The sequence below is a fragment of the Pelophylax lessonae genome (genome assembly GCF_965119305.1).
Source record: "Pelophylax lessonae genome assembly, chromosome: 4".
In the NCBI taxonomy this organism is placed as follows: Eukaryota; Metazoa; Chordata; class Amphibia; order Anura; family Ranidae; genus Pelophylax; species Pelophylax lessonae.
Genome location: NC_138771.1, coordinates 537,511,975 through 537,584,063, shown reverse-complemented (window position 1 = coordinate 537,584,063; position 72,089 = coordinate 537,511,975). Strand labels below are relative to the sequence as shown.

At 41.6% G+C, this 72,089-nt stretch overlaps 3 protein-coding genes across 3 annotated transcripts in view; all 3 read left to right on the top strand.

Moving 5' to 3' along the window:
• Positions 1 to 5,819, top strand: part of LOC309554355 (gastrokine-1-like) — a gene marked incomplete at both ends in the record, with an annotated part of 7,788 nt that extends 1,969 nt beyond the window's left edge. The window contains 4 exons of the mRNA XM_082256017.1: positions 1,074 to 1,211; positions 1,940 to 2,050; positions 2,884 to 3,016; positions 5,752 to 5,819. Coding sequence (XP_082112143.1) covers positions 1,074 to 1,211; positions 1,940 to 2,050; positions 2,884 to 3,016; positions 5,752 to 5,819 — 450 coding nt within the window. The remainder of the gene's footprint in view (positions 1 to 1,073; positions 1,212 to 1,939; positions 2,051 to 2,883; positions 3,017 to 5,751) is intronic.
• A 25,243-nt stretch (positions 5,820 to 31,062) lies between these two features.
• Positions 31,063 to 40,992, top strand: LOC309554356 (gastrokine-1-like; the record flags this gene model as incomplete). The annotated part of the gene is made up of 6 exons (XM_082256018.1): positions 31,063 to 31,074; positions 31,162 to 31,209; positions 31,937 to 32,074; positions 32,918 to 33,028; positions 37,229 to 37,358; positions 40,919 to 40,992. 6 exons carry the CDS (start codon positions 31,063 to 31,065, stop codon positions 40,990 to 40,992), a joined length of 513 nt encoding a protein of 170 aa, XP_082112144.1.
• Positions 40,993 to 67,304: 26,312 nt separating this feature from the next.
• LOC309554059 (gastrokine-2-like) overlaps positions 67,305 to 72,089 on the top strand; it is an 11,201-nt gene continuing 6,416 nt past the window's right edge. The window contains exons 1-2 of the mRNA XM_082255583.1: positions 67,305 to 67,326; positions 69,608 to 69,661. Coding sequence (XP_082111709.1) covers positions 67,315 to 67,326; positions 69,608 to 69,661 — 66 coding nt within the window. The 5' untranslated portion in view covers positions 67,305 to 67,314. The remainder of the gene's footprint in view (positions 67,327 to 69,607; positions 69,662 to 72,089) is intronic.

The following is a 72,089-nucleotide window of genomic DNA, read 5'->3' as shown; positions in this document are numbered from 1 at the left end:
AGCACTTCTAGCTACACTGACAGTTAGGTAGGATCGAGAGGAGGACAGAGAGGCAGAAAAGAAAGGAAAAGCAGAGAATGGAGGGTATAAAGGGAGGTTGAGGAAAGATGGATATGGTAGGAAGGGAAGAAAGGCGGGGAATGGAGCAGTGCCATCTTAAGAGTATTAAAGGTCCCTGTGCAATGCAGTGCACTGGGGCCCTGCCTACACAATCACCCACGAGAATAAAAATGTAAATTATCGATAAGGCGATATTTATTGGTACAGCAGTGCCAGGCTAATGAAAGCTTCCAAGTTTGGCGGCTGGGTTTGGTGAACACCCACACAGCCGGGAGTCAGACTCCACCGTCCTTTGTGTGAAAGATATTCCTGCAGTTGTGGGCTCCCCCTCCACGGCCCAAGTTGCCTGACAACAGCGCAGGGCAGACAGGTGCTTGCCACCTGCTAAGTTTGGCGGCAAGATGCACACGGGAATTGGGACTAATGCTTGGCTGGGGCTGGGTCTCTGGACAGGTGCCCCCCCCCCCCCCCGGGCAAGTGGGGCCCCTGGGCAACTTCCCGGCATGCTTATTAAGTACGATTTTTTTTAAACATTTTAACTGTCTACCATCAGTAGAACCCTTTGCAGCGAGTAAATACATACAATATATACAATTTGTAAATCAAGATCCTCTAAATTCCTGAACAACATGATTTTCGGCAGATCATACAGAATAGCGAGCAGGCAAATTATAAATTTGCAATTTATATTCAGCAATTCTTCTGGTTCAGTAAGCCTGGGAGTATACATTTCAAAGATTCAAGAAACCTTAAACTATTCTAAGAAAAATATCAACATGTTGACCTCTGAAATACCAGCATTTTTATTATGTTTTTCATAGGATTCGTAACCCCGCAGAGTAGTTGTAAAAGCATTAATTCTGGGTATTTATAATTAGTAATAATAGTTGTACAGCATCCAAATCAAGAAAATCCTGCTGGCTAACCCTAGGCAGTGCCTGATTAGAATATTTTACATGTTTTAATTTGATTGTCTAATTCGTTTTATGTTAACTTTTAACATTCTCCCACAGAATGTAGATATGAATAATTCTGGGAATGATGGTGGCAATGTGCATCAGACTGTGAACATTAACAACCAGGACAAGGTAGCCAACATCAACAATCTGAATGGCTGGAACTCCTGGGATTCTATCTGTGATTATGGACAGGTGAGATATCAGCCAATACCCTTTGTTTTATGAGATGACAGTAAAATTGGCTTGTTTTTTTTCTAAATTGCGCTGGTCATAAACCTGAGTGGGATCAAATACTGGGAAACAATCCAAGTTCATCTACAGTATCTATTCAACCGTGACATTCAAATACATAGAGGGAATTAATTGTGCTTAGCTTAACTAAACATACTGGGGCTAGAATCTGATTGGTTGCTGTGCACAGTTGCTCCAGATTCTGTCTGCTCCAGTTTTAGTAGATTCCCCCCCAAATGCCTTTTCTCTAAAGTAAAGTAAACTTAGAGACAGACCCATTGTCATGATAATGTCTTCAAGCGCTTTTGACCTTTGCAATCCCATCTTCATTCTTCATTACACAGATCCAATGACAACACCATTTAGTGATTCTAAAATAACATGCATACTAACAGTCATTATACAGTTATGTGCATGAAGTAGACAATCTCAACACAAGCGAAAATGTTTTAGTAATGGTACAGCAACGATAAAATATCAGAATGAGAATGAAATTTGTTTTTGTTAAGTTGATTTGATTGACTGGTTGGTTGGTTAGTTAGTTGGTTGACTGATTGATTGATTAATTGATCGATAGGCTAACTGATTTTATTCCATTTTGAAATTCAATATAATCTGGGATTGTTAAAGTCAAATTTTTTTTATAATATTTTGGCTCACTCTTTTTTATCTTTATTTTTAAATGAAAGGGTGTTGTTGCAACAAGGCTGTATGGGAAGAAAGTATGCGTAGTGGCTAAGATGGATAGCACCAAGTTCCCCGGTCTGGAAGTCATTAGAACAACATACCAACAAAGCCCGGTAAGAAACATAACGCTCCATATTTTAAATACCTCACTGAAACTGGCAATAAATGCTAAAGTGGACCTATACATACATTTTACCAAAAAGCAATGTTTATAAGTCTGACTGGTATGGATAAATAGATAGTAACATAGGGGATGAACTATTTACCTTTCAATGAAAAAATTATATCCTCCACTTCCAAATGTATGACCAAAATCCTAGCTATTCAGTAACATAATCTGGAGGATTAGATGATCTGAACTCTGATTTTACCTTTCATCAAAGATCGCATGACCAAATTTCTAGGCTCTAGGTTAAATGGACAGTTGTGGGTAAAACCTAAAACCTCTTCAGGAAGATAGTATTGCAACCATGTTATTACTCTTTATGTAGCTATCTCAGGAAGACAAGACATCATTTTAAGTCAACATTTGAGAATGGGTTCACTTTAATACATGAGAAACTTCCACATGTACAGGAAGAATGTGCAGCTGAAAGGATACAACAGGAAGGAAAGTTACCAGTTACTTCATCCTGAATTTGTTTTCTTGACTTACGGGAAAATTCCACTTCCAATGTGATGACAGTATAGTTTTATCGTGATGCAAGGATAACCAATGTCAGTTAATTTTTTGATCCTCATCAGTATTTTCATGCTGTCAATCTAGGTCATCCTGAGTCATGAATTGCACCAATCACTGCAGATAAAAAAATATTTACATCTATAGATAGTCAAAAAATGCTCAAACAGGCAAGAAAGTGAGAATATACAGTGTGTTTATTTAAATGTATGATTTTGTTTAAACTATTGCTAATAATGTGCTTATTTAAATTGTTTCTATATTCAGCTCAATGCACCTCCAAGCCTCTTCAAGTTTTCTCTTAAGAACCCAGTTCCCATTGCCAACATTGGTATATATGGTGTGCATGTAGAAGCCCTGTGCCGAGGAATCCCAACCTACACTACCGAACCAATCCAAGGTGGGAACAATTCCTATCTATCTATCTATCTATCTATCTATCTATCTATCTATCTATCTATCTATCTATCTATCTATCTATCTATCTATCTATCTATCTATCTATCTATCTATCTATCTATCTATCTATCTATCTATCTATCTATCTATCTATCTATCTATCTATCTATCTATCGTTAACTTTCTGAAGTCTTTTTTTTTTATATTTCACAATAAAACATGATATTACTGGATAGCCATACCTTAATGCTACCCCCCATCAAAAAAAAAAAGGTTTGCACAATGATGAATTTGCATTAATACAAATATAATAAGTACTGTACTGCACATTTAACAAAAAATATTAAAAAGTAAGGCACTAACTCACAACCTCAATCAACATATATGCAATATGTACACGTCAATACAATAATTGTGAAAAAAAAATTGTAATGACAACACAAACAAATACAAAAGTCCATAGAACAAGGTGGTCCTTGGTGTAGAACTCCAACAACCATGCTTCCCGGTGATAAAAAGCCTTAAATACTCCTTTAGTTAGTGCTCCAACACTGTGTGTTACCATACATATTGGATAAGCCTTTGATATCTTAGGGTATCATCTTTGTTCCAATTGTATTCATGATGTTCCACACTTGCAATGCCTAGTAAAAGTAAGCCAGCCGCTGTCCTTTCAAATGTTCATTGTCATACACAATGGCAGCCGAGACCCAGAAAAAAATATATAATGGTCCAGGATAGTATAAAAATGTTTATTAAAATACCAAAACCAAGATAAAATGTACATTTTGCACTTACAAAAAGGTGCTATAGTCAGCACCAACACAAACAGCCTGGTTGTAATTGTCCTGCAAGTCGCTCTATCCGAGCCGGTGTGAATTCCAAATGACCAGAGGTGCTAGCCAGACCCAACAGGAAGTGACGTCAGGAATGGCCGACATGCAGTCTCAATGCATTTCCCATACCAGCATCATCAGGAAGTAAAATCTGCATTCTATCTTGGTGTTAGTATTTTAATAAACGTTAATACACCATCCTGGACTATTATATTTTTTTCTGGGTCTCAACTGCCAGGGTATGAGAATGACAATTTGAAAGGACAACGGCTGGCTTACTTTTATTAAGCATTGCAAGTGTGGAACATCATGAATACAATTGGAATAAGGATGATACCTGATACCCCTAAGATATCAAATGCTTATCCAATATGTATGGTTGTAAGTGTAATATGTAAGTGTGCATTTTGTACACACAGTGGTGGAGTACTAACTAAAGGAGTATTTAAGGCACTTTATCACCAGGAAGCACGGTGGTTGGAGTTCTACAGCAAGGACTATCTTGTTCTATGGCTTTTTTTTATTTTTATCTTTTGTCATTACAATTCTTTTTTCACAATTATTGAAGTGTACATATTGCATATATGTTGATTGAGGTTGTGTGTTAGTGCCTTACTTTTTAATATTTTTTGTTGTTTGGAGGTGGTGGATCCAATTAATTAGGCAGTTTCACATATATATTAATTAGCTATTTTTTATTTAGGTTGGCGCCAATTTTACTAATATACTTTTTCACATGTACTGCACATTTGTATAAAAAATGTAAGGAAAAACAAACTAGACAAATTAGAAGTCTATTGTTTTAAATCATCCGGCTATAATGAATGTTTTTTCTATCATAGCACTTTTTATTTTCAGACCTTTGACTGTTATTTTCTGTTTTTGTTAGCTCTTATTGCTGATAATAACGGTGGGTAAGGCAAGAAATAATTATCCTAATAGTTAATTGAGCCTATTAGCTAATAAAAAAAAACCTGAACATTGTGGGGGTTACTACAAAAATGTTTTCTGGGCATCACCACCACCTAGTTCAAAAGGAAAACATTTAACTCAACTTTGATATTCAATAACAAAAAAGGCTTTGAATTTTTAGGCATAGGGTTTCTCTTACCACGACTGTTATGGCACTTTTCCACTGCAAGTACCGGCTAGTACCGGCTCGGCTCTACTCGGCCCTGCTTGGCCCGGTTTGCTTTTCCACTGCGGTACCGCATGGTATAGTGTCGGAACGGTTCGGTACGGTACGGTATAGGTTTGCTTTTCCACTAAAGTAGTACTAAAGTTAAGTGGGTGGGATAACAACGGGGTGGGTGTGATTCTCTGACCAATCAGTGGCTAGTAGTGACTCCATGCAAAGGATTGTGGGATATGGTACCAGTTTGGTACCTGTTGGAACCACAATCGAGTAGGTACTGTTTTTTCAGAGCCGTACCGTACCGTTCGGTTCCATGCAGTGGAAAAGCAAACCTATACCATACCGTACCGAACCGTTCCGACCCTATACCATGCGGTACCGCAGTGGAAAAGCACAAAAGCGTGCCGAACTGGTACGGTTCCATGCAGTGGAAAAGCGCCATTAGAGACCGCGCTCAAATTGCTGCATACAATCAATTTAAAAGACTGGTCTGCCTAAAACTGATATTTGATATTGCGTCTTGTGGTCTAGCTTCTTAAAAATGTAAGGTTAAAGCTTTGTTAGTGATAAATATGTTTCTATCACAACAGCAACAACCTTTGAGAAAAGGTGGGAATCCATATAGTTAAATTGTGTCATATAAGGAAGATAACAAGCGACCTAATTTTACATAGTACTGTGTGCATTATTGATTCTGGTAATAATCCCATTGATGATCGATTAAAGCTATGACACTAACATTGCTTCTCTTTTCATTTTTTTCAGTGGATGAGTTTTACGGATGTGACACAAACAGCATCATCACCATTGGAGGCATCAGCTTCTGCTTTTAGGCCCCCCCCCTACATACCTAAAGTTTCTCCATTACTTAATGCATATCATTTCAAATCTAATTTCTGTACTTTTTTACTGCAAATAAAGCATTTATATGAAACACATGGTTGTCAGTTGTGTACAGTAAAAAATACTTCCCTTAATACAAAGTATTTTATTAAAATGTTTTATATACTATAAAGAGTAAAGGTAAAATATACACAGGATTTCAATGTACACTATTTTAGTCCTGTACTATTCCGTATACTACATATACCACTAAAACGGAAACTGATGCATCATGGTTTTATATGGCTCTATATAGGTTCCTCCCTTACTTATATGAATCCCGGTGTGACCATGAATCTGCCCTTTAAAAGAACCTGAGACTAAAGAAACCAAAAGGCTACTAACATGTTTTCTCTAGTACCTGCTACAGGAGGCAGTCTCTATAAGACAGGCACTGTAGACAGAACAGGTTGTAAAAGAAACACTTACTATGCATATGGTAACTGATATGCAAGTTATATAACATCTTAGAAGTTTATAGAGTCAGTTATATTTATTTACAGCCAATAGAAGAGGAAAAACTATGTATGGATGGCAATTACATAAAAATTACACCCATGACAGGATATTTATTCCATTACAATTGACAACTTTGTAGATAAACCCCCAAAAAATAAGATTGTTCTATCAATGAGACATTTATAATATACAATCGTATTTATTCCATTATCACATTTTATAAAGACTTCCAAAATAGTTTAAAACATATAAAAACTATAGATCAGAGAGGATAGCCATAAACATTTTATTCTTATTTGCATACTGTATGTAATTAAGTTTACAAACCACACACAGCTCTGTAAACCTCATGTATACATGAGCCGCCATACTTTATACCAGTTTTTCTCAACCTTTTTTCAGTCAACGTGCCCTTTAAAATGATGCACACCAGTTTTAAGACCTCATTTACATGGGTGTACTTATGCCTGTGGAGAGCTGTGTTTGCCTGAACAGGGATGCACAGGTGTCCATGCACCTGCATGCATGTCTATTTATGTTAATTGGGATGCAGCGGCTGCATGAACAAAGCTGCTGCTCCCAATTTAACATCTTTGTGGGTGCGTGTTCCCAAACTCATACGGTCTAATTTAGGGACGTGCACCCATACCTGCATCCACATGGATATCATATTGGAAGCAGTGGCTGTGGCTGTGGCTGTGTCAGTGCAGCCACTGGGATGGATTTACTAAAGGCAAATAGACTGTATACTTTGCAAAGTGCAGTTGCACTCTCCAAGTACAGTTTCTTTAGAGCGTAGTAAATGAGGTAAAGCTTCACTTTGCAAAGAATACCCAATCACATGCAAGGAAAATGAAATAAGCATTTTTGCCTGAACATGATTGGATGATGGAAGTCAACAGAGCTGTGTGAAGTACGTAGTAGCAGAGGGTTCAGTGAGCAATATGTAGAGGCATGGTGGTAAGTGAGCAGTATGTAGTGGCAGGGTGGTGAGTGAGCAGTGTGTAGCTATAGGGTGGTCAGTGAGCAATATGTGGTGGAAGTAAGTTAGCAGTATGTAGTGGTTGGACAGTCACTGAACAGCATGTAGCAGCAGGGCAGTCAGTTAGCAGTATGTAGTGGCTGGGCAGTCAATAAGCAGATAGACAGAATTCCTACTGGGGAAGTTTCTCCCTAACAGCCACTTACCACAGGGCTGGAGATAAAAGAATTTCAGGTTTGGTAGGTTTTCTCCATTTTAAGCTACTGTATCCTGAGGGAAGCAGGTGGCCACATGCTAAGGGAGCCCTGCCCCTTTAAAATCTGCAGGGGCACAGGGAAGGTGAAATCAAGCCTCCTGAACTCCAGGATATCTCCCCATTGGTGGCCATGGAGGTGGTTGAGGAGAACCTCAGGACAGTTACTTGATCCATTTGCCTTTGTTTGTACATTTTTAACATTTTGCTGTGGCACCCCTAAAGCAAAGACTATTGCATTTTGTTTGATTATGTGGATTAATATTTAGAAATCAAATTCTATACCAAAGTTGTCTTATATATAGTCTTATATATAGCATAGCTACTATTTTGAACTGTGGTCCTTATTCACTTGTATATGCACCATGCAGCCAAGTCAAACTTCTAAAAGTCATTGTCTTCGTAGCAATGAAGTATTTGAAGTATCAAATTTATACAGTTTTTTTTACAAAGAAATGTTTCATATTATATATATATATATATATATATATATATATATATATATATGTATATGAAGTACCTACATATTTGTAATGACAAATGCATGAGTTATTTTAGGTATTGTATTAAAAATAAGTTTACTGCTTCTTGAATGTTATCCCAGGCTAACATATCACTTAAAAATTCAAGTCCACTCCCAGTAAACCACTTCCTAAATGTGTTCAACTGAGGAAGACGCATCAGCATCCACTTTTCCCCAGACAAATTGTGTTGATTTACTAAAGACAAATAGACTGTTTACTTAGTAAGGGAATTTTCATTTTTCTAGTGATTGCGACAAAGCTTTGCTGACTGTGCTGACTATGGTTGAGTATTCTTTGCAAAGGATATTTACCATTCACTAAGTTAATTGAAAATTACCTTGCACATCAATTCTGCATACGTAAATATGCTATTTTCCTAGTTTCCTGGTTTCATGAATCCAAACAGAACTGCAAAATCACTGCCCACATGTATTTGCCATTTAAATGTCCAATTTACCCACCCCTACACTAGCTTAGCCATTATTTGCAGTTGTGTGGTGTTAGAAATACACTGCATTGGGTTACCGAACTGAAGTGCTTCAATAAACAGTTAACTATTCTGTGAATAAAAAAGTTAAAAGTGGTAGCAGAAAAAAAAACAAGTGGTCCAGCACAGTGGCTAAGTGGTTAGTAATTCCACCTAGCCGCATCTTGGGTTGTTGGTTTGAATCCCAACGACAGCACTACCTGCCTGGAGTTTGCATTCTCTCCCTGTGCCTCTGGTTTCCTCCCACACTCCACAGACATGCTGGTGGTAATTGGCTCCTGTCTAAATGGGCCATAGTATATGTACGTGAGTTAGGGACCGTAGATTGTGAGCTCCTTGAGGGCAGGGACTGATTTGAGTGTACAATATATATGTAAAGTGTTGTGTAAATTAGTGGTGCTATATAAGTACCTGTAATAAATAAATAATAAAAAAATAAATAAATCAAGTCTGCTATGTTTTTTTTTTTTGTTATATACTATATACAGTGCATTTCGAAAGTATTCGGCCCCCTTGAACTTTTCAACCTTTTGCCACATTTCAGGCTTCAAACATAAACTGTCGTTTTTTGTGAAGAATCAACAAGTGGGACACAATCATGAAGTGGAACAAAATTTATTGGATATTTCAAACTTTGTTAACAAATAAAAAACTGAAAAATTGGGCGTGTAAAATTATTCAGCCCCCTTAAGTTAATACTTTGTAGCGCCACCTTTTGCTGCGATTACAGCTGTAAGTCGCTTGGGGTATGTCTCTATCAGTTTTGCACATCGAGAGACTGAAATTTTTGCCCATTCCTCCTTGCAAAACAGCTCGAGCTCAGTGAGGTTGGATGGAGAGCATTTGTGAACAGCAGTTTTCAGTTCTTTCCACAGAGTCTCGATTGGATTCAGGTCTGGAAATTGACTTGGCCATTCTAATACCTGGATATGTTTATTTGTGAACCATTCCATTGTAGATTTTGCTTTATGTTTTGGATCATTGTCTTGTTGGAAGACAAATCTCCGTCCCAGTCTCAGGTCTTTTGCAGACTCCATCAGGTTTTCTTCCAGAATGGTCCTGTATTTGGCTCCATCCATCTTCCCATCAATTTTATGTTTGAAGCCTGAAATGTGGAAAAAGGTTGAAAAGTTCAAGGGGGCCGAATACTTTATATATTTTTTTTTTGTTAACTTTTTTGTCTGAGTATAGATGTTTGTCCCAAGTATGTTTGAATCTACTTACTGTTAACTAACTCACTACCTCTAATGGAAGTCTATCCCAAGCATTTAGGAACCATTGGAAGGTTCTTAAAAATGAACTTGGCCCTCGGCTACCTGATGCTCCCCCGGTGGTTTTCAGGGGGGTAGAACCTTTGCGTCTTCAGATTGCCCCTAATGTTTTGGATAAGCCAAAGCAGTTACCTTTTTTTCACACACTAACGGGCTTTTATCCGTGTAGAAGGTGTGCGGTATGTCGTGTGAATTCCCTTATTGGTAGAAAATTCTGTGAAGTCTCTTCTACAGCTACATCTAAAGTACATCCAATAAAACCTTTCATCAGTTGCTCCTCCACTAACGTGGTTTACCTTCTGCAATGTCCGTGCGGCCTACAATACATTGGCTGCACAAAGAGGACACTGACGGTAAGGGTGAGAGAGCACATTAAAAATATCCGGACGGTTTACCCCAACCACAGTGTATCTAAAAACATTACGCTAGATGCCATGACAAAAATCCTGTGGGCACAAAAATTTGGGGTATTGATAAATTCACCCCCCATTGGAGAGGAAGTCCTATTCGCCATGAGATTTCCCGTTTAGAAACCCGGTGGATTTTTAATATGAAGACATACTCTCCATGGGGAATGAATATTGAATGGGATGTGAATTGTTACATTAATAATAGCTGAATTGTTGATTAGTGATATTTTATTTAGGTGGATTAGTATTTTAAATATATTGCATTGGTATAATTAATTTAATGTATGGAGTTGTTTCCGGTGTCCCCTGTGTAAGCTTTTGCTATGTATCCGTCCTTGCTGACCTTGGTGACATCTGATTTTAATTTTTATCTGTATAATATGCATATATATCTTTTTAGGTATGCACCAATATGGTTGGTTTTTTCATATTATATTTATTGTAATGGCTAATGTGCATTATGCGGCCCGCTCGCTTCTGGGTCCGGTTTCCGGGATGTGTTCACAATTGTTTTCACCCCCGGGATATCTGGTTTTCACAGGCAGCTGAATGGAACGCATTAGCGGTCATTTCCGCTTTCGTCACTTCCGACCAGGCTCTATTGCAGCGTGCTGACGTCCCTGTAAGCTCCGCCTCTGATGATGTCATTTCCAATGACAACACGCGTCAGGCGACTCTGGAACGATCAGCACGCTATGTAGACCGTGGTATTTTGTTATTGACATGCTCTAAACTTTCGCAAGATAGTGAGTACCTTTCTTTTATCTAATAAACGTCTATCTATGCAGTCTACACTATTGTCCTCCTCTGTTCTATTGAGGTTTACTGGAGTTATTTTGGAGATAGTGTGAATAGTTCCTGTGGCATATCCCTTCCTGGTTGAGCTGTCTGAGATTTTACATCGCCTTATATGATCACCATCTGGTAAGCAGTTAGTGTGTCCATCACGGCTGGGTGTTTGCTCCATCTGATTTCACCATTGGTATCTGGGATCTTGCTCCTATTCTCCTTCCTCCATATATTTTATTGGACATTTTGGACTGCAATTGGATGTTTTTTATTACAATTTTTTGGCGCTGCTTTTATCTTCTTTTTATATCCCAAGCATCAACTACTCAACTACTCTTTTGGTAAAATACTAGTATCTAAGATTAGTTTTGAACTTTTCTCCTGCTATTTTGAAATAAAATCCTGTGTTCTTGATTTTGGTTTCATATTGAAAATACTGCCCTCCAGAACGTTATTCACCACCTTGAAGTACCATATTTAAAGGTTTGAATTAAGTTCCTGAAGTTTCTCCTAATATGTGTTATTCCTCAGATCTTTTACCGTTTTTGTTGCCCGTTTCTGGACTAGTTGTATCTTATCAATATCTTTTTGTAAGTCATGTCTCCAGAAGTTTATTTGCTTTTTCCACTGCATTTGCTCATTTTGCAATCAATTGAAATAAGTTCTCCCAAATATTTTTCCTCTGTAGTGCTGGCCAACACAGTACCCCCAATGTTGTACTCTATTAAGGGATTATTTTCCCCTAGGTGCGTTATTTTACATTTAGAAACACTGAATTGAAGCTTCCACTGCTTTGACCAATCCTCCAGCAATGTCAAATCATGTTCCATGTTACAGACACCTTTGGGATGTCAAACCTATTGCATAGCTATATGTCATCAGCAAAACAACATGCCTTGCCCATCAAACCTTTAGTTATATAACTTACAAACACAGATTAGAGCTGTAGAGAAGTGGTGCTAGAGGTACAGTAAATATAGACACCAGAGGATGTGTAGACAGGGGTAGACATATCATTTTTAAAGAATGCACTAGGAGGGGACCAATTTATACTACATGTCATCAAATGGGTAATAAGACCCCCATCAAATGTCCACTAGAACTGGACACCACTTGTATCTAGCTGCAAATTTTTAAAATTTTTTTTTTCAGGCACTGGTTGCAACCTGTGGGGAGAGGGCAAATATTGGTCTCTCAACAGGGTCCCTTGGTAACTCTGTCTACCACTGTGTCTAGCACAAAGTGTACATAAGTGATATGCTCCGTCACAGGTTGCTTCACATAGGACCTCTCTCAATTTCTCCCACTTCGCAACCTGTATCACTAATCACTACCAAAACACCCTTGCTAATATACAGAATTATCACTTCCAGAACAAGCAGACCTACTCAAGCACCACCAGTTCTGCTAGGTCCTCTAGTAACAAGGGCCCAGTCCAATCCTCAATCGAAAATATCCTGCCCCACTGTCAATCTGCAATGATACCCCTTTAGTTAGTGTGGTATGAAGAAAGTGTACAGCCTATTGTTTGTTGTTTTTCTATGCTGCCTGTTTCCCCTCATTTCCTTAAAGTTATGCACACCTATGTTTGACAGGGTGTCACTGGGGCAGGGATTAGGATAGAATCTCCACAAAGAAGACATGTACTAAAATAAAAATAAAAAAACTGAGGCTTTATATTGTGTCTGCTAAATACAGAACTAAACAAATTGTGTCTGGCTGTGCCTTGGCTTTAATGTGCATCAAAGGCTAAGCTCCCCTTTTAGAAAGAAAAATATACGCACAAATTTTTGCAGGTTAAAAAATTTGCCTTTTTTTTTTAACAAGTGGCTGCAACGTATCACTCCCACAATCAGCAGATCAGAGGTGCAATTACATGCAGCTTTCTCCAGCTTTCAGCCCGTACCTAGTACAAACTGCCACCTTGTAAGCTGGAGGGAGTGTGAATGAACTTTGAGTGTGTAGAGATTGGCAAAACGACTCCCTGTTCGGTTTGTGGTGGAACTTTCGAACATCGCAAAAGTTGGGAACTAAATAACAAACCCCATTGAAGTCTATAGGACCCGAACGGAAAACTCAAAAGTGTCAATTTTGAAGACTTAGATTTAAGTTAGGCATACATTGGTTATAGGGGGCAGGTACTGCCCTGGGGGACATGTATCAATGAAATAAAAATGTTTGTGAAAAAAAAAATCATTTTTAAATTAGCAGTGATTTACTGATGCTTAAAGTGAAACCATAAAAATGATAAATAACAACAATAATCAAAGATTGCTCTAAATATAGTGCCTGGGGGTCCCCTCAGTCTGCCTGTAAATGTTCTGTTCACAGTATAGAAACTCATGCAGCAATAATGACATTTATAAAGCCAAAAAAAAGGACATTTTTCCTGAAAGCTTTCTTTATTTTGTAAATAACGGTTTGGGGAACCAATCTGTATGATGAAAAAGGGGTAGGAGAAGAAAAGCAGCGCCACCTCAGTGTAGATTAAGATGAACCATCACCATTTGCTGATCAACGATTTCCTCTGTGTGAGTTACTACGTTGTTTTTATGTAATAAATAACCTTTTAATCTACACTGAGGTGGCACTGCTTTTCTTCTCCTACCCCTTTTTTGTCTGTTGCAGAGTCCCTCTAGCTCTGTATGAAGCCTGCAGTCACCTCCACCATCCATCTCCACTAACCCCAGGGATTGAACTATCCTGCATACCTCCTAAAAAGACTACCTACAGCCACAGTTGAAACTTTTTCATTAGATCGAATATACTTGACTCTTTCACTGGCGCAGGTCGAACGTTGTGTATATGTACCAATCTGTATGATGAGGCCACAATGTAATGCATACGGAACAAGATTAGAGATTTTTTGAATACATTTTGGTGTCTCTTTCGCAGACTTTGGATAGAAGTAACAGGTGCAGAAAAATTGGGCTTTGGGTGTTGGTGGTGCCTTAACCAAATATAGGTACTCTTGATGAAGGCAAGAATTGGCCTTGCTGTCAAAAATGTAAATGATATCCTCCTGTCAAACAGATGTGGAAAAATTGATCTTTGGCTGTCGGTGGTGCCTTCAAACTGTAACCACATAGAAGTACTTTTAACCTATGCAAGAATTGGCCTTGCTGTCAAAAATTGAAATTATATGCACCTGTCAAACGGGGGGGGGGGGGGGGGGGATTAGTCAGGTGCAGAAAAATGTAATCAATGACATCGGCATTGGGGGCTTGATAGCTGTTGCTAATCCAGAACTGATTCATTTTGATAAATATCAGCCGATCAACGGAGTCTGTGGACAGACGCTCTCTCTTATCTGTTACAAAACCTCACGCAACATTGAATGCCCATTTGGAAAGTACGCTGGATGCAGGGCAGCCCAGCAGCTCAGTTGCATACTGGGCAAGTTCTGTGGTCTATTCTCATGACCCAGTGGATCATCAACGGTAAAACTCTCTATGTCTGTTTTAGCCCCTAGATAATCTCCCACCATATGATGCAGACGCTTCCAATGGGATTTGAAAGCTGATAGCCCTGGCGCAGAGGATTAAAAAAAATTTGAAATGCATCACTGAGGCGGCCTCTCTTCTCCATCGCTCCTCTCTTGACCAACAGAAGCCTCATAACTATGTTTTCCAGTCGGGAATGGTGTTACATAAACTCCTCTTTAAGGTGTTCTCAGGAGATTTCATCTTCTGCTCTCTCTCTGTGGGGATGGGAGGAGTTCCAAGACTTTCTCCTTTTAACAGTGGTCAAGGAGGATTGCCAACAAATAGTGTTCCTTCTCCTTGATGCCACAAATTCCTGGGTCCTTTTGCAGGCTTTGAAGAATGAGGGAGTTGATGCACTGCAAGTTTTCAGGGGCATGAGAAGCAGACTCCTCTGGGTCACTGAGGATTACAGTGTCTGGAACTGCCTCCTCCCAGCCACGCACCACTCCCAAGGGTTCTGGGGACTGAAAATCATCTGTTAAGGGTTGATGCATTTCTTGCTCTGCTTCAATGCCGCCAAAACAGCCAGAATCCTCCTCCTCCTCCCTCTCCTCTTGTGTGTTCTGTGCCATCACAAGAATGGTGCCTTGAGAGGAAAATAAGTCCTCCTCTTCCTCCCGCTGCTCTTCTTCGAGTGCCCTGTCCATAATGGAGAGTCTGCTACAGCAGGAACAGAAATAGGAATTCTGTCACTGATGCATGCATTGTCACCGCTCACCATCCTTGTGGCCCCCTCAAAATGGTAACAGTACAGTGCATGAATTCTTTATCAGCAGCTATTGGCATGGGGAAAAAAACAGAGCTGCCCTGAGCCTGTCGTTGTGCCATACTCACACAGGTACTCGTTGACAGCCCTCTGCTGCACATGCAGTCACTGCAGCATTGCCAAAGTGGAGTTCCACCTGGTGGGCATGTCACAAATCAGGCGGTTTACATGCAGGGGGAATTCCCGCTGAATTTCAGCCAACCGAGCACTGGCTGTGTATGACAGCCTGAAATGGCTACAGACTCTTCTGGCCTGCTTTAGCAGATCTTCCAACCCTGGGTATCCATTTAAGGAATGCTGCACCACCGAATTGAGGACATGGCACATGTGTCAACTTTCTCTGTCTAAGGGTCGAGAGAGAAATGGTTTGTGCCTTTATCGCACACCACCATTCCTGGCTCCAGCTGGCGTGGAATGAACCACCTCTGGCTGCCCCTGCAGAGCTTCAAGAATCTGATCTGGTGTGACTCCTGTCCCCTAGACAGACCAGCTGAAGCACTGCATGCACCCTTTAGCCTGACTCATTGAATAGCCCCTTGAACGCTTAGGGGGTACTTGTGGTTCACAGGACAATTCAGCAGAGGAGAGCATGGAGGAGTAAGAGGGGTGGAGCTGACAAATCCTGTATCATCACCACTAGCTGAATGGAGACACCCTGAGGTATAGCAGGGGTAGACCGTAAAGGTGAGGAGTGAGGAGGAGCAGAATTACATCCCTTTTGTGTGGCTTTCAGGTGCTCTTGCCAATGAGTAGTGGGAGGTTAAAGGCCTTGTCAAGTATGTGGTACCCAAATGGCTCATGTTTTAGCCACGCTTGATGTGTTTGAGGCAAAGTTTGCAAATTGCAACAGTGCGATCTGCCACACATGTGCTAAAAAAGGCCTAGACAGCTGAGCTGTGGAAAGTGGGCCGGAGATAACAGCTCCACAATCTGGTGGAATAGGGTAGCTGCTCTCTACTCCTTCATTTTTTGTTTACCAATGTTCTCCACTCTCTTTAGGCTCATGTTCCTACCTTCCTCAACCTCAGAACCAAGATCTGAATCAAGTAATGGCTGTACATCATCAAGGAGCAAGTGGCTGACGCTGTATTCAAATAAATCAGCTGACTCTTCCATGCCTGATGCTGGGGCTATGGCAGGAGTAGCTGTGGACAAGGAGGCAGCTGCAGTGGACTGTGCACTAGTCTCTGCTTGGGTGATGGAGGATAAGGATTGTTTAGTAAGCCAGTCCACCACCTCCTCTGCATGCTGTGGCTGAATAGCATGGGCAACATCACTAAACCGAGGAAATGATGCCCTGCATGAGGACAGACCACGTCCATCTTTGCCTGTGTGTTGACACATACGCTGCTGGTCCCCTTACAGTGCCATTGGAACATCTGCCTCTCCTTGTTGACATGATGGGAAGGAGCTTGTTAATAATATGTTAAAAAAAATGATGGATGCACTTTATTCAATGAAAAGTGGTGTGTAGTGCACTTTAACTTGAATACTCAATACACAGAAACGCTCCACTGACACACTACAATATACTACAGTAAAACTGCACTAACACACTGCAATCTACTGCTTTATACATGCACTAATGTTACTGCAATATACTTCATTAAACGTGCACCAACGCACTGAAATATACTGTGTAAAATGTGCACCAACGCACTGAAATATACTGCGTTAAACATGCACCAATGCACTAAATTATACTGCTTTAAACATGCACTAATGCACTGCAATATACTGTGGAAAAAATTCACTAACACACTGAAATATACTGCATTAAACGTGCACTAATGCACTGAAATATACTGTGTTAAACGTGCACTAACACACTGCAATAAACTGCAGTAAACATGCACCAACACACTATAATATACTGTGTTAAACATGCACTAATACACTGCAATATACTGCAGTAAACGAACAATAAATCACTGAAATATACTGCGTTAAACATGCACTAATGCACTACAATATACTGCGGTAAACGTGCACCTATGCACTGACATATACTGCGTTAACCACTTCCCGCCGTCACGCTGTCTATTTACGTTAGCAGTGTGGCAGCTGCAGGCAAAATCACGTTAATAGGCGTCATCTCTCCTGGGAGGAGCTAGGGTGTGAGCGCACGCCGCTGGTGGCGCGCTCCCACTCCCGATCATCAGCGGGGAAGCCAGTGCGGGTGTCAGGAGGCTCAGACAGTTAGAATCACTCCCCTAGGCTTACATTTAACCCCTTGATCACCAATAGTATTAACCCCTTCCCTGGCAATGGCATTATTACAGTAACAGTGCATATTTTAGCACTGATTACTGTAGTAATGTCACTGGTACCCCAAAAAGTGTCAAAAATGTTAGTTAGGGGACCGATCTGTCCACCGCAATGTCGCAGTCCTGCAAAAAACTCGCAGATCGCCACCATTACTAGTAAAATAAATAAATAAATAAATACAAATTACATAAATCTTTCCCGTAGTTAGTAGACGCAATAACTTTTGTACAAACCAATCAAAGTACGCTTATTGTGATTTTTTTTTAAATATGTAGCAGAAAACAAATTGGCCTAAAATGTTAAAAAATTTAGATTTTTAAATTTTTGGGGGGGGGGGGGGGAATGTCATATAGCAGAATGTGAAAAAAAATGTTTTTTTTTTTCAAAAGTGTCGCTCATTTTTTGCTTATAGCGCAAAAAAATAAAAATCGCACAGGTGATCAAATACCACCAAAAGAAAGCTTTATTTGTGGGGAAAAAAGGACGTCAATTTTATTTGGGTATAGCTTCGCATGACCGCACAATTGTCCGTTAAATTCACGCAGTGCAGAATTGCAAAATATGGCCTGGTCCAGAAGTGGTTAAACATGCACTAAAGCATTACAATATACTGTGGTAAACATTCACCAATGCAATGAAATATACTGTGTTAAATGTGCACTAATGCACTGCAAAATTATGCAGTAAACGTGCAATAATTCTGGTCCAGAAGTGGTTAAACATGCACTAAAGCATTACGATATACTGTGGTAAACATGCACCAATGCAATGAAATATACTGTGTTAAATGTGCACTAATGCACTGCAAAATTATGCAGTAAACGTGCAATAATGCACTGAAATATACTGCGTGAAACGTGCACTAACGCACTAAAATATACAGTACCACGGTAAACGCACACCTTTGCACTGAAATATACTGTGTTAAACATGCAATGATGCACTGCATTTTACAGCGGTAAACGTGCACTTACACACTGAAATATTCTGCGTTAAACACGCACTAACGCACTGCAATGTATTGCAGTAACCGTGCACCAACCCACTGAAATATACTGCGTTAAATGTGCACTAATGTAATGCAATATACTGCGGTAAAGGTGCAATAACGCACTGAAATGTACTGCATTAAACGTGCACTAATGCACTGCAATATACTGTGGTAAATGTGCACAAACGCACTGCAATATACTGCGGTAAACATGTACCAACACACTGAAATATACCACTGCAGGAAGCCTGCCCTGACAAAATAAACTGACAAAAGTAAAAATAAATGGTCACACTACACTCAGGCTGCACTATCAATAGATTCACACTAAACTTACATTAAAGTAAAAATGAGTAGGGATGAGCTTCGAGTTCGAGTCAAAGCTAAGTTCGACTCGGACATTGGTTGTGCGATCGTTTGTCGAATGGCCAACAAATGTGCTTATTCACAGGAAATTCGAGATTCCCATAATGCACTGCACACGTGCAGTGCGTGCAGCACGTTATGTGATTGGCCAAAGCATGCACCCTGACTTCATGCTTTGGCCAATCAAATGATCTCTACCATGATTAGACTAAAGGCAGGCTGCCTTTAGCAAATCATGGCTCAGGGCCCAAGTACACGCCCCACACTACATAAAGGCTGCCCGCGCAGCCGCAGCGTGTAGTGTGATTGTGCGGGCGAGGAGACAGGGAGAGGGACGCGTGTGAGGCAGGGCGAGAGTAGCTTTTTTTGGAGTATGTCAGACAGTGCAGAGAGACATTTCTAGCAGTGTAGGGAGGGCGAGGAACATGTTTGAGGCAGGGAGAGATTTGTTTCTTTGCAGTTTGGCAGACAGTGCAGCGTCAGTGAGGCATTCCTAGCAGGGAGGGAGAGAGATTTCTCATTTATAGGGCTACCGATTACATCACATCAGTGAGAGTATTGTTAATCGGTCACTTGCGTACACACTATAACCTGCTGATGACGTACGAGCTACGAAACGCGTACGGCGTGTCGAGTCATTTCCGGTAAACTTGTATGGGAACGAGGCTTGGATCGCAAGCGCTCTGACACTTAGTCACGCTCGATTTTTACCTGCTCAATGTGAGTACCTCTGTACATTCTTTTGATTAATAAAGTATAATACGGAATTACACTATGTCCACCATTTACTTTCTGGCATAATACATCGGGAGTGGATTAGAGTGGACACCTCGGAACACACCTAGGTCAGGAAGGCATACAGGGGACCAAACCAGGAGATATCCCTAGACCAGCCAGGGCCTTGGCATACGCCCCCATCCAGGCAGAGGAGGATATCGTTAGGCTGCCAGACCCATTTAAACACCCGCTCTATACCCCTGTGTGGGGTGGGTGTTTCTGGTAAGTGTGCATTTCCACCGGAGGGATATCCCAGCACCTTACCACCCACCACGGGGTTCCTCTTCACCTATCACCAGAGTGTTGTTACCCGAGTGTTGTCACTTATATCTACCTATGCTTACCTGTAGTCACGGCATGTGACATATAGACTCTTTTACTGGATCTTTTTTACTGGACTTTGCGAGCTGTACATAAACTTTATATTAGCCTCTGTTGGCACTTCAGATTACCCCCATACCAGCGAGGTGGTATCATTGGGGTGACCCACACTATATAGCACTTTTTTGATAGCACTTTACCATTGCATGTGTTTTATTAATATTGGTTATTTTAATTGGTTATTTATTGCTTGTGTATATCACTTACCACATACTTTTTTGCACCAGTCACTTTTAATACTCTTGAAGGCACTTTCTGCACTTGCTTATTTGCACCAATTTGATGTTTATGAATTATATATTTTTTATTTGAGTGTATTTATATTATAACATTACATATTTAGCACATAGGCACCTTTAATCATCAGAGTATACACCCCAATATATCTAAACCTATATAGGCAGCGCCACCATCCCTACTTCTCTTTCATCTCGTGTATAGTCTCCGGACTATTATCCAGGGAGGCTGCAGCCTATTTTTAGATATATATATATACATAAATTATTACACAAATTATTATATATATATTTTTCAGATTTTTCACCTTCATATATATTTACTTTTTTATATTTATATTTACTCACTGAACATTTACTCATCCATATAGTCCGTGGCGCGGAAGTCTTATCTTTTTTTTTATAACCATGACAGCTTGTTATCTATAGGGCTATTGATTACATCACATCAGTGAGGGTATTGTTAATCGGTCACTTGCGTACATACTATAACCACCACAGCTTGTCATCTATAGGGCTATCGATTACATCACATCAGTGAGTATTGTTAATCGGTCACTTGCGTAATACTATAACCTCCACAGCTCATTTATAGCGCTATAGATTACATCATATCAGGTCATTGAGTATCTATGGTCAGTTGCGTATACCCTATATTGATCTGTATCAACATCATGTCCAAAAGGCAGACAAGGAGAGGCGGACGCTCACAGGCCACGAAAAGTGGTCAAGCAGCCTCTGTTTCCATTGAGAAAGTGGTGGTCACAGTCGACATAGTGCATCCTCTGCAGGCGGGGCACACCTGTCCTTTATTTCCGGTGCTGCCCGTGCTATTCAGCCACAACATGTGGAAGAGTTGGTGGAGTGGATCAATAAGCCATCCTCATCCTTCTCGTCCTCTGGCACCCACAGTCACAGTAGTTTGCCTTCCTCCGCAGCTGCCAAAGTGGCCCATTCCACAGGCTCCTTCTCCACAGCTACTCCTTCTGTTGCCCCACCATTATGCATGGAGGAGTCACCTGAACTATTCGATGCTGGAGGATGCGCAGCAATTTGAAGGCTGTGATTTTTGCTTCAAGGTTGATTAAGGGAATAACGTGAGCCTAGAAAGAAGGGGTGACAATGACTGACAAGAAACCAGCAGTCATGTTGCCACAGCTGAAGCATATTGCCAAGTTTGCTCCAGTGACAAGGGAGGGGATGATGAGGTCACTGACTGTACTTGGGTACCTGACAGGATAGAGGAGGAGGAGGAGGAGGAGGAAGGGGAGGATGAGGAGGATGCACAACTCCAATAAGGCAGGATGTGTTCCAGGGGCTGCCATAGCAGTAGCCAACCTATTGCATCACAGCACAAAACTCCACAGGTGCAGGGTGCTGCAAACTCCCCGCAGACTCACAAAAGTTCATTAGTGTGGGCTTTTTTTTAGCACCTGTGCAGTAGACCACAGCGTTGCTGTTTGCAACATCTGTCTAAACCGGATCAAGCGTGGCCAGAACACCAGCCGCTTGGGCACCACATGCTTGACAAGGCATATGACAACCTGCCATGCACTCCATTGACAACAGCACCTGAAAGAGGCACCAGATCAAAACAAGCATACATCACCTTGCTCCTCATCTGTGATCTCTAACCCTACTATACCTCATGCCTTCTCAAATACCAGCATTGAGAGGGATGATAGTATAGCAATGAGTGGCACAGAGACTTGCCCCCAATCTGCTAGCAGTACACCACTGCTTTATTTGAGCAGCAGGCAAATTTCACTACCCCAGTTTTTGAACCGTAGAAAAAAATACTGTCCCAGCCATCCACATTCTCATCGTCTTAATTCTAGCTTGGCCAAATTGCTAGCATTACAGTTGCTGCCTTTTCATCTGGTAGACTTGGCTCCCTTTCGCCAATTTTTGGAATGTGCTGCACCACAGTGGCCGGTCCCAAAAAGTCATTTGTTTTTGCGTACGGCCATTCCAGCTCTCTACCGTCATGTGGAATGTAGTGTTTTGGCCTCGTTGGACAAAGCGGTCAACAGAAAGGTGCACATTACTGCTCACTCTTGTTCCAGCAGGCATGGACAGGGATGTTACATTTCTTTCATGATGCACTGGGTAACTCTGCTGGCAGCTGGGAAGGATGCAGGAGAGGGTCCGGTATTGCAGCTTGTTTTGCCACCATGCCTCCAAAAAGATGGTGCTGGTTCTGCCACATCTGGCTACTCCACCACCTCCTCCTCCTCCTCCTCCATGTCCTCTTCTGCTCTATTGTCCTCTGAAGCAGCAGTGCTCCCTAAGCATTCAAGGGGCTACGCAAGCAGTCAGGCTAAAATATGTCATGCTGTGCTTCAGTTGGTCTGTCTAGGGGATAGGAGTCACACCGGTGCAGAGATTCTGTCAGCTCTGCAGGGACAGGCTCAGAGATGCCTGAGCCAGGAATGGTTGTATGCGACCATGGCACCAACCTTCTCTTCGCCCTCCGACAGGGACACTTGACACATGTTCCGAATCTGGTGGTGCAGCATTTCTTGAGCAGATACCCGGGCTTCCAAGATCTCCTAAAGGCATGGCCAGAAAAATCTGTGGCCATTTCCGCCATTCATTCAATGCCAGTGCTCGCTTATCTGACATTCAAGGGGAATTTAACCTGCCCACAAACTGCCTCATTTGTGATATGCCCACCAGGTGGAACTCAACGTGGGCAATGCTGCAGCGGCTGCACATGCAGCAGAGGGCCATCAATGAGTACCTGTGCAAGTATGGCACAAGGACAGGGTCAGGGGAGCTTGGCTTTTTTTCGCCACGTCAGTGGCTTTTGATTAAGGATGCATGCATCGTCCTGTCACCATTTGAGGAGGCCACAAGGATGGTGAGCTGGGACGATGCATGCATTAGTGACACTATCCCGCTAATCTACCTGCTGGAGCACGCGCTGCATGGAATCATGGACAGGGCACTTGAGGCAGAACAGCGGCAGGAAGAGGAGGACAAAACACACCGAAGGAAGAGGAGGAGGAGGATGAGGATTTCGGCAGCATGGATGTAGAGGATACCATACAGCAGTCTTCAAGGGATGGTTTTGATTCCCCAGAAACCCCAGGAGTTGTATGTGGTTGGGGAGAGGTTGCTCCTGTGGACAATGCCATCCTTAGTGACCAAGAGGACTCAGAAGCTCATGTCTCCTTCAACTTACACTGCATGGGTTTCCTGATTCTGCAAATCCTGCAAAAGGACCTGAGGATTCGTGCTATCAAGGAGAGGGATCATTACTGGTTGACTACCCCTCTTGATCCATGTTACAAGGCTAAAGTTGCAGAGCTCATCCTGCCTTCGCTGAGGGAGCAGAGGATGAAACCTCTTGAGGAGGCCTTGAAAAATTTGTGTACCACCTTTACAGACACTGGGAGGTCAACATTCTCTGGACGTGTTTCTGAGGCATCATTCAGCCAAAGGAGGAGTGGTGGAGAAGGGGGCCGGCTGACCGATGCCTTTAAAAAGTTCTTTAGTCCTCAGCAGCACCCAGGGCTATTAGGTTTAAGCAACCATCGGCAGCGCCTCCATCATATGGTGCATGATTATCTAGGTGCAAGAGCAGACTTGGAGACCTTTCCAGCTGAGCATCCACTGGGTTACTGGGTCTTGAGGATGGACCACTGGCCAGAACTTGCTCAATATGCAATGAAGCTACTGGCCTGTCCTGCTTCCAGCGTGCTTTCCGAAAGGACGTTCAGTGCTGCTGCAGGTTTTGTGACAGACAAAAGAGTGAGTCTGTCCACAGACTCTGTTGACCAGCTGACTTTTATCAAAATGAACCAGCCCTGGATCAACAAGAGCTATCAAGCCCCTGATGCTGATGTAACTGATTGAATTTGCTAGAGGTCTGCAATCCCTGGAAGACTGCATATGCTGCCTATCCTATTCCTCTACCTTGATTCTGCTAGCTTCCAACAATGTTTTGGTTTAGGTCACTACCAACCCCCAAGGCCTATTTTTTCTGCACTTGTATGACAGATGCATACAATTTTAATGTCGTATGTCCTTTTTAACAGCAGGCCCTGTCCCTGTGCCCTGCTAACTTCGAGGGGTTACGGTGTTCAGGCACCACCAAATTTGTATGGAATTCTTACCAGCAGGTCCCGTTCCTGCACCCAGCAAGAGTATCTGCGAGGGCTTGGTTACAGTGTTCAGACACCACCAACAGCAAAGGCCCAATTTTTGGCACCTGTATTGAACATGCAATTTCAAATTTGTATGGAATTCTTACCAGCAGGTCTCGTTCCTGTGCCCAGCAAGAGTAACTGTGAGGGGTTACAGTGTTCAGGCACCATCTATAGCAAAGGCCCAATTTTTGACACCTGTATAACACATGCAATTTCAAATTAGTATGGAATTCTTACCAGCAGGTCTCGTTCCTGCACCCAGAAAGAGTATCTGCAAGGGCTTGGTTACGGTGTTCAGGCACCACCAACAGCAAAGGCCCAATTTTTGGCACCTCTATAGCACATGCAATTTCAAATTTGTATGTAATTCTTACCAGCAGGTCCCGTTCCTGCACCCAGCAAGAGTATCTGCGAGGGCTTGCTTACGGTGTTCAGGCACCACCAACAGCAAAGGCCCAATTTTTGGCACCTGTATAGCACATGCTAGTTCAAATTTGTATGGAATTCTTACCAGCAGGTCCCGTTCCTGCACCCAGCAAGAGTAACTGCGAGGGCTTGGTTACGGTGTTCAGGCACCACCAACAGCAAAGGCCCAATTTTTGGGCACCTGTATGACAAGTACATGCGATTTCAAAATTTGTATGGAATTTTTAGCAGCAGGGCCTCTCCCTGTGCCCAGCAAGAGTAACTGTGAGGGGTTGGGGTGTTCAGGCACCACCAACAACCAAGGCCCAATTTTTTTGCACCTGTATGACAAGTACATGCAATTTCAAAATTTGTATGGAATTTTTAGCAGCAGGGCCCGTTTCTGCGCCCAGCAAGAGTAACTGCGAGGGGTTACAGTGTTCAGGCACCACGAACAACCAAGGCCCATTTTTTTTGCACCTGTATGACAAGTACATGCAATTTGAAATTTGTATGTATATTTGTATATGACATTTTTTGCTTTAGAAATTTCAGTATTGCTGCAGCAGGCTACATACATTGTAGAGATGCACTACTTTACAGGCACATTCAGGGGACCCCCCAGGCATGATATTTGAAGGATTTTTAATTTTCATGTTTTCACTTTAAGCCTCATTAAAATCAGTAAATCAGTGCTCCTTTAAAAATGATCGTTTTTAAAAAAATTTTTTCATTGCTACATGTTCCCCAGGTCAGTACCTTCACCCCAAAAACACTTTTTTGGGGCAATAACTTGCATTTAAGCCTTCAAAATTAGGCCATTTGATTTTCGAGGTTAGACTCCCATAGACTTCAATGGGGTTTGTTTATTTGAAAAAACGTTTCCTCTGTTCACGGTGTTCTGGTGTGAACCGAACCGGGGTGTTCGGCTCATCACTAAAAATGAGTGGTCGCACTACACTCATACTGCACTATCACGATATTCACACTAAGCGGACACTAAAGTGAAAATAATGGTCCCACTACACTCATGCTGCACTATCACTATATTCACACTAAGCGGACACTAAAGTGAAAATTAATGGTCCCACTACATTCACAATACACTTACACTCTACACTTACAATAGAATCACAATAGCACACTATAGTACACTAATACGCTAGTAGCACTGAACAGAGTCCTGTTCTATCTCTCTCCACACCAATATCACACTGCAAATGGCTGCTATGAGAAGAACATTTTTTTATAGTGTGGGGTGGGACTAATGGCAATGAGGAATGATTGGATAGAGTCATAATTACATTGTTCAATCATGGCTCTGACAGTGCTATGTGCCCTGATTGGGCAAAGCTTTTATTGCTTCAGCCAATCAGGGCTTCCAATGCACGGTCTGTCTGTGCAGTGCATTGTGGTTATTTGGCGGGCCGAAGAAACAGTCGAGTGCCCTGACAATTTGGATGTTCGCTGAACGGGCGAGCAGCCAATGTTCGATCTGAACTCATCCTCTGGCCGAACTTTTCAACCAACTCTATGAGTGTGCTGCTCAGCATGCTTGCAGTCCATTCAAACTACAAGTCTGTGTGCTTCCTTTGAATGAATGACGCAGCTGTGTGGGTGGAACTCTCATAGGGAAGGGAGGATCAGGGGTGCAGAGCCAGATTGCTGAACATGTTATATGTTACACCCTAAATGCTGGTGTAACATGTTACATTTTCAGAAAGGGGAACTTATCCTTTTACATACACTGCAGGACCCAACCCTTGAGATTTTTTACCCTTTCTTAGGACAGACTCGTTTAAATCTAGCTTAACCTCCTTGGCGGTATTCCCGAGTGTGGCTCAGGGTGGAATTTCAGTGCCATTAGCGGTAATGTATATGTATATATATATATATATATATATATATATATATATATATATATATATGTGTATGTCTGTATATATATATATATATATATATATATATATATTTATTTTTTTTTGTAAGCTGGGGAACAGGTAGCAGGTGCAAAGCTCCCTGGGATGAGCAGTCTTTTATGCACAGATACCAAATCCAATGAGGTAGTGACGAACAGTACGGTGTTTATTGGTGCTATATACAAGTCTTTATACAAGTGCTGTACAGTGCTTTAAGGAAAAACAAGAATAATAACAAAACAAAAACCTAGACGTGTCCCGGCACTTACTACACACAATGCAGGCCCTCACTAACAGGATGAACAAGCCAACCGCTTGTCAGCTTCCACAGACACACTCTGACAGTTTTTACCAACCTTCTGCTCTCCTAGACAAACATTGTCTGATTTCCCAGGCTGAGAGAACCCTGGCTGTCTGTCTCAGGTGAGCTTAAATTGGCCTGGGGGAGAGGACCAAGATCCGAACTGGATCATGGATCAGAGATCCCTAAAGGTGTAGGAGAGGTGCCTGGGGGATGTATAAACCCCCAAACAGGACTTTTCCCGGCTCTCTCTGGGACGCTCTGCTACAATATATATATATATATATATATATATATATATACATGTGTATATATATATATATATATATATATATATACAGTCAGGTCCATAAATATTGGGACATCTGCACAATTCTAATATTTTTAGCAATTAATTTGAAATGAAACAAACAAGATGTGCTTTAACTGCAGACTTTCAGCTTTAATTTGAGGATTCACTCACATATTACATACTCACATATACATATACAGTGCCTTGCGAAAGTATTCGACCCCCTTGAACTTTGTGACCTTTTGCCACATTTCAGGCTTCAAACATAAAGATACAAAACTGTAATTTTTTGTGAAGAATCAACAAAAAGTGGGACACAATCATGAAGTGGAATGAAATTTATTGGATATTTCAAACTTTGTTAACAAATAAAAAACTGAAAAATTGGGCGTGCAAAATTATTCAGCCCCTTTACTTTCAGTGCAGCAAACTCTCTCCAGAAGTTCAGTGAGGATCTCTGAATGATCCAATGTTGACCTAAATGACTAATGATGATAAATAGAATCCACCTGTGTGTAATCAAGTCTCCGTATAAATGCACCTGCACTGTGATAGTCTCAGAGGTCTGTTTAAAGCGCAGAGAGCATCATGAAGAACAAGGAACACACCAGGCAGGTCCGAGATACTGTTGTGGAGAAGTTTAAAGCCGGATTTGGATACAAAAAGATTTCCCAAGCTTTAAAAATCCCAAGGAGCACTGTGCAAGCGATAATATTGAAATAAAAGGAGTATCAGACCACTGCAAATCTACGAAGACCTGGCCGTCCCTCTAAACTTTCAGCTTATACAAGGAGAAGACTGATCAGAGATGCAGCCAAGAGGCCCATAATCACTCTGGATGAACTGCAGAGATCTACAGCTGAGGTGGGAGACTCTGTCCATAGGACAACAATCAGTCGTATACTGCACAAATCTGGCCTTTATGGAAAACTGGCAAGAAGAAAGCCATTTCTTAAAGATATTTATAAAAAGTGCCGTTTAAAGTTTGCCACAAGTCACCTGGGAGACACACCAAACATGTGGAAGAAGGTGCTCTGGTCAGATGAAACTAAAATATAACTTTTTGGCAACAATGCAAAACGTTATGTTTGGCGTAAAAGCAACACAGCTCATCACCCTGAACACACCATCCCCACTGTCAAACATGGTGGTGGCAGCATCATGGTTTGGGCCTGCTTTTATTCAGCAGGGACAGGGAAGATGGTTAAAATTGATGGGAAGATGGATGGAGCCAAATACAGGACCATTCTGGAAGAAAACCTGATGGGGTCTGCAAAAGACCTGAGACTGGGACAGAGATTTGTCTTCCAACAAGACAATGATCCAAAACATAAAGCAAAATCTACAATGGAATGGTTCACAAATAAACATATCCAGGTGTTAGAATGGCCAAGTCAAAGTCCAGACCTAAATCCAATCGAGAATCTGTGGAAAGAACTGAAAACTGCTGTTCACAAACGCTCTCCATCCAATCTCACTAAGCTCGAGCTGTTTTGCAAGGAGGAATGGGCAAACATTTCAGTCTCTCGATGTGCAAAACTGATAGAGACATACCCCAAGCGACTTACAGCTGTAATCGCAGCAAAAGGTGGCGCTACAATGTATTAATTTTAGGGGGCCGAATAATTTTGCATGCCCAATTTTTCAGTTTTTTATTTGTTAAAAAAGTTTGAAATATCCAATAAATTTCATTCCACTTCATGATTGTGTCCCACTTGTTGTTTATTCTTCACAAAAAAATTACAGTTTTATATCTTTATGTTTGAAGACTGAAATGTGGCAAAAGGTCGAAAAGTTCAAGGGGGCCAAATACTTTCACAAGGCACTGTATATTTTTACCGACCCCGAAGTAGGGTTGGCCCCCTGGATGTCCATAGACATCAAAAAAGTAGCAGGGTATAACAAGGGTAAGTCACATACCTCCATCCCTATATCATGTATAGAAGAGGAACGGTTGGGACTTTTTAAAGTCCCAACCTTTCCTCTTGTGTTCAAAAGTAGGACCATCCACTGATATTCTTTAAGTGGGTATGGTATATTAGACAGATGATAACCCCAGAGTGCCAGTGAAATAGGTGAAAAACCTACTCACCAGATGTAGTTGATCTTTCTTGCCCTATAGCAGCAAGATCAAACAGAGCTTATGTAATCATCATGGCCAGGTACAAGATGTCCTCTGGATAACGATCCTCCCGCTTCCTTATTTCAAAGATGGGAACCTTATGCAATGGTAAAGAAGGAGACCAGACTCCTCATAGTGAAATCAGTTGGTACTTATATTGCCCAAGCCTGGGCTAAAATGATTTATAATTGTATTAATAAACAGATTGGAGCCAGAAGAAATTGTTAGAGCACAACATTCCCCACTCAGATGTTGGGTTAGAGGCTGGGACGCGAAGCCACATCCACTTCTGCCTTGTGTTGCACCAACAGCAGCTGACGTCACCGCGTGTGTTCCAAATCTAACACGTTTCGTCATAAAGATAATGTCTTCAGAGATGGGCTTTTAGTGTCCTTTGCTTCTTATACAGGTGCATCTCAAAAAATTTGAATATCATCAAAAAGTTAATTTATTTCAGTAATTCAATTCCAAAAACTGAAATTCATACATATATTATATAGATGAGGTACACACAGAGTGATTTATTTTAAGCATTTTTTATTTTGATGATTATGGCTTACAGCTAGTGAAAACCCAAAATTCAGTTTCTCAGAAAATTATAATATTACATAAGACCAATAAAAAAAATTGATTTTTAATATAGAAATTTTGGTTTACTAAAAAGTATGTCCATGCACAGTATAGTATGCACTATACCATATACTTAGAATACTGCACGGAATACTTTATATTATGTGACTGAATGTATGATATAAGAATTTTTTTTATTTTTAAATCATATTTTTGATCTATTACAAGCACCGGACACTTTCTTGTTTTTTTCCACATTTTATTTTTATGGATATATAAGCACATTTCTTCTGTTGTCACATACTATATAAAAAGGTGATAGTGCTGTCCGCATGAAATTACTAGATCTGATGGTTTATACATTACACAGATAGTTGCTGCCTGAAAGTTTTATTAGATTGTTTCCATTTTCTATCTAAAAGCATTTTTTTTTTTTTTTTGCTAATGCCAGAACTACTTTTAGTTGACAAAATAGTACTGTACACCTATTGCATAGGTGTATAGTATATTCTTTTGTTAATGCTTATATGACATTTTTCCATTTGAAAAATCACTAATATTTTGTCTGTACAAGAGACCTAAAGCAGACTTTTCTCAACCAGTATTAAGAATGATGTTTGCTTTAGAGCCATTCGAGTAGCTTTGGAGATTGCTTTCTACAGCACACCTTTGGCATACACCAAATATAATGATTTTATTCACAGCATATTTCTTGTACCAATTGGTTTAAGCAAACTTTTGTATAATATTCTTTTAATGAGTACAACACACAGAAGTGGACTCAACCCTCAGTTTATCTCAGTTCTTAGATCTGCATATCAATTGCCAACTTAGATAGTAAGAGTGTACTCATTCCTTAACTCATTGGCAAACAACACATTTAGGACTGTTCCTTTAGTAAATACAGATTTTATATATAAATATAAAAAGTTTAATAGGCTATACTTTACTCTATCACTATTCCTGATTGAAAAAAAAGCTCTGCAATGAAATTCCTGGTGAGAATATTTTGCTTCTTTCTCACAGAGTGAAAGCTTGCTGAAGGCACGTTGTATAGTAACCGTTTACTTTGTCTCCACTCATAGGTTGCTGCCGTCTTGGGAGTCCTCCTGACTCAATCACTAGCCAATGATGTAAGTAAATAGATTTTTTTTTTATCTGCGTTTAGCTTAATCAAGTATGTGACAGGCTGTAGAAAAGTGTGCATTTGAAGGTTGAAGTATTAGCACAATATAGGTTATAGGTGACAAAATGAGGTAGATACAACCAAAGTGTTGATAATTGTCGCAACCATATATGGTCACAAACATGAAGGACGGTCAAAACGGTAGGGCTGATCTGACTTTGCTGATATGATCACTGCACCCTCAAACTTTTTAAACCTGTTTAAAAAAATTACATTCTAATACAAGGGCATTAAAATATGAGGTTTAGCTTTACATACTGTACAGTTTAAGACGCCTTTATTGATTATCATGTTGTAGGTATACTGAACATTTGACATTTTCCAGTTGTAATAGAAATATTCTCTGTGTTTTGGGCCCCAGCATGCAGTAAAATAAAGGGGTCCCTTTCCTTCTGCAGCTTTATTGTAAACAGCAGTAGATCCCAGTTCCACTGATATTTAGAATGCTTTCCAGACTGATGCCACATGCAATGGCTCTTATGGTACAACGTTGTCGTTATATGCATCAATATTGTGTTAATAAAATTACATTATGCATTGTTAAAAAGTGTAAAAAAGATTTGACCCTATGATAAGAATGGCTCTATTGGTATGTCTCTACCATTTTATGTATTAATGATACTTTCTACAAGCTTTAGTAACCTGTACTTCATGTGTTTCCTTTATCTCATCAGAATGTTGATGTCAACAATTCTGGTAATGATGGTGGCAGTGTAAACCAACAAGTCAACATTAACAATCAGGACCGGATTGCCAATATCAATCACTTCAATGGCTGGAACTCCTGGGATTCCATCTGTGACTATGGAAACGTAAGTGTTCTGCCTTTTTCCAGTCTTCTGGAAACATTAAAACGTCCTTGTCTTTAGGAATGCCAAGCTGTATTAATAATAGACATAAGGTAGTATATTTAGCCAAGTGTTATTGATCCCAATGCTGCCTAAGAAGCAGTGGTCTGTCACACTTCTTGGAACTTCGCTGCACTGATAAGTTTATATTGCATTATTTTAGTAGTCAGACCTGTCCCATAGATTTGCAGCGAGAGAGTGTAAGATAAACAAAAATGTATGTCTGAACTGCACTCCTTGCATTGTTTGACTTTGGTAAGAGATGGGCGCTTGTAATAAGGATGACACTGTGTAGACCACAGTAGAAAGTGTCACCAGCACTCCTTTAAGAATTGCATACACTTTTATTGGAGCTGAATCACATAGGTCATGGATATCCAATGTTTCAGGGCCATGCAGGTTCCCTTACTCAAGATGACATAGTCACTAAAAATCGGCAGCTAAAATCTCTTACGATGAAATAGTGGGGAGATATTTATCTATGCTTAAGCAAGACATTGAAGCGCCAGAACCACTTTTCCTTTCTCACTTAGCCCTAGTAGTCGTGCATGTGAGGGACTTTGAAATGAACCACTGCTCAGGTGAAAAAATTACCTTTACAATAAAGAGCACCCCCAGCTGCTGGAGCACTTGCTATCACTGAATTGTGGCAAGTGATGTTCTTTATTATGTTATTTATAACAATTCTCTGCCAAAATCATTGCATTGCACTGTAAAGCAGGAGGAGGAGCTCAAATAAGCCTTATTATCTGTATGTAACATTGCACAGGATTTCTCTTGGAATCTAACACTTATGTTTTACCATAGGGATTTGCTGCAACCAGACTGTACAACAAGAAATTCTGTGTCATCACCAAGATGAAGTCCAACTTCCCCACTCTGGAGCAGCTTAAGGCTATTTCTGAAAATAAGAACCAGGTAAAAATAGTTACTTCTACCAAACAAGTGAACAATTGGTGTCAGAGACCTAAACACAATATCCCCGGTGGAGACCATCCAACCATTTTCCAACCAACCTGGAATATATCTGTTATGTGTTTAGTCTGTAATAGCATCTAATTTGTCAAGCAACCAGACCTATAACTACTAGAAGTCATTGCCTAACCTGGTTGTAGCCTTTGCTGGTTATTGAGCCCTATGCTAAAACTAGCTATAGAATCCCAGACCAAAAGGGACAGGGTACACTAAAATAACAAGGGCTGTATATAAACTATTTTGGAATAAACAGGTTCACCTATTAATATACTGGAAGGTGACCACTAAATACATAAAGCAGTACAGACCTAGCTATCTGGTACTGTGTATGTGAGATAATAACAATAAAACAGGGATACTCTCTCTCACACAAGGATTCAGAAATACACTCAAGAAGCTATGGGTGGCTGCAGTTAAACTTAGATGATTCATTCTATAACCATATGTTCATAAATCCTTCAGTTTATAGTCCATATAAAAAGATTACAGCAATGTGATAAGTTGTGTAACCATAAAATGTCCATCCACAAATGGCAGCCTCCACAAGGGGATTAGAAGCAAAATCCAGCAGGAACTACAGAGTATAAAAGGGAGAGGAGAGGTGCCTCTAAGTGTAGCAATATGGTTATATTTAATGAAGGTTCAACATTTAGCAACTCACATGGCTGATGATTAAATAGGCACATCTAAGAATGCAGGCATCCGGGGTAAAGCTATTTACATAGACCATCCTCCGCTCTCACCGCTGTCAGTCTGCAGTCGTGACCTGGAAGATTCCCTGCAGTAGAGCGATCTGAAAGCGAGGCTTGAAGTTCTCGTGGAGCGCAGTGTGAAATGGATGAAGTCAATGGCGGTGCGGAGGATGGTCTTTGTGGACAGCTTTACCCCAGATGCCTACATACTTAGATGTGCCTGTTTTAATCATCAACCATGTGAGTTTCTAAATGTTGTACCTTCATTGATGTAACTATATCGCTGCACTTAGAAGCGCCTCTCTTCTCTTTTATACTCAGTTGTGACATGACGCTACTTGTATATCAAGACATCGTTTGTTTATCAAGTCAAAATGTATAAAAAAACTTTTGCTTGTCTTTCAAAATGCTCTCAAACCAAGTTACTTTCAATCCAAGGTTTTACTGTACCTATATATTCCATAACAGAACACTGTGATATTAGCATCTAACAGTAAAGGGCAGTAGAGGGCAGCAGATCCCCACACAACTTTAAGAAGGGGATAGCCCCCATTCAACTGTATATTGTTAGGGATTGTTTCATCTCACTAGAGTTCTGTGTCTCAGGCACACTCTATAAAGCTTCTGCTTTTTCCCCGTTTACCTGATGTTTGGTTGTGCACATTTCAGATGCTCACGCACACAGCGGATTTATTGTCGTCTTGATGAGATCCTCTTCTCAGCAGCCGCCGCTTGGTCCTCCTGACCTGTTTCTTTGTGAATTCATTGGAAGTCTGCGCTGGCTCTTCTGGGTTCTGGCGCAGCCTTCCGATGACATGATGCTAGGGGTGAATGGGAGTGATGTACAGGGTTCCTGGTATCTCCTGGGCTATGAACGTCATATATCCCAGGAGACACTGGTGCACTGACAACAATCACCTAGGCTGGAAGGGGAGGTAAATTCTTAAAAAAAAACGTAAAAAAAAAACCGTAAAAAAAAAAAACATGATATATGTGCAGCAGAGAAGGGGGGGACAGGATGAAGAGGAGGCAAGTCAAGTTAAAGGGGGAAGATGTGCTTTAATCTCTTGCAAACAATTACATTTTATATCTGTAGGCTATTATTGCTAATGTCCCTTCTTAAATGTACACACTCTATACCGAAAACATTCTGTTATGCAGTTACTGGCACGAGCTCACATTTTTCTCTAAACCTCAGATTTTGTGGTGGGGGAGTGAAGTGGGCAAATGACAGATTCTTAACTGTGATTTATAGAGTTCCTTCCAGCTTCAAGGAAACGTCTATACACTCTTGGTCCTTACTATAATCCAGACTCTCCTTGGGTGTTGGCAAAGCTCTGTTATGTGGATGCCAGTAGACTGAAAACTACAGCTAAAAATAATTTCCAGCCCAGACTAAAATTACATTATTGTAACTGTATAATGACCCACTATGGATTTAATAACACAAGGATAGGGCAAAGGATACTTTATATGCAAACGTTCAACAAGGCTACGTCAGTCACTCAGGTTCTTGTTTTCTAATGTAGAGACATATTTTTAAAGTAGGAAAGTCATTTTGTTAAAGTGCATATAAAGCCCAAGCTATTTTCTCAGTTTTGAATAAAGTAGGAAAGGGTTTCCTGTCCTGTCCTGTCCATTGGGGAAACTATTTTTTGCTATACTGTCCCAAAGATGCAACAGGAAGAGGAAATCCTCAGTGAGGAAAATTGCAGTCTTAGACAGTTGTCACCATAACCAGAACCAGGCCATTTAAAGATATCCCTTTATATCTTGTTCTGGCAATAATTTTTCTAGGCGTGTATATGTACACTTTAAGTACCATCTCTGCATACTGAACCTAGTGTTTTGGATCAGAATCTTCTGTGCACACTCTAATAAGAAGAAGAGATTGACTACTGTATGTACCATGTACATACAGCAAAGGAAGTCGTCATTATCAGCAACATTTTTATGCCTTCTTTGAACATGTGTTTTGTTCCTGAATAAACACAGATTTTTTGTCTTAAACTGGCCTTTCCCCCCCCTTTCACTAAAAATCACAACACTTTACAGCTTTGCATGCTTATACAAATTTGTCTTGCATTGATTAGTTAAACAAACATTTTTAATTGTTACTTATGATTGCTGTTTTTTCTACCTCCTGATTTCTTAAGGCACTGGTGATGTAACCAGGGTCTCACAGCTGTATCATGGGAACTTCCTGGCACATGTTCCATGATGCAGACCTAAAGTTCTAAAAAGCATTCCGGGGAGTAAAGGGAAATGGATTAATTCATAAAAATGGCCACTGTGCAAAGATTAGGGAGGAAAAGAAAATATGGTATGCAAAGAATAAAAAGCCTGCAATTATCTATAGCAAGGTTTCTCAACCAGGGTTCTGTGGAATCCAAGGATTCTTCCAAAGGTTGCTATGGGTTCCTTGAGCAATTAACAATCTCTGCCTCTCAGATAAGTTCTCACTGGCACCAATGATCTTTTTAGTGATCTGTAAGGGGGTATTTCTTCCCAATGACCACAAGTGTAAGGAACATTATGCCCACTGACCATCACACTAATGTATTATGAGTTGTAGATATAGTAATTTATAGGAGGGGTTCCCTAAGCTCAGAAAGTTATTGAAAGGGATTCTCTGTGTTGAAAAAGTTAAGAAAGACGGATCTATAGGTATTCATAGATTGCTATTGCCAAACATTTCTAAAGGTGTCTTTGAATGTAACTTGTATGAAAGGAGTGAAATTCCCCTTTAAGTGCAGAGCCCAAAAGGGGAGCTTCCCCTTACCAACTAATGAAATATTAACAGACTTTAATTACCCCATCATCTGCCACACTGGGCAGTGTTTACAGCCTGAAGTCCAGGTTCATGGATCTGTGCCGTAGCACATAGACATATGAGAGCACAAAATGCTCTGGACTCCAGGCAAGCAGGTGAATACATAGCTGAAATACATAATTGTTTACTGTTGTACCAGCCAAAGAATTTGTAATTTTGGATAGCCATTCTTGTAAAAAACACTCCTACTTGTTAGTAATATAAATCACAATGTTGCTGTTGGGGTTAGCTTTATGGCCCTGATGTAAGGTCCCTGCACACTGGACAGAGGTAATGATATAGACTTACCATCAAATGAGGAATACAGAAGTGACAGGAATCTACAAAGCTGTACCAGATATTGCTTAAACTACAACCTGTTTGGTTGAGCAGCATAGAAAATATGTGTAAATCACAATACTAGCAGTACAGAATACAGAATATCAAATCCTTTGCATATAAAACAGTATACATGTATTTAGCTGTTTCAAATGTTTTTTTTAAAGTTAATTTTTAATCTATTGATCATTCATATTAGATATGATAAACAAAAAGTGTTGGATTGAAATGGGAACATTTATAATACACTTGTAAGAATTTTTTATAAAATGAGTAACTATGTAAGTGTATCATTTTTAGGCTCCACCAACCACAGAGCTGACAACTTACACAATCAACCAGAAACCTATTGTTAACATTGAAGAGTTTGGAAGCCACATTGAATCTCTCTGCAAAGGCATGCCAGCCTACACTGCCATAGAGATGCCTCGTAAGTTAATGTTTGGTTATGTACTTTTATCAGGCTAAAAGACAGGGGCTGTTTTCTAAAGGAAACCTGCCATGAAAAATATGGATTGCTGACCTGTATCTGAAACTGGCAGTTGCTTTGTCCTGTTTGAACAGGTAACGATAGAGTGCCTCATTTGCATACTTGTTCCAGGGCAGTGATTCAGAAAGCAATGAAGTCAACAGGTCAATGGGAGAGCATGAGAACTAGTACAGAAAAAAAATCACCCCAGCCATTGCAGCCCCTGTTTTTCTTTCAGCAGTAACATATAGGCATTGCTGTTAATCTAGGATTGTTATAATAGTGCAGACTTGCTGGTCAGGGACAGCTATTTGTTCCATTTTTTTAATCCTTATTCCCTGCTTTTGAGGATGGCACTCTAGTTCTAAAAATGCCCTCAAGCACCCATGTAGACTATTTTATCTCCTTCAGCATTCAGGGCAGATGTTCTCTTGGGGTTGCTACAACAGGTCCTTTAAAAACTGTCAAATAGCAAAGCCTTTAGTATTCATTAGTGTCATCTTGACATCCCCTTTGTAACTTGTCAGTTTTATGAAGTCTTCCTTTACTGCAAAAGCTCAAGAGAACTCAGTCAGAAAAAAAGGCAGCTCCTGTTGGGGATAATATCTCAGCAGATATGTCTTCCTCAGAAGAAGGGAATCCAGATTCAAGGCAATAGAACACATAGATATCAATGGTCACAAAGTATCTACTTTTATAATAATTTAAAGTTAATATATGGACAAAAATGTTTGTTTTGAATGGAGTTGGAAAGGATTAGAACCTCTGTCAAGTTTCATTGCTGTCTGTGTCCCCACTGGAGAGATACACTCTTTAATTTTGCCCTGATAACCATTGTCAATGGGACAGAAAGTGACTGGAAAAAATATAATTTTAAATGTCACCGGAATATGAGGTGAGGGTAAATCTAATAATACGAACACCTGTTCAGTGGTCACAACTAAGAGGGGATTTTTGATCACTGTAGAGATTTCCTCTTGCTTCCTCTTCAGGTGTTGGAATAGGAAGTGAGGGGAAATCTTCCTAAATGGGTTAAAAAAAACTGAAATAAACTGACAGGGATTTTAACCATTTCCAACTCCACCAAAAACCAAATGTTTTGGCTATACATACACTTTGTATATGTCCATTTGTGTGTGGTTGTCTTCAATTTGACTGGAAAGAAACTAACATGCGAGTTGTGTTAAATCTTAGCACATAGGTAGTCACAACTAAATGCCAATTACTAATTTAAAGGAAGCCTTTACTTAAAGAAAACTGGAGGCTGGCGAAATTATAGTTATCTGGCTGTCATGGTAATGCTCTGACATCAGTGCTAATTGATTCACTGACCTGAAGCATGCATGCAAGCTTGTTCCATGACAGTGACTAAGAAGTAGCAAAAACAGAGACAGTCAGACAACTATTATTATCAGAAATAAACTAGCACTGGCAGTATCAAGTTTCTCCTAAAATTCTTGGCTTGGATCCCCCCACCCCCTTGGAGCAAGCCCCGCATCCTTAACAAAACAACATACCTTCTTTTAACTGATCTTGGGTTAGTTTGCCCGTTTTCCTAGTGGGAACATCTTTAAATTCTTGGCTTGGATCCCCCCACCCCCTTGGAGCAAGCCCTGCATCCTTAACAAAACAACATACCTTCTTTTAACTGGTCTTGGGTTAGTTTGCCCGTTTTCCTAGTGGGTACATCTTAATGTGGAACTTAAATTCATTGTAAAGCCTCATGTTTTTTTTTTTTGAACAAAAATTACAAACATGTTTTACTTACCTGCTCTGTGCAGTTGGTTTTGCACAGAGCAACCCCGATCCTCCTCTTCTCGGGTCCCTCTTCAGCTCTCCTGCCCCCTCCCTCCCTTTGCGTGCCCCCACAGCAAGCAGCTTGCTATAGGGGCATCTGAGCAGAGTCCCAGCTCCGTGTAACCATTCAGACACAGAGCTGAGGTCTGGCCCCACCCCCCCTCTCTCCTCATTGGCTAACTGAATTTGATTGACAGCAGAGGAAGCCAATTGCGCCGCTGCTGTGTCTTAGCCAATAAGGAGGGGAGTCTCAGATGGCTGAGAAAGTTGTGGACAACGCTGGATTGAGAGGGGGCTCAGGTAAGCATAGTGGGGCTGGGGGGAGGCTGGTGCAGGCAGAAGGTTTTTTATCTTAATGCATATAAAATCAAACTCAATCTATTAAAAGTATAATACTAGAATTCACTGCACCTTTAAACACATAGGGAAATGATGGAGCATCATACAATTCTTCTGCCTCTTTTTATTATTTTTTGTCTATTCCATCCCGAGCTGGTGCCATATTTGTGGAAACCTCCGCTTCATTCATTAATCCCATGAATGCATGATAACATAAAACTATTCCTGAACTGATGCGGTCAGAAGTCTCGCAGTATTGCAATGTAATACTAAGGAGTAATGCTGACATAAACAGCACATATCTCTACAGATATCTCTACAGATTGATGGCACACTGAGTGTGCCATCAATCGAGATTCCAAAGTGCATGTCCAAGTGACGTTATCAAAAGAAGGAGAGGTTGACCTCTCCTAAATGACAAACTTTAAAAACTTTAAAAAGCACCTAATAGTAAGTCATATTATAGTGGTTTAAATGCAGTTGAGCTGAGCAGGGGAGTTTAGTACCATTTTAAGGCTTTAATAATAATAATGATAGTGTATAGTGAATAACAGATCTTTATTAACAGAGATGTATTCTTGGTATATATATCAGCTTTAGTCAGTATTAGTAGTACTATTATATGTGTATATTATATTATCACTAGTAATAAATTATAGTAACATATATTGAATGCATTGCATGAACATGACTCTGCAATCTAGACAAAGAGTAACTCCACTTTTGCTGAGAAAAAAGCAATCCCCTCTGGGTGATCAATGTGCATTGAAAGGATTTTAACAAACTTTGTTGCAGAATCCTACATGTTTCTGCTCTAAAGGAAAAAGCTCTATCCTTTGGACACTGGTTCTGAATGGGAGGGTCTCGTTGTAATCAGCTGATGCACCCTCAGTGTTATAATGAGAAAAGATGCAGTGTCTGCATCCCTTTAGAAGTATTTAACCCTTAGCGAGTATCTCACCAAAATGTAATCACTTTTGCAGGGGGTGCCCAAAATTTGACTTGGATCTTAGATTTTTTTTAGAAAATCAGTGAGCCATTCACACAAGCAGGACATCACATTTTTAGTGGTGTTTTGTACACCAACGGTGTACAGAACACATCCAGGCCACCATATTGCATTGCATTTTGCAAAAAATGACAGCGGCTGCAGATTTAAAAGGAAAGGTAATTTGAATAGCATTAAATTAAAATAATGCATGCGTACCATTGTTTATGCTAGAATATATTTTTATTTGCTATATTTTTTCCATGAACGTGGAGTAACCCATAAAGCAAAGATTTTTTCATTAATTGTTTTGGCTAATTTATTCCTGTTCTTGTGTGGAAATAGGTATATTTTGCTGTCATAACACAATAACATAACATAACACATTTCTTTTTAGAAGCCGAAGAAGGGTTCGCTCTCTGCCACACCAACAGCATGATCACAATTTTGGGAATCAGCTTCTGTTTTTGAAATGCCATTGAAAGGACCCTTTCCCCCTAACTGGACCCATATTGAAATATACTCCCAAATATTCAAATTCTGGATTTTTCCAGTACTCCCATAATATTATTAACAGCAACAACATTATAATAAATAATAAAGCAAAGATTTATCAGTGGTCAGTGACTGCTTGTGTCTTTTTATAGAACTTTTTCATGAACAAAGTACTAGAAAACTAAAAAGAAACATGTTGATTTTGTTCTAACAGAAGTTCCTTTTCAGGTTCCGCAAGAGGGTTTGCAGTGTGCTGCAGCTCCAGTTCCATCACTATTCTTGGTATCAGCCTCTGCTTTTAAGACGTAAACTTATAAGTCCACTGACCAGATATGCATGGATACCCACATGTGCGCTCAATATAATTTCCTTTTATATTGTCCTAACACACACAATAAAACCATTTCTCAGGGTATTCTGTCTGTCTCTGTCTATAATGAAAATTCGACTGCTACAGTTTATGTTTTTTTGTTCAATAAAAAAAAAAAAAACCTAAGAACATATTTTTGGGGTTATGGAGGTAAAAAATTTTTTTTAACCATTTGTGCAGTCCTTCATTCCTACATTCGGCCCTGTGAATTTTCTGGGGTCATCTTCCTACCTTGCTGCTACAGTGCTCAACTATCTTAGTTAGCTGTTGATCACAATATTATCACTGCCATTCATCACACCCCAAGATGGTAGATTTGTTGATTCCTAGTTCTGCCACTATTCTTAATATACACATGTAAGTATCTAAGGCCAGGTGGATAAACATGAGGGTTTTTAGTGAATGAAGTTACGGGGGTCAGAGTTAGGAAATTATTCTAGAAGTTATACAGACATAGTTAGGAGCTTTAAGTCTAGTTTACTGCTTGTTCTTTGTGTGGTAGAGAACACCTGTTAAAGTATCTGGCATCCCATCCTGCCGGGGTGTCAAACTGGCGGCCCTCCAGCTGTTGCAGAACTACATGTCCCATCATGCCGCTGCCTGTGGGAGTCATGCTTGTAACTGTCAGTCTTGCAATGCCTTATGGGATTTTTAGTTCCGCAACAGCTGGAGGGCCGCCAGTTTGACACCTGTGCATCGAAAGGGACCAGCCTCAATGCATGTTTTCACATTTCAAAAACTTGCAAAAAATATTGAACATAAACAAGGAGATGTTAACTTGTCTATGAACACGTAAAGGCCTGTATGGATAGATAGATAGATAGATAGATAGATAGATAGATAGATAGATAGATAGATAGATAGATAGATAGATAGATAGATAGATAGATAGATAGATAGATAGATAGATAGATAGATAGATAGATAGATAGATAGATAGATAGATAGATAGATAGATAGTAGGAATGGGCGGAACGACCCCCTGTTTGGTTTGCACCAGAACTTTCGAACATCACGAAAGTTGGAATTGAATAACAAACCCCATTAAAGTCTATGTGACTTGAACTGGAAAAATCAAAAGTGCCCATTTTGAAGGCTTATATTGGGCATACAACAGTTATGGGGGTCCAGGTACTGTCCTGAGGGACATGTGTTAATTAAAAAAAAAAAAGTTTGTAAAAATCGCAATTTATAAATGAGCAGTGATTTATTGATGCTTAAAGTGAAAGCATCAAAATGAGAAATAACAATAAAAATGAAAAATTCCTTTCAATATAGTGCCTAGGGGGCCCCCTTAGTCTACCTGTAAAGTGGCACATCTGTACTGTGTATAGAAGCTGCTGCAGAAATAATGCATTTATAAAGCCAAAAAAATGACATTTTCCCTGAAAGCTTTCTTTATTTTTTAAATAACAGCTTGGAGAGCCAGTCTGTCTGTATCATGGGGCCACAATGTAGTGCACTAGGAACAAGATTAGAGATTTTTTGGAAAAATTCTGGTGTCTCTTCCGCAGACTTTGGATACAAGTAACAGGTGCAGAAAAATTGGTCATTGGGTGCCTGTGGCGCCTTCACACCGTAACTCTATCGAGGTACTCTTGTTCAAAGCAAGAATCGGCCTTGCTGTCAAAAATTGTAATGATATGCACCTCATCAAACAGGTGAAGAAAAATTGATCTTTGGGTGTTAATTGTGCTCATGAAACCTACACCCAAAAAATTCTTCCAGATTAAATCAACACCCAAAACACTAGGCAGCCTAGAAGTCTTGAAGAGATTCCACATCCCAAAAACACTTAATCAGTGACATCGGCATCAGGGGTTTCATAGCTGCTGGTAATTCAGGATTGATTAATTTTAATAAATGTCAGACGGTCCATGGAGTCTGTGGATAGATGCGTTCTTTTATCAGTAACAAAACTTCCAGTAGCACTGAATGCCTGTTTGGAAAGCACACTGGATGCAGGGCATCCCAGCAGCTCAGTTGCATACCGAGCAAGTTCTGGCCAGTGGTCTATTCTCATGACCGAGTAACACAGTGTATCGTCAACTGGAAAGCTCTCCATCTCTGTTTTCGCCCCTAGATAATTGCCCACCATATGATGCAGACGCTGCCAATGGGATGTGGAAGCTGAAAGTCCTGGGTGGCTAGGATTAAAAATATTGGGAAATTCATCACTTAGATAGCCCCCTTCTCCACTGCTCCTCTTTTGACCAACAGAAGCATCAAAACTATGTTTTCAATGACACTGAAACCTACCAGAGTTGGGAAAAGAATTTGATAAACTCCTCTTTAAAGTGTCTTTAAAGTGTTCCAAGACACTCCCTTTGTAATGGTGGTCAAGGAGGGTTGCCAACCAATAGTGATCCTTCTCCTTGATGCCATGTAATCTTGGGTCTATTCGCAGGCTTTAACCACTTACCGCATACTAACGTAGGTCTACGTCAGTAAACTTTGCGGTAGTGTACCGGGATGATGCCTCTAGCTAGAGGCATCATTCCGGTACCGTGGTTTGAAGCCGACGGTTGGCTTTCCGTCGGTACTGACCGATGCGGCTCGGGAGCCGCTCGATCGGTACCCGGGGGGGCGGGAGGGGACGTCCCCCCCCCTCCCGCCGCCTTCCGTGGCTTTGCTCGGGGCTCCCGTCCCACCGGGAGCCCCGAGCACCCAGCCGGCGCGTCCGCCGGCTGGATGGAGTCCCGATGAATTCCGGAAACAGCATCGATCGGGGCTCCGTTGACGTAACCCGGAGGCGGCGTCCATGACGTCACTTCCGGGTTACTGTGCCGCAAAAGGCGGCAAATTTGAAAATCGGCTGTATGCAAAAACGCCGTTTTTGGCATTTTGCATACAGGGAAGTGTAGTGGAGGGGTCTAGGGTCTTTTAGACCCTCGATCCCTCCATAAAGTGTACCTGTCACGACATATTGCTGTCACAAGGGATGTTTACATTGCTTGTGACAGCAATAAAAGTGATCAGATTTTTTTTTTTTTTTTAAAACTGTAATAAAGTTAAAAAAACAAATAAAATAAATGGGAAAAAAAAAAAAAAAAAAATTTAGCCGCCCCCGTCACCGTTAGCTCGCGCACAAAAAAAAACGTATACGCAAGTCGAGCCGCAAATGAAATCGCTGTTCAAACCACACATGTGAGGTATCGCCGCGATCGCCAGAGTGTGAGCAATAATTTAAAAAAAAGAGCTACACTCTACCTCTAAACTGGTAACCGTTAAATAAATTTAAAGCGTCGCAGATTGAGATCTCTATTGACCGTAGTTTGTCGACATCCCACGGGGGGGCGCAATTTTAAACCGTAACATGTTGGGTATCTATTTACTCGGCGTGACATGTTCTTTCACAATATACAAAAAAAATGGGCTAACTTTACTGTTTAGTATTTTTTAAATGCAGTGAAATGTGATTTTTCAAAATTTTTCCAAAAAAATGGCGCTTTATAGACCGCTGCGCAAATACCGCGTGACAAAAGTGATTGCAATGACCGACATTTTATTCTCCAGAGTCTTTTCTAAAATAATATATATAATGTTTGGGGGTTCTAAGTTGTTTTCTAGGAAAAAATACTGATTTTAACTTGTGAACAAAATGTGTCAAAAATAGGCTCGGTCCTTAAGTGGTTAAAGCATGAGGGAGCCTATGCACCGCAGGTTTGCAGAGGTTCGAGAAGCAGACTCCTTGGGGTCACTGAGGATTACCATATCTTGAACTGCCTCCTCCCAGCCAAGTACTACTCTCAAGGGTTCTGGGGATGGAAAACCATCTGTTGAGTGTTGATGTATGTCTTCCTCTACTTCAATGCCTCCAAAACTGCTGGAATCCTCCTCCTCCCTCTTCTCTTGTGCGTTCTGTGGCATAGGAAGAAAGGTGTCTGCATAAAGTGGGCCTTGAGAGGAAAGGAAGTCCTCCTCTTCTTCCCACTGCTCTGCCTTGAGTGCCCTGTCCATAATGCCACGCAGAGTCTGCTCCAGCAGGAACACAACGGGGATAGTGTCACTGATGCATGCATTGAAATGGCTCAACATCCATGTGGCCTCCTCAAATGGGGACAGTACAGTGCATTCATCCTTTATCAACAGCCATTGACGTGGGGAAGAAAAGTCGAGCCAGCCCGAGGTTCTTGTTGTGCCATACTCACACAGCTACTCGTTGACAGCCCTCGCAGCATTGCCAAAGTTAAATTCCACCTGGTGGGCATGTCACAAATCCGGCTGTTTGTGGGCAGGTGCAATTCCTGCTGAATTTCAGCCAACCAAGCACTGGCTGTGTATGACTGCCTGAAATGGCTACAGACTCGTCTGGCCGGCCTTAGCAGATCTTCCAACCCTGGGTACCTATTTAGGTGTTCCTTCTGTGTCGCCACTGTTCCAAATTTTTTTTACATTTATTTTTTTTTTTTGCAGCGGCAGTAAAAAAATATTCTCCACAGTTGCTGCAACCCTATTTTCTTTATTAAAAAAAAACTATAATAAAACGGTTTATAGTGCACCAAGCACAAAAGTATTGCACCCATCCCACACTCTATACTAAAAAATTTTAAACCCTCCCCCTAAAAAATAAAAACAATAATAAAACAGGTTACAGTGTTCAGGCTTTACCAACACCCGGGGCCCAATTTTTCTGCACCTGTTTGACAGGTGCATGTAATTTCAATTTTGTTTTCACATTTTTAACAGAGGGGCCTGTTCCTGCGCCAAGCAAGAGTAATTGTGTGGGGTTACAGTGTTCAATTACCACTAGGAATGGGCGAACGGTTTGGGCCGAGTAAAGGTTTGGCCTGAGCATCGCCCATGCAGGTACTGGCCTAACACCTGAAATTTCTGGGCACTTAGCGGGATGTTCGCCTGCCGAGTGCACAGTCAATAGGTTGTTAAGGCTTCCCTGCTGAGAGCTGAATTCAAAAAAATAATTGTAAAAAAAAATGTAAAACAGCTTGAGGGGACCCTTTGGGTCTGCTATGCCTTTTAAAGGGAACCCCACAACGGAATTAAGAAAAAAAAGCGGTGTGGGGCTCCCCCCTCCAAAATCCATACCAGGCCCTTTGGGTCTTGTATAGATTTTAAGGAGAACTCCATGCCAAAATTTAAAAAAATATGGCATGGGCTCCCCCCAAAATCCATACCAGACCCTTATCCATGCATACAGTCTGGCAGGCAAGGAAAGGGGGGACACAAGTGAGCACCCCCCCTCCTGAACCATACCAGGATACTTGCCCTCAATATGGGAAGGGTGCTTTGGAGTTCCCCCAAAGCATCTTGTCCCCATGTTGATGGGGACAAGGGTCTCTTCCCAACAACCCAAGGCTGTGGTTGTCAGGGTCTGTGGGTGGGGGGCTTATCAGAATCTGGAATCTTAACAAGGGGGCCCCCCCGGATCCCGGTCCCCTCTTATGTGAATGGGTATCGGGTACATAGTCTTAAAAAGTGTCAAAAAGTATAAAAACACAGAAAAGTTTTTGACAAAAAGGTGAATGGTCTTGTAAAAAGACCAAATACAGCGCTTGCTGGTAAATAACTAATGGATAGCAATATCCATGCCAACTTCTGTGATAAATGTGAATAGGTAATCAAAAGGTATATCATGAAATAATATCAGTAAATAAATATACGTAGATCATCAAAATTCCCAAATAAATAGTTAAAATGGTGCCATAAAGTGCATAAGTGACTGAGTGTATAAAATATAAAAATAGATAGATCACAATCAACAAAATAAAAATGAATAAATGAACAGTCCAGAATATATGGTGACTTTGTGCTCAAAAAGATATAATGTCCTTAGTGAAAGTGAATCTTCAGAATTCAAGGTGCACGTGCTCAGGCTTGATTAGCTATGTCAGCTATTTCTGGTCCCGAGTGAATTAATAAGTTGGGTCACTTACCAGATCTAGTGGGTCCTAAATGCCATATGGCACTATAACCATTCAAGCTTAAAAGCCCCCTGAGCTAGATGGGTTCCCTTTATGTGTAGTCCTATGGGCTGGTAACGACTCCTTAGGCTCCAGGGCAACCACCAGGTGTAGTAGGGAGGGAAAAAGAATGCTCCAAATAGTGTAGTATATTATAGTTCAAAGAGTTTATTACCCAATAAACGGGTTCAAAATAGTATAAAACAGAAGTACAGTGTCACTGGTGGTCATCGGTGGGGGCTGCACGTCCTCCTCGCGGAATGGTGAGCTGGCTTCCAGCTTGCGTTCCACCTGCGTGACACAACGACGCTATGCGGTCCAATCTGATGCGTTTTGTCACTTCCGGTGACGTCCTCAGACTTCACCGGAAGTGACGAAACGCGTCAACTTGGACCGCATAGCGTCATTGCGTCACTCAGGTGGAACGTAAGCTGGAAACCAGCTCAAGATTCCGCGAGGAGGACGTGGGGGCAGAGCGCCCCCCACCCCAAAGCACCCCCCCATGTTAAGGGCATGTGGCGTGGTATGGTTCAGGAGGGAGGGCCGCTTGCTCCTCCCCTTACTTTTCTTGACCTGCCAGGCTGCATGCTCGGATAAGGGTCTGGTATTTTGGGGGGGACCCAACGCCATTTTTTAAAAAAAATTTCATTATTTTTCTTTTTATTTATTTAAAAAAAAAAAAATTGCATTGATACATGTCCTCCAGGGCAGTACCCAGGTCCTCATACCCTTTTTATGGCAATAACTTGCATATAAGACTTTAAAATAAAGACTTTTGATTTTTCATGTTCACATCCATAGACCTTAATGGAGTTTGCATGTTCGCTAGAACTTTTTCCCTATTCGAGAAGTTCTGGTGCGAACTGAACAGGGGGGTGTTTGGTCCATCCCTAATTACCACTAGCTGTTTGGAGACATGGTGGCACAACAAGCTGCAGCACTGAACCCTGTCCTGCATCCTTCCAAATTGCAAGCAGAGTTACCCAGTGTGCTGTGAACCAAGTATAGCGTCCCTGACCATGCTTGCTGGACCAGGTTTCAGCAGTAACATGGACTTTGTGGCTGATTATCTTGCTCAACAATGCAACAACATTGCCTTCCACGTGATTGTACAGAGCTTGAATGGCCTTACATGAAAAGAAATACTGACTGGGAACCTGCCATTGTGGTACAGCACATTCTGTAAATTCATGCAAGGGGGCAGATTTCACCAGACAGAAAGGCAGAAGTTGTAAAGCCAGCAGCTTAGACAAGCTCGCATTTAGACGCTGGGCATGTGGGTATCAGTGACTATTTTTTTTTTCGTGGTAGCAGATAGGGCAGAGAAATTTGCCAGCTATAGTCTACAGCTGGTGGTGTGCTGCTGGCAGATGTGCTGCAAGGACCTGGGACACTCTGCGCTATACCATCATCCTTGTCAGTGGAGGCTGCTGAGAGTTCATGAGATATAACAGGGATAGAGTGAGGTGAGTAAGGAGGAGGAACAGAATTGCAACCCTTTTTTGTGGCTTTCAGGTGCTCTTGCCAATGGGCTGAGTGGTAAGAGGTTAAATGCCTTATCAAGCATGTGGCTGGTGTTTTTGCCACGCTTAATGTGCTTGAGACAAAGTTTGCAAATTGCAACAGTGTGATCGGCTGCACATGTGCTAAAAAAGGCCCAGACAGCTGAGCTGTGGGAAGGGTGCTGGGAGATAACAGCTACACAATGGATGATGTGATGGAATGTGATGGAATAGGGTAGCTGCTCTCTACTCTTCCATGATGCCTGCCTCTTTGGGGTTGTGCCTCACCCTCACTTTCCTCCTCTGCTCTATCCGGCACCCAAGTCGTGTCAGTGACCTCATCATCATCTCCTCCATCCTTATTACCACTAAAAACAACTTGCAAATATGTTGTGGCTGGGGGAACATGACTGCCAATTTGTGTACCAGTGTTCCCCCCTCTCTGTAGGCTCATGTTCCTACCTTTCTCAACCTCAGAACCCACATATGAATCAAGTAATGGCTGTGCATCAACAAGGAGCAAGTGGCTGATGTTGTGTTCAAATAACTAAGCTGACTCCTACATGACTGATGCTGGGGCTTTGGCAGAAATAGCTTTGAACAAGGAGGAAGATTTATCCACTCTGGCAGCTGCAGTGAACTGCGCACTAGTCTCTGCTTGGGTAACAGAGGATTAGAAGAATGAAGATGGTTTAGTAAGCCAGTCCACCACCTCCTCTGCATGCTGTGGATGGATAGCACAGGCAACATCACTAAACAGAGGAAATGATGCTCTGCCTGAGGATTGACTAATTCCACCTTTGCCTGTGGACACATATGCTGCTAGCCCCCTCACAGTGCCATGGGAACATCTGCCTCTCCTTATTGGCCTCCCAGACATGATGGGAAGGTGCTTATTAACAAAATGTAATAAAGATGTGAAAATGTGTATGTGGATTCACTTTAATCAATGGAAAGTGGTGTTTGGTGCACTTTAACCTGAGTACTTACTACACACACACTCCACCGACACACTATAATATACTGCAGTAAAACTGCTCTAATGCTCAGAAATATAGTGCGTTAAACGTGCACAAAAGTGAGTACACCCCTCACATTTTTGTAAATATTTTATTATATCTTTTCGTGTGACAACACTGAAGAAATTACACTTTGCTACAGTGTAGAGTAGTGAGTGTACAGCTTGTAAAACAGTGTAAATTTACTGTCCCCTCAAAATAACTCAACACACAGCCATTAATCTCCCCATATACTCCCCAGACATACAGATGTGGACCATAGATGGAGGAACCACTCTAATGCTGTCCTGACACGATAATGTAAGCCTTATGATTTGATGTGTGCAATAAAACCGTTGAAACATAATACGCTATGAGTAGTGTTGAGCGAACACGGACTGTATTATTCGTGTTCGTACCGAATAATTGGATTTTTGTTACCCGAACACGGACCCGAAAACTTTACTGTATGTTCGGGTTTAAAATCCGTGTTCGGTCATTTTATTTCCGGGTTTGTATGTAATGGCGCGCTTTTAATGGCGGGCTTTCAACAGCCAATCAACAAGCGTTTAACTGGTGTGCCTTAAGCCATCCCAGCCATGCCTACTAATGTATTAGTAGCTGTGATTGGCCATCTTAAGCATGTGACCATGTCTTTATAAGTTCGAGAGCCCCAGCGCGCTGCTTCATTCTGCTGTAGTTTAGGGAGAGAGCACACATCATACGTGCTGGCTGCTGATTAGGGACAGACAGTGAAAAATTGTATTGTGTCCGAAAAGAATGCAGGGTCAGGTCGGAGTGCAGGCAGGGCGAGTTATTAGGGCATTTTAGGGCGAGGCTGGAGAATAGGCAGGTCAGTGTTCTACATCGATTTTGCTGTGTGGGGGGTTGGTTGTGCAGTGCCAGTGAACGATCTTATCGACAATATTAGGGCGAGGCTGGAGAATAGGCAGGGTCAGTGTTCTACATCGATTTTGCTGTGTGTGGGGTGGTGCAGTGAACACAATCTTTTTGCCCGCTGAGGAGGAGGGAGAAAAAAATCTATTTTTATCAGTCAGTTGTGTGCAGCGTTTTTGCTTCAGTGCTGACTGTGATAAGACACTGCTGTGTTCACATGTGCTATTATTGAGTGATTTTAAATGTTATACACTTTTTTCAATTCCACTATTCAATATACACCCTTTTGGGATAAAGCAAATTAAATTGTGGCATAGTCTGTACTAATCTATTTAAAAATTACAAACTTAACCACTTACCGCCCGCCCGCCGTCATATGACGGCGGGACGGTGCGGCTATTATCCTGGGCGGACGTCATATGACGTGACCCAGGAAATGCACGGCAGGCGCGCGATCGCGGGCGCGCCGCCGTGCACTGCCGGGGTCGGGGTGTCCCCGGGACACCCCCGTCACCGGCAGGGGGGAAACAGCCACTGGGCGTGGCTGTTTCCCACGTGATCGGCTGTGTTCCAATGACACAGCCGATCACAATGGAGGCGGCCGGGAGATGACCGCGCATGCGCGATCGGGAGCGCGCAGCGCGGTCATGTCGGTGGCACTGTGTTCCGTAGGAACACAGCTGTCACCGGCAGTAGTAAACAGTCACTGATAGTGACTGTTTACTATGTGATCGGCTGTGAATCCATTCACAGCCGATCAGAAAATGTAAACAAAGAGCAGTAACTCAGTGTTACTAGCTCTTCTCTCCTCATACAGTTTCCAGTATGAGGAGAGAAGAACTAGAAACAGTGAGTTACTGCTCTGTGTACCTGCAAAAGTAAAAGCACACAAATAAAGGTCCCCCCACACAGTCCTCAGCCCCCCCCCAATGTCACCTGTCACCCAACAGTCACCTCATCAGTGCCCAGAAATTGATACCCATAACGTTCACATGTGAGCGCAGCGATCGCGGGCAGAATCACCGCGATTCTGCCCGCAATCCAGAAATCATTGCAAATTGCGGGACGCCTGTGCGTTGCCCGTGATTTGCAATAGCACCCCAAACGCTGTGCAATGTTGCCGCCATTTCCGCCTGCCGAATCGCGGTAACATCGCGCAAACAACGCATGACGCCCAAAAAAGGTACAAGAGCTTCTTTGGGGCGTCATGCGTTGTTTGCGTGATGTTACCGCGATTCGGCAGGCGGAAATCGCAGCAACATCGCACAGCGTTTGGGGTGCTATTGCAAATCACGGGCAACGCACAGGCGTCCCGCAATTTGCAATGATTTCTGGATCACGGGCAGGATCGCAGTGATTCTGCCTGCGATCGCTACGCTCACATGTGGACATAGCCTAAAATTCACCGGTCACCAGAGACTGCCATTAGTACCGCCTTGCACCATCACCCGTCATCTGTCACCCATCATTGACCATCGCCTGTCACCTGTCACCCCATCAATCACCGTCACCTGTCACCCCATCAGTCATTGTCACCTGTCACCCCATCAGTCATCGTCATCTGTCACCCTATCAATCATCGTCACTTGACACCCCATCAGTGATCGTCACTTGTCACCCCATCAACCATCGTCACCTGTCACCCCGTCAGTGATTGTCATCTGTCACCCCATCAATCATCGTCACTTGTCACCTCATCAATCATCGTCACCTGTCACCTCATCAGTCATCTTCACCTGTCACCCCATCAGTCATCGTCACCTGTCACCCCATCAGTCATCGTCACCTGTCACCCCATAAGTCATTGTCACCTGTCACCCCATCAGTCATTGTCACCTGTCACCCCATCAGTCATCGTCACCTGTCACCCCATCAGTCATCGTCACCTGTTTGCCATATGCATGCAATCACTTACTGACCGCCTAACGACTATATGCGTCGGCCATTAAAAGCTAAATACTGGGGTTATGGCAGCAGATAGCCCCCATAACCCCGGTATTTTTTGAAACGGCGGGCGGTCGGCTTTCAGATAAGGGTGGTCCCAGTGGCGGATTCGCCGCGGAATTACCCTTACGGTGCAGGGGAAGAGGTGCCCCCCCCTCCTGCCGCGTCCCAGACGTTTTCCCAGCTTACCGGACCCGCCGGCAGCGGGGAAAACTATCCGGTCCCGGATCCTCAGAGACAGGAAGTCGAGTGAGGGCAAGATGGCCCTCACTCAACTCTATGGTCTTGGAGGACCGGAGCTACGTCAAAAGACGTTGCCTAGCAACCGGTTTAAAGGGCCGCTTTTTTTTTTTCTTTTTTTTTTTTCCTCTTTCAACAATTTTTTTCTTTTCTTTTCTTTTTTAGTGTAGTTGTGAGGTGTGAGGTCTTTTTGACCCCAGATCTCACAATAAAGAGGACCTGTCATGCCTATTTCTATTACAAGGGATGTTTACATTCCTTGTAATAGGAATAAAAATGATCAAAACATTTTTTTTTTTTAAACTGTGTAAAAATAAAAAAATAATAAATAAAATAAATAGGAAAAAAAAAAAAAAAATTAAAGCGCCCTGTCCCCGTTAGCTCGCGCGCAGAAGCAAACGCATACGCAAGTCCCGCCCACATATGTAAACGGTGTTCAAACCATACATGTGAGGTATCGCCGCGATCGTTAGAGCGAGAGCAATAATTTGAGCCCTAGACCTCCTCTGTAACTCTAAGCTAGTAACCTGCAGAAATTTTTAAAATGTTGCCTATGGGGATTTTTAAGTACCAATGTTTGGCGCCATTTTGTGAGCATGTGCAATTTTGAAGCATGACATGTTGGGTATCTAATTACTCGGCGTAACATTATCTTTCACATTATGGAAAAAAAGTGTGCTAAATTTACTGTTTTCTTATTTTTTAGTTCAAAAAAGTGAATTTTTTTCAAAAAAATCGCATCTGGAAGACTGCTGCGCAAATATGGTGTGATAAAAAATATTACAACGATCTCCATTTTATTCTCTAGGATCTCTGCTAAAAAAAATATATAATGTTTGGGAGTTCCAAGTAATTTTCTAGCAAAAAAAATGATTTTAGCTTGTAAACACCAAGTGTCAAAAATAGGCCCAGTCTTAAAGTGGATAAATGGACAACTTTGTGTAAAGCGCTACTTGGATGTTAGGCCTATGTGTGTGGCCAGGCTGTGAAAAAGTGTTACACATGTGGTATCGCCATACTCAGGAGGAATAGCAGAATGTATTTTGGGGTGAAATTTTTGCTATGTACATGCTATGTGTTAGAAATATTGCATAAATGGACAGCTTTGTGTAAAAAAAAATGTGTTTTCATTTTCTTTCCACATTTTCCAAAAACTTGTGGAAAAAAATGACATATTCAAAAGACTCATTATGCCTCAAAAATTATACGTTGGGCTGTTTGCTTTCCAAAATGGGGTCATTTTATGGGGGTTTCCATTGTCCTGGTGCTCCAGGGCCTTCAAAAGTGCGATAGGTTGTCAGGAAATTATATGTGTAATTTGTGCTCCTAGAATGCCGGACGGGGCTACTTGAATGTTAGGCCTCTGTATGTGGCCAGGCTGTGAAAAAGTCTCACACATGTGGTATCGCCATACTCAGGAGGAGTAGTAGAATGTGTTTTGGGGTGTAGTTGCAAGTATACATGTGCTGTGTGAGAGAAATAACCTGTTAATATGGCAATTTGTAAAAAAAAAAAAAAAAAAAAAAGAAATCTTCATTTTGCAAAGAGTTGTGGGAAAAAATGACAACTTCAAAAAACTCACCATGGCCCTTATTAAATACCTTGGAATGTCTACTTTCCAAAAAGGGGTCATTTGGTGGGTATTTGTACTTTCCTGACTTTTTAGTGTCTCAAGAAATGAGATAGGCCTTCAGTACATCAGGTGTGATCAAGTGTGATCAATTTTCAATGATTCGCACCATAGCTTGTGGACTCTATAACTTTCACAAAGACCAAATAATATACACTTACTTAGGTTATTTTTACCAAAGATAAGTAGCAGTATAAATTTTGGCCAAAATTTGTGAAGAAAAATGACTAATTTGCAAAATTTTATGACAGAAAAAAAGAAAAATGTGTTTTTTCACGATATTTTCAGTCTTTTTTTATTTATAGCACAAAAAATAAAAAACCCAGTATTGATCAAATACCATCAAAAGAAAGCTCTATTTGTGTGAAAAAAAGGACACAATTTTTGTATGGGTACAGTGTTGCATGACTGAGTAATTCTCAGTCAAAGTGTGAGAGCGCTGAAAGCTGAAAATCGGTCTGGGCAGGAAGGGGGTGAAAGTGCACTGTAGGCAAGTGGTTAAAGGGGAATTTTTTTTTTCCCCTTCATAGCCTGCAGCAGAGCTGACTGACATAAGACAGTGCTGTGTTCACATGTGCTAGTGATTTTCAATTTTATACACTTTTTTCTACTCCACTATTCAATATACACCCTTTTGGGTTAAAAAATTAAATTGTGGCATAGTCTGTACTAATCTATTTAAAAATTACAAACTTAAAGGGGAATTTTCTTTTTTTTTCCCTTCATAGCCTGCAGCAGAGCTGACTGACATAAGACACTGCTGTGTTCACATGTGCTAGTGATTTTCAATTTTATACACTTTTTTCTATTCCACTATTCAATATACACCCTTTTGGGTTAAAAAAAATTAAATTGTGGCATAGTCTGTACTAAGCTATTTAAAAATTACAATACTTAAAGGGGAATTTTCTTTTTTTTTCCCTTCATAGCCTGCAGCAGAGCTGACTGACATAAGACACTGCTGTGTTCACATGTGCTATTGAAAAATCACCAATTTTATATCATATTTTCTATTCCGCTATTCAATCTACACCCTTTGGGGTAAAAATAATTAAATTGCGGGATAGTCTGTATCGGTACGTGTGAGATACACCTTTCCAATTTTTGGGGCGCATCTTATACCGCCGAGGATTTCAGGGTGCTTCAGTTTGCCTCCTGCCTGTTCCGAACTCCTCCTACTCCTCATCCTGCCTTTAGGGTACAAAAAATAGTAATCAGGGCCTAGTCTGGGTCTGTACGTGTGAGATAGATACACCTTTTGATATCATATTTTCTATTCCGCTATTCAATCTACACCCTTGGGGTAAAAAGAATGAAATTGCGGCATAGTCTGTATCGGTACGTGTGAGATACACCTTTCCAATTTTTGGGGCTCATCTTACACCGCCAAGGATTGCAGGGTGTTTCAGTTTGCCTCCTGCCTGTTCCGAACTCCTCCTACTCCTCATCCTGCCTTTGGGGTACAAAAAATAGTAATCAGGGCCTAGTCTGGGTCTGTACGTGTTAGATAGATACACCTTTTGATATCATATTTTCTATTCCGCTATTCAATCTACACCCTTGGGGTAAAAATAATTAAATTGCGGGATAGTCTGTATCAGTACGTGTGAGATACACCTTTCCAATTTTTGGGGCGCATCTTATACCGCCGAGGATTGCAGGGTGCTTCAGTTTGCCTCCTGCCTGTTCCGAACTCCTCCTACTCCTCATCCTCATCCTGCCTTTAGGGTACAAAAAATAGTAATCAGGGCCTAGTCTGGGTCTGTACATGTGAGATAGATACACCTTTTGATATCATATTTTCTATTCCGCTATTCAATCTACACCCTTGGGGTAAAAATAATTAAATTGCGGGATACTTTGTATCGGTACGTGTGAGATACACCTTTCCAATTTTTGGGGCGCATCTTACACCGCCGAGGATTGCAGGGTGCTTCAGTTTGCCTCCTGCCTGTTCCGAACTCCTCCTACTCCTCATCCTGCCTTTGGGGTACAAAAATAGTAATCGGGGCCTAGTCTGGGTCTGTACATGTGAGATAGATACACCTTTTGATATCATATTTTCTATTCCGCTATTCAATCTACACCCTTGGGGTAAAAAAAATTAATTTGCTGGATAGTCTGTATGGGTACGTGTGAGATACACCTTTCCAATTTTTGGGGCTCATCTTACACCACCGAGGATTGCAGGGTGTTTCAGTTTGCCTCCTGCCTGTTCCAAACTCCTCCTACTCCTCATCCTCATCCTGCCTTTAGGGTACAAAAAATTGTAATCGGGGCCTAGTCTGTGTTTGTACGTGTGAGATACACCATTTTATAAAATTTTTTCTATTCCGCTATTCAATCTACACCCTTTGGGGTAAAAATAATTAAATTGCGGCATAGTCTGTATCGGTACGTGTGAGATACACCTTCCAATCTTTTGGGGTGCATCTTCCACCGCCGAGGATTGGAGGGTGCTTCAGTTTGCCTCCTGTTCTGAACTCCTCCTACTCCTCATCCTCATCCTGCCTTTAGGGTACAAAAAATTGTAATCGGGGCCTAGTCTGTGTTTGTACGTGTGAGATACACCGTTTTATAAAATTTTTCCTATTCCGCTATTCAATCTACACCCTTTGGGGTAAAAATAATTAAATTGCGGCATAGTCTGTATCGGTACGTGTGAGATACACCTTCAAATCTTTTGGGGCGCATCTTTCACCGCCGAGGATTGCAGGGTGCTTCATTTTGCCTCCTGTTCTGAACTCCTCCTACTCCTCATCCTCATCCTGCCTTCACGGTACAAAAAATTGTAATCAGGACCTAGTCTGTGTTTGTACGTGTGAGATACACCGTTTTATAAAAAAATTTCTATTCCGCTATTCAATCTACACCCTTTGGGGTTAAAAGAATTAAATTGCGGCACAGTCTGTATCGGTACGTGTGAGATACACCTTCCAATCTTTTGGGGCGCATCTTCCACCGCCGAGGATTGCAGGGTGCTTCAGTTTGCCTCCTGTTCTGAACTCCTCCTACTCCTAATCCTCATCCTGCCTTTAGGGTACAAAAAATTGTAATCGGGGCCTAGTCTGTGTTTGTACGTGTGAGATACACCGTTTTATAACATTTTTTCTATTCCGCTATTCAATATACACCCTTTTTGAGTGTAAAAAATTAAATTACGGCATAGTCTGTATCGGTACATGTGAGATACATCTTTTTAAATTTGTTTGGCGCATCTCCTTCCACCGCCGAGGATTGCAGGGCGCTTCAGTTTGCCTCCTGTTCCGAACTCCTCCTACTCATCATGCTCATCCTGCCTTTAGGGTACAAAAAATTGTAATCGGGGCCTAGTCTGTGTTTGTACGTGTGAGATACACCGTTTTATAAAATTTTTCCTATTCCGCTATTCAATATACACCCTGTTTAAATGTAAAAAATTCAATTACGGCATAGTCTGTATCGGTACATGTGAGATACACCTTTTTAAATTTGTTTGGCGCATCTCCTTCCACTGCCGAGGATTGCAGGGCGCTTCAGTTTGCCTCCCGTTCCGAACTCCTCCTACTCCTCTTCCTCATTCTCATCCTGCCTTTAGGGTACAAAAAATTGTAATCGGGGCCTAGTTTGTGTTTGTACGTGTGAGATACACCGTTTTATAAAATTTTTCCTATTCCGCTATTCAATATACACCCTTTTGGAGTGTAAAAAATTAAATTACGGCATAGTCTGTATCGGTACCTGTGAGATATACCTTTTAAATTTGTTTGGCGCATCTCCTTCCACCGCCAAGGATTTCAGGGCGCTTCAGTTTGCCTCCTGTTCCGAACTCCTCCTACTCCTCTTCCTCATCCTCCCTTTAGGGTACAAAAAATTGTAATCGGGGCCTAGTCTGTGTTTGTACGTGTGAGATACACCGTTTTATATCCTTTTTTCTATTCCGCTATTCAATATACACCCTTTTGGGGTGAAAAAAATTAAATTTGCGTCAAACTTTGCATATTTGACTGTGAGATACACCCGTTGTATTTGTATACTGTTTTTCTATTCCGCTATTTAATAAACACCCTTTTGGGGTAAAAAAAATTAAATTGCGGCATAGTTTGCATATTTGACTGTGAGATACACCCGTGCGATACTGTTGTTGTTTTGTTCTGCTATTCAATAAACACCTTTCTAGGGCAAGATCATAAATTACAGAAATATGAGGAGACCGTCAAATAGGGGCCGTGGCCTGGGTCGTGGTGCTGCTGGTAGAGCTCCTGTTGCAAGGAGAGGACGTGGTCGATCTGTGCCAGCTACACGCACAAGTGAAACACCTTCCTCAAGTGTGAGTAGGCGACAGAACCTGCTGCAGTATTTGGTAGGGCATCATGCGCCTCTAGAAGTGATGAGGCCAGAAGAAGTACAGGCGATAGATTGGGTTGCTGACAGTGCCTCCAGTTCCTTCACATTGTCTCCCACCCAGTCTACTGCAGAAAGGTCAGAGTTGGCACCTGCAGCCAATATCCAACCATCTTTCACCTCACCCCCTTGCAAATCAGGCAAGCAGTCTGAGCCCCAAGTCATGCAGCAGTCTCTCCTTCTTTTTGATGACTCTGTCAGCAGGGTTTCCCAGGGCCATCCACCTAGCCCTGCCCCAGAAGTGGAAGAGATTGAGTGCAGCGATGCCCAACCACTTATTTCTCAAGATGAGTACATGGAAGGACCATCGCAGCACGTCTCCGATGATGACGAAACGCAGGTGCCAACTGCTGCGGCACTCAGAATTGTTGAGACCGACAAGGAGGGCAGGGGTGAAGACTGGATGGAAGATGATGTGGAGGACGATGAGGTCCTCGACCCCACATGGAAATGCAGTGGCGGATGGGCCTGAGGCGGATAGCAATTTGGCGCATGTCCTTCCACCACCGAGGATTGCAGGGCGCTTCAGTTTGCCTCCTGTTCCTAACTCCTCCTACTCCGCTTCCTCATCCTCTACCGCCTCCTCATCCGGTCAGCGTAACACCTTCACCACCAACTTCAGCACAGCCAGGGGTAAACGACAGCAGGCAGTTTTAAAACTTGCCTGTTTGGGGGAAAAACCACACACCGCGCAGGAGTTGTGGAGGAGCATGGAACAGCAGACAAATGAGTGGTTGCTGCCAGCGAGCCTCAAGCCCGGCCTGGTGGTGTGCGATAACGGGCGAAATCTCATAGCAGCTCTGGGCCTAGCTGAATTTGGTGGTGCAAATGACCCCGATATGTCAGAGCTGCTGCCTGTCAGCGCTGCAGCGTAACTTCGGCCTTCCCGCTCACCGCCTCATATGTGACATGCCCACAAGGTGGAACTCCACCTTGCACATGCTGGAAAGACTGTGCGAGCAGCAGCAGGCCATAGTGGAATTTCAGCTGTAGCACGCATGCGTGAGTCGCTCTGCGGAACAGCACCACTTCACCACCAATAACTGGGCCTCCATGCGAGACCTGTGTGCCTTGTTGCTCTGTTTTGAGTACTCCACCAACATGGCCAGTGCCGATGACGCCGTTGTCAGCTTAACTATCCCACTTCTATGCCTCCTTCAAAAAACGATTCGGGCAATGATGGAAGAGGATGTGGCACAGGATGAGGAGGAGGAGGAAGAGGATGAAGAGGTAACATTTCCAAGGCTTTCAGGGCAGTCATTCGCAAGTGGCTCCGAGGGTGGGTTCCTGCACCCACAAACGCCAGGGACACAATTGTCCAGCAGGGGCACAGTTCTGGAGGATGAGGAGGATGAGGAGGAGGAGATGGAGGAGGAGATGGAACCATGTTCACAGCAGGGTGGCACCCAGGCCAGCTCATGGCCATCACTGGTGTGTGGCTGGGGGGATACAGAGGACACAGACGATACACCTCCCACAAAGGACAGCCTTTCGTTGCCTCTGGGCAGCCTGGCACACATGAGCGATTACATGCTGCAGTGTCTCCACAACGACCGCCGAGTTGCCCACATTCTAACTTGTGCTGATTACTGGGTGGCCACGCTGCTGGATCCCCGTTACAAGGACAACGTACCGTCCTTAATTCACTCACTGGAGCGCGATCGCAATCGCACGCTGGTAGACGCGATGCTGCTGGTATTCCCACCTGACAGCGGGGCCACAGTGGAAGCACAAGGCCGAGGCAGAGGAGGAGGAGGAAGAGGTCGTCAACGCAACCAGGGCACCGCCAGCACCTCAGAAGGCAGGGTTAGCATGGCCGAAATGTGGAAAAGCTTTGTCAGCACGCCACAACAAACAGCAGCACCAGCAGCTCATATGGAACGTCTTAGCAGGAGGCAGCATTTCACCAACATGGTGGAGCAGTATGTGTGCACACGCCTACATGTAGTGAATGATGGGTCTGCCCCCTTCAACTTCTGGGTCTCCAAATTGGGCACATGGCCTGAGTTTGCCCTATACGCCTTAGAGGTGCTGGCGTGCCCTGCAGCCAGTGTATTATCTGAACGTGTATTTAGCACGGCTGGGGGTGTTATTACAGACAAGCGCAGCTGCCTGTCCAGAGACAATGTGGACAAGCTCACGTTCATTAAAATGAACCAGGCATGGATCCCACAGGACTTTTCCGTACCTTGTGCAGAATAGAGATGGATACCGACCTTACCCAGCCATTGTTCTATTTTTGCTCTTTCTCATTCTTTTGGGGTGTACCCTCATTTAAAATGACTGAAAAAAAGCAGTGTTGGCTACCTCGTCCTCCTCCACCGCCGCTTCCACCTACACCGCCCATAATTGTGCGCAGCCTATTGCATTAGGATGTGCACCCCAAAGTTTAAATACACATGCATGTGTTTGCCTATATGTATATGGCCCCGGTACATTACTCTCCCTGCTGGCAAAGTGAAATAGAAGTGTGTGGCACTTCTCTTATGGCAGAGCAGGTCCGAGGGAGACCCATCTCCTCACTGGCAAACAGAGCGATAATGCTAATGTGCCCTAGGTGATTAGGGTGTGCCCAGGCACACCCGGCACACTCTGTGCGCACGCCTATGACACCGCCACATCCACCACCACCTCAACCTCCCTCCTACTCCATATGGGCCTCGTCCTTCACAGATGAAGAACATTGTTTTATTTTTCTGTTTTTTTTTTGTTGTTTTAAGTTATTTCCCTATCCACATTTGTTTGCAGAGCACTTGCCATGCTCTTAACTAAGTTTTGCTGCCATTTGCAGCACTCTAACCCTTTCCATTGGTGTTTTAGAGCCATTTTAGTGCCTGAAAGTTCGGGTCCCCATTGACTTCAATGGGGTTTGGTGTCCGGGTAAAGTTCGGAAAAAGTCCGGGACACGGACCCGGACTTTTTTTTCAAGTTCCGCCGAACCCGCCGAACACGGACATCCAGGTGTCCGCTCAACTCTAGCTATGAGGAATGCCCTGTTCTTTTATATTTATTTGAGCCATCAAGTTCTGGAGGGGAATATATCTGCCACCTTATAAGATTGGAGGAGTTATATCACTACCGGTCTGATTGCTGTATATGACCTTTGTAATGAGGGTCCCGGCCATCTGGTAAGAGGCTGTGTGATTTCTGGGCTTGGTGGCAGTTCTCCTGGCTTGCAGTTTCTCACATCTTGTTTGGAGTGGACACTTATTTATTGTGGACTGTACAGAAATAGACTGCTTTAACCACTTGCTGACCGCCCACAGTATATTTACTGCGGCAGTTAGCCCCTCACAGGCAAAGCGACGTAGAACTACGTCGCTAGCCTGTGAGGCTCTAGGGGGCGAGCACGCGCAGCCAGAGGCGCGCTCCCGCCCCTGCTCGCTCCTGCACATCCCCGCGCGTGTGACCGGTGGACCCGATGTCCGACGGTCACTCGCGATCGTCCGGTGCAGAGGGAGAAAGGCAGGGGGCTGATGTAAACAAAGCCACCTGTCATTCTCCCCTGTGTAAGACCAGAGATCATACGGTCCTGCTATGTAGGATCGTATGTCTCTGTTGTTACACCACTAGCCACATCCCTTTACAGTTAGAAGCACGCCCCTAGGGACACACCCCTGCATCACCAATAAAGTTAACCCCTTCCCTGCCAGTGTCATTTTTACAGTAACAGTGCATATGTATAGCACGGATTACTGTAGTAATGTCACTGGTACCCCCAAAAGTGTAAAAAATGTCAGTCAAGGGTCCGATCTGTCTGCCACAATGTCGCAGTCCCGCAAAAAAAATCGCAGATCGCCGGCATTACTCGTTAGAAACAAAAACAACAAAAATAACAAAAATCTTTCCCTTAGTTAGTAAACGCAATAACTTTTGCGCAAACCAATCAAAATAGGCTTATTGCAATTTTTTTTACCAAACATATGTAGCAGAAAACAAATTGGCCTAAAATGTTAAAAAATTTTGATTTTTAAATTTTTTTGGGGGGGGGAATTTCATATAAAAAAATTTGAAAAATATTGTTATTTTTGCAAAATTTCCGCTCTTTTTTTGTTTATAGCGCAAAAAGTAAAATTGCATAGGTGATCAAATACCATCAAAAGAAAGCTCTGTTTGTGGGAAAAAAGGACATCAATTTCATTTAGGTACAGCATCGCACGACCACACAATTGTCTGTTAAAGTCATGCAGTGCCGAATCGCAAAATAGGGCCTGGTCAGGAAGGGGGTAAAATCTTCCGGGGCTTAAGTGTTTAAACGGCATGTAGCGCACTAAAATATACTACGTTAAACATGCAGTAATGCACAGAAATATACTACGTTAATCGTGCAGTTATGCACGGAAATATACTGCGTTAAACGTAACTTAACACACTGAAATGTACTGCATTTAAACGTGCACTAATGCACAGAAATTTATTGTATTAAATGGCGTGTAATGCACTGAAATAAACTGCGTTAAACCTGCAGTCAGGCACAGAAATATACTGCATTAAAGGTGCACTAATGCACAGAAATATACTGCATTAACCGTGCATTACTGCACTGAAATGTACTGCGTTAAACGTGCAATAACGCACATAAATATACTGTGTTTAACGTGCACTAACACCCAGAAATATACTGTGTTAAATGGTATGTAATGCACTGCAATCTACTGCGTTAAACTTGCAATAAGGCACAGATATATACTGCGTTAAAGGTGCACTAATGCACAGAAATATACTGCATTAAACATGCAGTACTGCACTGAAATGTACTGCGTTAAACATGCAGTAACACACAGAAATATACTGCGGTAAATGGCAAGTACTGTGTTAAATGTGCAATAACGCACAGAAATATACTGCAGTAAATTGCACATAACACACTTAAACATACTGCGTTAAACATTCAATAATGCACAGAAGTATACTGAGCTTAACATGCACTAACACACAAAAATATACTCCGTTAAACATGCACTATTGCACTGAATTATAATGTAGTAAACCTGCCCTGACAAAACAATTTGACCCTAAAGTAAAAATAAATGAGCCATGATTGAATAGAGTCATCATTACTTTCTTTAATTATGGCTCTGACAGTGCTCTATACCCTGACTGGGCAAAAATGTCATTGCTTCACCCAATCAGGGCTTTCAATGCACTTTTTTTGGGGGCGCAGTGATACATTGAACTATCACTAGATTCTGCTATTGACAGCAGATATATATATTTTTAATATTTTGGGAATAATTAGGCATACAGGGATGGGGGAGGGTTCAGGAAATGTAGGATTGTAGTTCTGAAGTGTTTTTGTGCCCTCTGGTTTGACATGTTATTAAACTTTTAAGACAATGCAGTGTGGTACTGTGGAAATGAAGTATACAAACTGTTGTTGCACAGGCCAGTTTGTACAATGTTGAGGGCATTAGCTGTATTTTTGCACGAGTAAACTTTCCTATATTTTTTAGATCTGTTGTGGCTCCTACTTCCAATGTTCCATTCAGGCCTATTGCTACTAGATAAAAAGTCAGGTGGGCTGCAGTGGTGTTTAGGTCAAGCATTAATGTAATAGTAAAAAATCATTTACACATGCAAAATATGTAATGCCAAAATACTGTGTCACTGACGCTGTCCATGAGAACTGTACTGTTCCGTAATAAGGTTTACAGCTTAAAGGCATCACCTAAGCATGTAATTTAAAGGATTTTCCTGTTTCACCTGCAAAATAACATTACCTCTTCATGACCAAACTATAGTAGAATGAGGGCTACAGCGCAGTCGCACACTGCCGGGAGGGCATCATATGATGTCCTCCCATGATCGTGCTTCCGGCGCGCCCCTTGTGGCGTGCATCACAATGATCTGTGATTGCTGTGTCCTTCAGAAACAGCTGATCACAGATCAAGGCAACGAGCCAATCACAGCAGCTCTTTATTATGTGACTAGATGTGTCCAATCACAGCTGATCACAGTATAAGCAGGATTTGCCGGTTATCGGTATTAATTTCCTCAAGCTGACCACGTGTGAGGAGAGGAGAGCCCATAATGGGCAAATCAACACAGGGGACACCTACACTGATAATCAGGGCACTGACATTCGCTATCCTGATTATCAGTGCAGCCCCAACAATGCACAACAGTGCTGCCAATCAGTGCCCACCAGTGCTGCCAATTAGTGCCCATCAGTGCTGCCATTCAGTGCCCATCAGCGCTGCCTGACAGTGCCTATCAGTGCCACATGTCAGTGCAACCTAACAGTGCAGATCAGTTCCCTCTACCATTGCTGCATATCAGTGCCACCTATCAGTGTTGCCTATCAGTGTCCATCAGTGCCACCTATCAGTAACTCTCAGTGCCCATCAATGCTGCCTATCACTATCCTGATTATCAGTGCAGCCCCAACAGTGCCCAACAGTGCTGCCAATCAGTGCCCACCAGTGCTGCCAATTAGTTCCCATCAGTGCTGCCATTCAGTGCCCATCAGTGCTGCCTGACAGTGCCTATCAGTGCCACATGTCAGTGCAACCTAACAGTGCAGATCAGTTCCCCCTATCATTGCTGCATATCAGTGCCACCTATCAGTGCCGCCTATCAGTGCCCATCAGTGCCACATATTAGTGCAGCCTCACCAGAGCCCATCAATGCTGCCTCATCAGTGGCCATCAGTGCAGTCTATCAGTTCCCATCAGTGCAGTCTATCAGTATACATCAGTGCAATACATGAGTGCAGCCTCATCAGCGCACATCAGTGAAGGGGAAAATTATTAATTTCTAAAATTTTAAAACAGAAACTAAGAAAAACTTTAAAAAAAAAAAAAAAAAAAAAAGGGTTTTTGGTCTTTTGCTCTATCTGTCTCAAAAAATAAAAATTTTGTTTGTGTGCAGTGTTGCATGACTGGCCAATTGTCATTCAAAATGCACTAGCACTGTAAGCTGAACATTGGCCTGAGCAGGAAGGGGGTGAAAGTGTCCTATAGGCAAGTGGTTAAAAATTGTAACACCGGCTGCATTTAAAAGAAAATTGCATTAATACATGTTCTTAATGGGAGTGCCCAACTTCTCATATACTTTGGTAATAATTCCTTCTCTATCCTTGAAAAGGGCCAGAATTGATTTTCAGAATTAAACCTCGTATAGACTTCAATGGGATTCAGATTTACATTTGCACTTAAGTTCCAAGCTTTAGGATGGGTTCGACAAATGCCCCGCACTGAATTCAGGCACATTGGCTTATCCTTAGTCAAGAATATGAAACATAAAACTTTGCTTAAAGATGTAGCAGTCTGGCGTGCTTATCTAATATGTACTAATCAGACAGCCTCATATTATTGGCTCAATGATTTGACGATTTCTGGCCGTCATACTGACAACCTCTACCAGCCCCAACCAGACCTCTCAAGCAGAGTGGTAGGAGAAATCAGAGGTGTATATACAAACCAGAGCGCCCCATATCGAAATTTTAATGGGGCACTCCACCACTTGGCACTCCCCTTTCAGTAAAACCATATGATGACCATGTTAGTGCTGACATTGTGGTCACATCGCTCAGTTGGTAGATAAATATCTTTACCAAAAGTGCTGAGCCAGTGAAGAATGAATTTAAATTTCCAATTTCAAATTTTCTCATCAAATTTTTCAGGCCCATGTCAGCAGCAGCCCATGAATAGTGATCAATGGCTTTGTCAGGAAAATAAGTAAAGTAGCTGCTAGAGTTACAGTTAGAGTTAGGCTTACCGTCGGGCTTAGGGTAATCATTAGAGCTAAGTTAAGAATTAGCGTTAAGGTTAGGGATTAGTGTTAAAATTAGGTCTAGTGTTCAAGATAGAATTAGGGTTAGCTATAGGGTTAAAGTTACCATAAGGGTTAGAATTAGGGGCAAAGTTAGGGTTAGTGCTAAAATATGGCCAGGGTTAGGGTTAGTTGTTTATTTTTTAGATTTGAGGCCAATTTTAAAACAGTTTGTCAAAATCGAACTAGTGTATTTTACTGGATTAAAAAAAAAAAAAAAAACATTATCATCTATGATTTATGAGATTATTGTTCTAAAGTATGATTCACATCTTTATTTTGTGGGTTAGTAATTCAAGTCATCTTGCTTCATAAATATTCTTTTCTCCTTTTTAATTGTATACTAATTTTCCATGTCACATCTACACCCTGTTTTTATTTGTTTTTGTATTTTTTTTATCAGAAAAGCTATGAAGGTAAAGGGTCATGAGAGTGGAATATTAAACCAATCCTATTTAACAAACATGTATCACCCTCACATAGGGTTTACTCTGGTGTATCACTGATAACGTCAGCAGGAATTCTGTGACTTATCTCAGGCCATTGTGCATTGGTTTTGGCTAGAACATATAAATGGGCACAGCATGACCATACAATACAGAACCCTCAATATTCCCTGCATATGAAAAGCACAGTGACAATGGGGACAATGGTAAGTTGCTAATATGTATATATATTTATATATATTTTTTACATACTATGCATTACTTAAGTCACCCAACTAACTAAACTGTTAAACAACAAACAGGTTTATAAAAAATGTTAATATTACTGTCCTTCATATGAGTAGGAATTAAAATCCAACATATTGTGAGATGTTGGAGGGTTGAAACAAGATTCTTTACAGGTTCATGTATATTGGCTTTTTTGCACTGGAGCTGCTTTTCTATCCTGTACAAATTGATGTAAATTCAAAGGCAGCTCAAAGAAACACCTTGAGCAAATCAAAAACAAGATGAAGCAAGTCTAAGTACCTTGCTTCTGAATCTCAGAAGTTGATGGGAAATCCAAAAATCCAAAAGTCTACATTTGTCATCAGAATTAGAGAGGTACATTTTTTACTAGTGATAGTTGTTTCCTCTCACTTCCTGTTGCATCTGTGGGACAGAAAGTAAAGGGAAATCACTTAAAAGGACACAGAAAGCAAAAAAAAAAAGATAGGTTTTAACCCTTTTACTCATTTGTCTAAAACTAAACATTTTTTGGCTATGCATATCCTTTGATAAATACTTCTAACGAGTGAGACCATAGCTTGATTTTACAATAGCTGCAGTAGAACGTGGAGCCAGGAACTGTTAGGGTTAGATTATCCACTGCATTTTTTTACTTTTAGAATTCTTTTTCTTATTAAAAGAGTTTATTTATGAAAGATATAATGCCTAAAGACTAAGGAGAACATCTCACTTAGCTCTAAATGGTCAAAGTGACAAGACTACCTTAGGCAGGCTACGAAAACCTATAGTTAATTCAACATCTCTTTCAGTGCAAGACTACAATTAAGTGCACCACTACAATTAAGTGCATATTTAGTAGGCTTAGAAGGCTCCGTGTGTGCTGGTGAGGCTGGAGAGGATTAGGGGAGAGAAGAGTGATCAAAAAAGGCAATTTTTACAAGCAGAGTTTTAAAGCCATTCAGAAAAAGGTATATTGGCATAAAGAGTTGCATACCGGGGCAAACAGCCAACAACATGCAGAAGGTTAAATCCAAGTGGTAAATAAAGTGCCTCAGTGCTTGGATTCTGCCTCTCGAGTCAGTATAAAGTAGATGCAAACCCTGACATTATGGCATTTAGTTTACTTAACCTTTTTTTTTTTAATCCTTTGTTACACCCATTCCCCATCTATATAAATGCTTTCCAGCATCGGTCGTTTGGCATTTCTCCAGAGTGATTTCCTGATGGTGACAACAGTGGACCATGTTTGAGTAATGTATTTTAAAACTGCCACTTGTAGTCCTCATCAGAAGCCAGTGTGACAATGCATGAGTGCAGTTGAGAGATAGGAAGTTGTCACTCTATAACAGGAAATGCCCAAACAGAGACTTTTGTAGTAGGTTCTACAGGTTTGATTTTCATGAAAGCTGTAGTTTTAAAATACTTAAAATTGCTTTTTTTTAAATTACATTAAAGGAGTTGTAAAGGCAGGAGGTTTTTTTATCTTAATGCATTCTATGCATTAAGATAAAAAGCCTTCTGTGTGTAGCAGCCCCCTCAGCCCCCCTAATTCTTACCTGAGCCCCATCTCTATCCAGCGATGTCCATGAGTCCCTCGGCCGTCCATGACTCTCCCTTCCGATTGGCTGAGGCACAGCAGTGGCGCTATTGGCTCCCACTGCTGTGAATAAAAATAAGTTAGCCAATCAGGAGAGAGAGGGGCAGGGCCGAACAGAAGCTCCATGTCTGAATGGACACAGGGAGCTGCAGCTCAGCTCAGGTGCCCCCATAGCAAGCTGCTTGCTGTGGGGGCACTCAACAGGAGGAAGGGGCCAGAAGCAGCGAATAGGGACCCGAGAAGAGGAGAATCCAGGCTGCTCTGTGCAAAACCAACTGCACAGAGGAGGTAAGTATAACATGTTTGTTATTTAAAAAGAAAATACACACGAGACTTTACAATCACTTTAACATGTTAAAGTGATTGGGGTTACATACTTTAAGATTCCATCTTTAACTGGAGTGTACAATAAAAGTAAATCAATGAACTTAAGTGTGTAAATATCTAATGAACCAGTTGATTAATTTAACAGCTGCTCTTCTAACTGGCTCAGAAAATGATAACGTCACACATAAACTGTGCTCATTCTTACTTGGCCCATGTAATTTTAGATCTGGGTTAAATTATCTATTTAATCAACTGCAGATATACTTTCATGAATATTAATTTTTACATAGACAGAGTGTTTTGTTCAATTGTTTCTTTAATTGCTTATTCCATAGCTCTTGCTTCTCGGATTTCTGGCAGTCTTCATAAATCCATTGCAGGGAGATGAGGTAAGAAAATATAAACATCCTTCCCCTCTAAAAAGGGGACTGTGCAAATTGACTTAAATGGAAAACATTGTGTATGCAATGATATGGCAATTACCATGGAGAAATATTGTTCATTTCATTACACCCCAACACAGCTTCAAAGATTTTAAATATAAAAATGTATTATTTTATTTTTAGTTTTATTTTATTGAAATTAATCATTATTTTATCTATTGTCATTTCAAATCCCCTTCACCAGTTCTAACTTTTTAATTTTAAGAATGTTTTGTAATATAGAAAAAATAATGCATCCTTGTGCCGTTTCTTTGTTTGTTTGTTTAATACAAACTATGCAAAATTAGTGGAAATAGGCTCCCACCTACACTGACATTGGGAACTGTTTAAACATACCTATAATGAAACTATGACACTACCACATACAAGTAACTCCCGGGCCTTTCAGCTTCTAGCTTGATTGACCCTTATCCATAGTTGTAAAATTAGTTATCAAGCAGCCCTAACAAGTCTGTCTCTCTGGACCTGTCAGGACCTCATGATCACAAAATTAGCTGGCAGTTAGTAGGATCTGACATTTCCAGAAGTGGCATGTTCCAACTAAATTAGGCTTGTAATTTTTTTTCTCTAAAAATCAGCTAATTAAAACAAATTGATGGCATAGGTATTATTTTGGCTTTGTTAAAAAAAAAAGAGTTTGAGTAAAAAAGTTGAAATTGATGGAAGGGTCACTCCTATCTTTATCTGCAGTGTCAAATATTCCACATGCTGCTTCAAGGGAATCCAGAATCAAATCTCAGGTGCTGGCTCAGCTTATCTTCACCAAAGCAATTGATTGTACCAGCAATATTTCTGCTGGCTATTTTAATAAGAGAAGAATGTTATTTTTGCAGTGGTACCCCCGGTGATATATTTGGGTCCTCTGCTCTTTCCTTTGCCCAAAACAGAGCCCCACCCCTGCTGACAACACCAGCGCACCTTGGCCAGGGTTCTTTTGGCAGTCAGACAAGAAGGATACACAACAGCTGTGATAAAATAACCAGGCTATATTATTAGAAATAGAATAGTAACGTTATACAATAGTTTAGACACAAAACAATAATGATACAGTACAGTCAAACATCATTTAAAGTGTGGCCTCCAATGTCCTGCAGGACAAAGAGCATAAACAAATATATAATCCCGGAGCGGTCTTGTATTAGAATCTCTCCCGTGTGTCCGCAATGTACCTCATATATAAGAGAGGATCATGGAGAGAGACTCATAGCGTAGTATGTTCTTATAGATTTATTAAGATCAATTAAGTGGCACTCACCAAAGGACAGATACAATGCACATGTCAAAACGATAAAACTCCTTGTTTCCAACCAACAAAATGACCGACCTCTGGACGTGACAATGTGACGTAAGGCTCCCTCCCCCCGAAGTGTTTCGTCAATAAGACATAATCAGGGGGCGTGGCTCTGCATCCGTAATGTGTCGTATTTATATTAGTAAAACCGGACCTTCAATCTTCCTTGATCCTGCGTTCTGGAAGTACTTCAATCACCCATTGCTGGAACTGGAAGTGATTAACCTGACCTCACATGCATTCCACCTTTGGAACTAGTAGAGCCAGCCAAAACAGGATCCGGAAATGGAACAAAAAACAGAGTTTGCACCCCGGATTTTGAGGTGTCTAGCACGAACTGGACTAAAAAGTGTCCACACATACATAATAACCAATCAACTTTTAACTTTAGTTTGTTCAATTAAGTTTTGGGATAATAAAACCTGGAAGCTGATTGGTTACTACGCACAGCTGCACCAGATTCTATGTTCACCAGTTTTAGTAAATTCTCCCCTTTGTTTCTACTAATCTTTATTGAACTATATGAATTTAGGGGCATTCCTTTCCCTTATTTAAAAGTGTAACATGCTGGGGCTGAGGTTTTTTTTATGACCCCCACTTCAAAAGTAAAACATTCTTTCAAATGATGCAGCTGTTCCTTTCGCAATCTCCCCATTCAAAGCATGCTGCTGTTGTCTGTGAATTTGAGAATTGCTTATTAACATTGAGGTGAAAGCATGATTCTTATATACACAACCATCCTGTACAGGTACAGGCACCACTTCGATAAAACCCATTGAAGTTGTCTGTAGCTTACCACACCAAGTCAATATTAGGCCTCATGCACATGGGCTTATGAGAAAAATAGGCAGCGATTTTTCTGTCAGAATTTAGCAGAAAAATACACCTCTAATGTTACAATATGCTATACGTTTATGCGTGTATGATATTCATTTATTCTGCCCATTGGGTTACTTTTATATGCATACCTGCACGTTTAGATGTTTTTTTCTGCTCAAAAGCTCCTACAGGAACATGCCCTTGGCTTTTTTTCCTTTTGTCTGTAAACACTACTTATCAATTACTCCTGTAAACACTTATATA